Below are 72,089 nucleotides of genomic sequence, written 5' to 3'. Positions count from 1 at the left end.
ACTAGTCATAGCCTTCAACCTTTTTTCAATTAGGGAATGATTCTTTTTTTTTTTAAACATTATTTATTTATTTAAACATTGCTTTATGAATCATCTTGGGAGAGAAAAACCAGAACAAAAGGAAAAAAACCATGGAGAGGAAAAAAAAAAAAAAGCAAACAAAAAAGAAGTGAACATAGCATGTGTTCATTTGCCAGTAGTGGCTGGGTCAAAGGGTATGCACTGTTTTATAGCCCTTAGGGCATAATTACAAATTGTTTTCCAGAATGGTTGGAGGGAGTGATTCTTATTCTTACAAATCTGAATCAGTTACTTATTTTTTTTTTATATGAAAACTATCAGAGAAACTTGCTGAAAAGATTTTCCTCTCAATTTCTCTCCTAATTTTGGCTGTAATAATTTTGTCTGTATGAAAAAGGTTTTAATTTTATGTAAACAAAAGTGTCCATTTTACCTCTTATGAATTTCTCTCTTAATTTGGGAATGAATCCTTCCCTTAGTTAAGTGGAATAGTGGGTAGAGAACTAGGCTAGGAATCAGGAAGTTCTGAGTTAATTCAATGAAATACTTATCTGGGTGTGTGACCTGGGGTAAGCCATTTAAATTTTAGCATTTGTAATTGGGGTTCATAACAACATCTCTCTCCCAAGGTTATTATGAGGGTCAAATAAGATATTTGTAAAATACTTACTATAGTATCTGGCACATATTAAATACCTAAAAAATTTATTTCTTTCTTCCCTCCTCCCAATCCATAGATTGGACAGGTATTTTCTTTCCCTACTAGTGTAATTTATTTAGGATGTCAGCCTTTATAGCAAAATCATGTAACCATTTGAAGATTTTCTTAGAATATAATATAAGGTATTGTTCTACTCCAAGTTTCTGTCACACTCTTTTCCAATTTTCTCAATAGTTTTTGTCAAATAATGAGTTTCTGCACACAAAACTGGGATTTTGGGGTTTATCAAGCACTAGGTTACTACACTCACTCATTGGCATATTTAGGATCTGCTGATCAACCTCTCATTTTTTGTTTGTTTTTACTCATACAAGTTGTTTTGATGATTATAGATTTGTTGTATGCTTTGAGATCTGGTACTGATAGTCTGCTTGCCCACTTTTATCTTTTCATTCATTTCAGTTATATTCTCAACGGTATTCCTAGTTGTAGAATCAGAAGAGTGGGATTCAAATATGGCCTCTGCTTTTATGACATTGGGCAAGTCACTTGATCTTTTTATATCTCAGTTACCTCATCTGGAAAATGATAGGGTTGTATTTAATGAGTTTTAAGTTCTGAATTTATGATCCTATTATAATAAATTAAGGAAAACAAATGATTAGAATATTAGTGGAGACTATAACAAGAACCAAAAGTCATGAGATTTTAACAACCAAGCTTGATTCCAAAGAAAGAATAAAAGAATATACATCTCTGCCTTCTTTGTTGAAGTAGGGAACTATAGATGTGGAATACTGTATATGTTGAGATTTTTCTATTTTAATTAGTTTTGCATGTTCCTTAGTTTTTAAAAATTCTTTATTGTAAAGAAAATACAGATATATAAAAAGCTATCCATATAGACTTACATGAACTGATGCTAAGTGAAGTGAGCAGAACCAAGAGAACATTATATATAGTAACAAGATTATGTGATGCTCAATGGACTTGGCCCTTTTCAACAATGAAAATGTTGGTGATGCAATGAAATGAGGTGATGCAAGGCAATTCTAATAGACTTGTAATGGAAAGTGTCATCCACATCCAAAAAATGAACTATGGAGACTGAACATAGATCAAAGCATAGTATTTTCCTTTCTAATGTTTTTTCCTTGTTGATCTGGTTTTTCTTTCTTTTTTTTTTTATAAAAGCTTTTTTATTTTCAAAACATATGCATGGATAATTTTTCAGCATTGACCCTTGCAAAACCTTGTGTTCCAATTTTACTCCCCTTCTTCCCACCCCCTTCCTTAGATGGCAAGTAATCCAATAAATGTTAAACATGTTAAAAACATATGGTAAATTAAATTTTTATCTTGTTGCACAATTATCTTGCTACACAAGAAAAATCAGATCAAAAAAGAAAAAAATGACAAAGAAAATAAAATGCAAGTAAACAACAACAAAAAGAATGAAAATGTTATGTTGTGATCCACACTCAGTTGCCATAGTCCTCTGGGTATAGAGGGATCTCATCATCATAAAAAACTCTCATTGTTGAAAAGATCAGAATTGATCATTGTATAGTCTTGTTGTTGTCGTATACAATGACCTCCTGGTTCTGCTCATTTCACTCAGCATCAGTTCCTGTAAGTCTCTCCAGGATTCTCTGAAATCATTCTGCCGATTGTTTCTTATAGAATATTCCATAAATTCATGTTCCATAACTTATTTAGCCATTCTCCAATTGATGGGCATCTACTCAATTTTCAGTTTCTGGCCACCACAAAGAGGGCTGCCACAAACATTCTTGCACATACAGGTCCCTTTCCGTTCTTTAAGATCTCTTTGAGTGTAAATCCAGTAGAAACACTGCTGGATTAAAGGATATGCACAGTTTGATAGCTCTTTGGGCATAGTTCCAAATTGTTCTCTAGAATGGTTGGATCAGTTCACAACTCCACCAACAATGTATTACTTTCCCAGTCTTCTCAATCCCTTCCAACATTCATCATTATTTTTTCGTGTCATTCTAGCCAATCTGAGAGGTATGTAGTTGTATCTCAGAGTTGTCTTAATTTGCATTTCTCTGATCAATAGGGATGTGGAACACCTTTTCATATGACTAGAAATGGTTTCATTTTCTTCATCTGAAAATTGTCTTCATATCCTTTGACCAGTTATCAATTGGAGAATGGCTTGAATTCTTATAAATTTGAGTCAATTCACTATATAGTTAAAAAATGAAGCCTTTATCAGAACCTTTAAATGTAAAAATGTTTTCCCAGTTTGTTGCTTCCTTTCTAATCTTGTTTGCATTAGTTTTGTCTGTGCAAAAACTTTTTAACAATATAATCTGATTTTTCTTGTACAGCATGATGAATATGGAAATATGTTGAGAAGAATTGCACACATTTAATTTATATTGGATTGCTTGCTATCTAGGAGAAGGAGAAAGAAGAGAGAAGAAGAAAAATTTGGAACACAGGGTTTTGCAAGGGTGAATGTTGAAACCTATCTTTGCATGTATTTGGGAAACAATGCAAAAAAAACTCCATGTTTTCTACTGATCATTCTCTTGATTGTATTCTGAGACAGGATCTCAAATTCTTCCCATTCAGTCTCAGACTTCACTTATTTCTCTAAAATGAAGTGACACAAATGCCTCTCATCTTTCCCACTTGCCCAATTGTCAAGGAACAATGAGTTTGCATAATTCTAATAGTTGTGTAAATTATTTTCCTGGTTCTGCTGTCATAGGGTCATTAGAATTTTTATTTAGGTGTTTTTTTTTTTTTTTTTTTTAGGCCAGTAGAGGGAGCATCGTTTATAGATTTGACAATTACCTGACCTGGACTAAATGGAGTCTCAAATCATCACCTGCCCCATGAGAATTTAATAAAAATCTTGGCACAGGAACTCCTTCCAAACTAATGTCTCCCTTTTGGGCCTAGGATATAAATACAAAATCTTCAGTCTTGGTCCCACCTACCTTCCCAATCTTATTTCACATGATTTTCTCTTATTTTTAGTTCCAATCAAATAGGCCTGCAATCTATTCCATATATGTACATGATATTCCAATATCTATCTCTGTGTCTTTGTAAAATCATCTTTATATCCAGAAGATAAGACTCCTTCATATCCACCTCATAGAATCTCTTTCTCATCCTTTTATGTTTTTCCTTGTATTCTCCAGTTTTTAAACAACCTTTCCCTCTTGAAATTACCATTTACTTTATATTTGCTTGCTTGTTCAGAGACAGCATAATGGAGAGCATGCTACACTTCTTATCAGGAAGATCTGAACCAGAACTGCCTCAGAGCAGAACCAAGAGAACATTGCACACAACAAGTTTATGTGATGATCAACTAGAGTGGGCTTGGCATTTTTCAACAATATGGTGATTTCAAGGCAATTCCAATAAACTTGTGATGGAAAGAGCCATCCACATCCAGAGAGAGAATTATGGAGATTTCTGAATGTGGGGAAAGCATAGTATTTTTACCTTTTTTGTTGTTATTTGTTTGCTTGGTTTTTTTTTCCCTCCTGTTTTTTTCCTCTTTTGACCTGATTTTTCTTACACAGCATGATGAATATGGAAATATGTTTAGAAGAATTGCACACATTTAACTATATTGGATTGCTTGATATCTTGGGGAGTGGGAGAGGGAAAAAGAAAATTTTGGAACACAAGGTTTTGCAAAGGTAAATGTTGAAGGGGCAGCTAGGTAGGTGACTCAGTAGATAGAGTAACAGCCTTGAAGTCAGGAGGACCTGAATTCAAATCTGATCTCAGACACTTAAGAGTTTCTAGCTGTGTGACCCTGAGCAAGAACTTAACCCCAATTGCCTCAGGAAAAAAAAAAGGTAAATGTTGAAACTATCTTTGCATGTATTTGGAAAAAAAAATTTTTAAAGAATTATATTAGAAAAAGAGAACTGCCTCAGATACTTAGTAGCTGTATAAAGTTAGACAAATAACCTCTCACCTTCAGTATCCTTATCTGTAAAATCTCAGGATGCTTTTGACCTCTGGAACCACCCAGAACAAATCTACCTCTTCCACATCATAACGCTTTACATTTTTAAAGACTGCTCTTGTGCTTTAGGCTTCTTATTTCTAGTTTTCCATCTCTTTATCCTCACACTGTGAGAAGCCTAATCAGCCTAAAGCACACCAGACTCCCTGAAGAGCCAGCAGAAAGAAAGCTTTGATCTCCTCCCACCTACAGCTTTCTCCAGCAAGAAAAATTAGAACTCAAGAGCGCCCATGCAGACACACACACACACACACACACACACACACACACACACACACACACACACTCTGACTTTGAACACCATCCTCTAAGGCTCCAGAGGTACAGTGAGATGCATTTCTGGTGCAAAGGATTGTCATTTTTGTCTCCATTGTCAGGGATTTGTCACTTTGTATTGGATGTCACCTCTCTTGGGTGACAATTATCATTCCCAAAAACGTGTAATGAAGCAGGTCTCTTACCTTCTAATGGAGAGGAGACTTAGAATAAGACATACACAACCAATAAAACAAATTTGCTTTTCTTGATTTATATTTATTTAATAAAAGAGAGCTTTTATTTGGGGGTGTGGAGTACTGGTGAGGGAGAGAAGTATAAAAAAAGAAGAAAACAAAGTGAGGAGCCTTAATGATTAATTTTAAAAGTAAATAGGAAGGGAAAAGGTCAGAGCAAATGGAATAATGTTGCTTTACCACATTTAACTTAGATATATATTTTACAAAACAAGTTGTATGTAATAGATTCACAGATTCATATGCAAACCTTTTTCGGGTCTTCTATCTAAATAGAAATGCTTATGTTTGTTGATGGTTTTCTAATTCATAATCAATTTTCAATTCTTTTAAAAACTAGGGTTTAATTCTTTCATTTAGCTGATGATTATGATGATGATGATGATGATGATGAAGATCATCATTACACATTTGTATCAGTCTACAATTTACGAAGTGCTTTCCTCACAACAACCTAGTAATGTAGATAGCACGATTATTATTACTCTTTTTACAAACTAGGAAAAGAAAGGTTAAAGGGACACAGAGAGGCAGTATGATACAGAGGGGAGTACTCTGGGTTTGGAATTAAAGCACCTTAGTGCAAACCCTGGCTTTGCTATTTACTGAGTGTGTGACTTAATTTTTCTCTTGGCTTTAGTTCTTCAGTTCTCAGATGAATAAGTTGGACCCAATGGCCTTTGAGGATTGTCAGTTCTTGGCCTATGATCCTGGAACCCAGCTAGTAAATGGTAGGCATGGGACTCAGAACATATCTTCTGTTAAGGAATACTATTGCTCTGTAAGAAATGACCAGCAGGAGGAATGCAGAGAGGCTTGGAGAGACTTAAATCAACTGTTGCTGAGTGAAATGAGCAGAACCAGAAGATCACTGTACACTTCAACAACAATACTGTATGAGGATGTATTCTGATGGAAGTGGAAATCTTCAACATAAAGAAGAGCCAACTCACTTCCAGTTGATCAATGATGGACAGAAATAACTACACCCAGAGAAGGAACACTGGGAAGTGAATGTAAATTGTTACCACTACTGTCTGTCTACCCAGGTTACTTATACCTTCAGAATCTAATACTTAACGTGCAACAAGAAAATGGTATTTACACACATGTATTGTATCTAGGTTATATTGTGACACATGTAAAATGTATGGGATTGCCTGTCATCGGGGGGGAGGGAGTGGAGGGAGGGGGGGATAATTTGGAAAAATGAATACAAGGGATAATATTATAAAAAAATTACTCATGCATATATACTGTGGAAAAAATTCTAAAAAAAAAAAGAGAAAGAAAAAAAGAACATATCTTCTAATTTCGAAGCGAGTATTAGGTCATTACAACTTGCTGCCCAGTCCCTCTTTCTCTACCACTATCCTGTACCTTTATAAAAGTCTTTACCATCTAACCATCTGTCAGGTTCTTTTGAGCCAGAGACTTTGGATTTATAGGATTTAGAGTTGAATGTGGTTCTAGAGACCACCTAGTCCAACTCACTCATTTTATAGATGAATCCAAAGCCTAAAAAGATTTAATGACTTAGCTAAAGTTACACAGGAAGCAAGTAGTAGTTACAGGATCCCTTAACTCTAAATCCAGGTCCTCTGTTTTCAAAGTCTGTGTTTTTCCACTATGCTTGGGGGGGGGGGGGGTTGGTAGTGAATGTTTAACAATCAGCTCCCTCCTCCCCACCAAAGTGATACATTTTTAAAGTTTAATCTTTATATTAATATTTTCTCCATCAATTCTTAAGTCTGCAAATCAACAAAACAATAAATCAAAGTCAGATATATAATGTTTGACAGTTTCTAAGGAGTACCTGCTTACACTGAAAATTTAACAATCAGCTCTTTTGAGCCCTTAAAGGCTGAATCCAGCTCATCCCTGACTATGACACACTATATTTTTTCTAGTACAAAAACACTAGGTATTATCCAGATCTTATGGCCAGGTAAATCAAATTTTCACTTTGTTCTGGGAGTACAAGAAAAGACAGGCTGGGCAAGCAGTTCTGGCAAACGATGACAGATGGACAGCCAGAAAGCTTTATGGTATCTTCAGGTAAGCAAATTGTTTGTCCAAATTGAGGAAGGCTCTAGCACATCTGTTATATCCCCATGGCAAACTTATAGAGGGACAAAAATCCTCTAGGATGGGCTGGAAGCGATTGGGCTGGGATATATATATATTGCTGGAAAGAATTCCTGAATTGATGAGATCACAGATCCATTTAAAGATAGAATTATCTCCCTCCCCTCAGAGTAATAAAGAAGAATTATGAGAGGAAATGGGGAGCATTTGAGTTTAATATCCCTTCTTGCTTTCTCTCCCCTACCCCACCCCCTCCACCCCAGTATTTTTTTTCTTTTTTCTTTCTTTCTTTCTTTCTTTTTTTTTTTTTTTTAATAATCGTTTGTGGTCCTACTTGAAGACAAAGAAAGGGTTCATCAAATGTTAGGAAACTCTCAAGTCACATTTTCCCTGTCCTATACCCTCCATCCTCTACTCTATACGTGAGAAAATTTCTGTTAATATAATAAAGAATAAATGAGCTATGCAGGAAGAGAGAGTGTGAAACATGAATGAACTTTGTGCCAGAGATACAGGGCAGATGAAATGGGAAATCCTTGGGCCTTAAGTACAGCTTTACTACTGACAAGCCTTTTCTTCCCTCTTGGTTTCATTTTGTCCATTTTGTAAAATTAAGAATGTCTATCTCTTCATAAGAAAGTGGTAAAAGGATAGAGAAAGATCTTAGAGCAACCTCACTATTTAGTAATTGTTTGGAAGGAATCGGTTTCCACTCAAATATATTCTGTAATCACTGTTCATGGTGACAGAGCACTATGCAATGGGAGATACCTTCCTTTCCCTGCCCTGAGAGAATCAGCACCTGCCTTCCCAGAACAGATTTTACCTGTAAGTGCTGTCTTTCTCGGTCCTCTTATTCCAGGTCCATGGTTACCTGCCAGGTACAGTCAGGCCTAGCTAGGGACTGACAAATAGGTGAAAAATCCCCAGGACACATAATGAAATTTTCAACCGGCACCTGGTGACGACTATGTACCTGGTCTTCCCAGGACCTTGAAAGCTGAGAATGGGTTTTGAACACCCATTTTTATTAACCTGCACCCACTGGCTGCCAGAACAAGAGCGTCCCTTCTACCTGACACACAGCTGTAAAGCTGGGTCCTCATTGGAACAGCCTCCAGCTCTGAGTCCCCACATGAGGTGTGACTCAGAGCTAAGCTGCTGCCTGTAAATTAATACATTGTGAATTAGCTCAGGCGGAGCAACAAAGGGAGAGAGGCTTAGCGAAACATCCCATAGCCTGTCCCTTCTTTTGCTGGTCCCTTTTTCTCTTTCTGCCGCTGAAATGTGAGGTCCCTTGGGATTCTGTCCGCCACTCTCTGCTTCTCACTCTCAACTGCCTCTTCTTTATCTCATTTACTCCCCTGGCTTCATGAATTCTATAAAGTTTGGGATCTGGATCAATACAGCCTTCTACATCAGACCTGAAAATGGCTTCCTGGGCCATCTAATCAATGTACCCAGCACATGTCCGCATGACGTTTCTTTTGTTATTGTTATTATTGAGGCAATCTGGAGTCTGAATTTCTGAGGTTGGATTTAAATTGAGCTCCTCTGACTTCAGTCAGTGCTCTATTTACTGCATAGAGCAGAAGCTCCCAAATGATATTTCTTGAAGATCTCTAAGAAGGGGAAACTATTACTTCCCTAGTCAATTCTTTCCATTTGAGTGTAACTGTGAGGAAGTCTGTCTTTTTTTTTTTTTTTAATATAGCTTTTACCAGATATATGCATGGGTAATTTTTCAGCATTGACAATTGCAAAACCTTTTGTTCCAACTTTTCCCCTCCTTCCCCCCATCCCTTCCCCCAGATGGCAGGTTGACCAATACATGTTAAATCCCATCAAGTCTTAATCTGTCTTTCCGGGTCTTCCTTCTATCACTAATTCTCCATGATCTAAAAGGACAAACCTCATCCCTCTTTGATATACTAGTCCTTACTACCTGAAAATAACCCTCATTTTGCTTTTGTTCTTGAGACTAAATATTCTTGATGCTTTTGACTGGTCTTTGACCTTTCCCCAACCTGTTGGTCCTACTCTGCTTGTGGCCAAACTGTGTCTTTCTTTGAATTTTTGCTTATGGATGTTTTGTGGTTTTCTCCTCTTCTGAGTTCATATAGTGCATATCCCTGGCATCATAATGAAATTCATGGGGGCTAAAATTTATATAGCACTTATTATGTGCCCTGTGCTAAACGTTTTACAATTATTATCTCATTTAATCCTCACCCCAAGCCTGGGAGGCAACTGCTGGGAGGTAAGCATCATAATAGCCTTTTGCTTATTTGTTTATTCATTTGTCCAGCCTTATTTCTCTGATTGGAACTTTGGTTGAAGTCTTGTATTGATTCTCACCTATCTGTTCCCTGTGGCTTCCTCTCCAGGCATAGAGAGCCAATCCAAGACCAGTTCTTTACCGGGAGAGGTTGAGTCCTAAAATTTCATCTCCAAGATTAGAGCTGTGCATGTGGAGGTCCCGTGCCCAGGGGCTGAATGTTTCACATATGCATGCTTATGTATAAAATACATGCATACACACATTTACCACATATATGTAAACTTGTGAGTATATACACAGGGGAATGCACATATATTATGTAACATAACACATACAAAAACAGTACAAAAAAAGTAACTCACTGGCGCAATAAATAGAATGTTGGTCTTGGAATCAAGAAGATACAAAGTCAAAAATCTACCTCAGATTCTTTTTTGTTGTTATTCTGTCATTATAATCATGTCTGACTCTCAAAAAAGCCATTTGGAATTTTCTTGGCAAAGATGCTGGAGTTTGTCATTTCCTTCTCCAGCTCATTTTAGGATTAGGAAACTGAGGCCAACAGAGTTACATGACTTGTCCAGGATTACAAAGCAAGAAAGCATTTGAAAACAGATTTGAACAAAGAAAGGTGAGTCTTCCTAACTCTAGGCATGGTAGTTAGCAGTATAACCCTAGGCAAGACTAGGAAATTCATTTTTTTTTAATACATTGAATATCTCCTAAGTTGGAATATGAATAGAACATGTTTTTTTTAAATATGGTAGGAGGACACCAACAAATTTGATCCTAAAAAATATGTTCAGAAAGAATAGGTTAAGAGTCAAAGTCAATAGGTCAAGTCCCTTTTTAGACACAATTTTTAGCAAAACATATAATATATACAAAAGCAGCACAAATACCATGTGTTATGGACAGTAGTAAATGACATCATTTTATTGTTTGGAAGATATATAAAAACCTGAATTTCATAAGACATCAGGGGAAAATGTCAGATGCCATGAGACCTCTGAAAATGTCTTCCCTCTTTGACCTTTTTGCTTATTATACTGTCTGAATTTTTAATCTTGTCTGGTTTTCCCTTTTTAGTTTGAGATGCTTAATGCTGTGTATGATGACATCTGTTAAACTCTTCTCATCCTTGTTTCAAAAGGAATTTCTGAACACAGTTCTTTTGAATCAGAACTGTTCACTTCAACTTACAAGGTCATAATCATTATCATATTTTTTCCAGACCATCATCTATAGTTCCAATTTCAAATAGGTCAGGTAACACAGTTCCTATTTCTTTTCTTAATTGTTTATTTGCCTGTTTAATCTATGATAGGAGTGATTTATTCTTTGGAAATGAGGGCTTAATTAAGACATCTTTTTCCAATTACATTTGCAAAAAAAAATTCACATTTTTTAAATTATGAGTTCCAAATTTTTCCATCTCTTTTTTCCCTCTCCTCTCATTAAGAAGGCAAGCAATTTTATATTGGTTATACAACATGCAGCCATGCAAACATATTTCCATATTATGTTATTAAAGAAAATACAGACAAAAAAGGAAAGAGAGATTAAAAAGTATGCTTTTATATGTATAGAGATTCCATCCATTCTTTCTTGGGAGACAGAGGGCATTTTTTCATCATAAGTCCTTTAAAATTATCTTGGATCATTGTATTGCTGAGAATAGCTAAGTCATTCACAGTTGTTCATCATACAGTGTTGCTTTTACTATGTATTGTGTTCTTCTGGTACTGCTCACTTCACTATGCATTAAGTTTATGTAAGATTTTCTTTTCTTTTCTTTTTTTTGCTAAGGTAATTGGGATTAAGTCACTTGCCTAGGGTCACACAGCCAGGAACTAGGTTCAGGTTTTCTTATAGCACCCTGCTTGTCATTTTTTATAGCATAATAATATTTCATCATAATCATATGTCAGAACTTGTTCATCCATTTCCCAATTAATGAGAATTTCCTCAATGTCTAATTCTTTATCATAAAAACCAGAGGTATCATACATGTTTTTGTATATATAGGTCCTTTTCCTTTTTTAAAAAATCTCTTTGGGTTACAGATCTAGTAATCATATTGCTGGGTCAAAGGATATGTATAATTTTATTGTATTATTATTTGATTTGATTTCTTCTTCTGCAAACTGCCTGTTTATAGCCTTTGACATATATCAATTGAGTAATGATTTGTACTCTTATAAATTTGACTCAGTTCTATACATACTTGAGAAATGAGGCCTTTGCCTAAAAAACTTGTTGTAAAAATTTCTTCCATTTTTCTGCTTTCCTTCTAATCTTGGCAGCATTAGTTTTGTTTATGCAAAAACTTGAAATGATTTATTCTTTATAAAATATTTCTCCTCTCCTTACTCTTCAAACTGCAGTTTTTGCCTGAGATACTTTGAGAATCAATGAGCCATGTGAACTGAGTGCTGTTAAGATGACACATGCATAATAATTTGTTGAACATGCTCGTTTTTGTACTTGTACTACTGTAATACCATAGATGTCCCAGTGAATAGAATCCTGGCTTTGGAAGACCTGAGTTCAAATTCCGCTTCAGATACTTACTAGCTGTATGACTTGGCAAAGCACAGTTCCTGGCACATAATAGAAGCTTATTTTCTTCCTCTTATTGCCAGGATTGGGCACACATAGTCTTTCTGGCTCTTTTTTAAATCCCTGTGTCTATTCATACTCCATAAATCAGCAAGGGAGCCTGAGCCCAGCAGACTCATGCCTTCTCCTTGGAGTGCATGACAGTGGTAGCAAAGTAGTAGAAAACTAAGAGGAGAAAGATGAGTAAAAGATCACCTTGGTAGGGAGCAGGAGCATAGGAAGAGCCAGCAAAAGAGCAAGGAAGCAAATAGCCCCAATTTTAGAGAGAAAACGACACTTTTTCTGGGGATGGCAGCACACTTTATCATAGGGATTAGATAAGCCTTGGAGGGAGGGGAAGGGCCCACTGGAAAAGAAAATCTCTTGATTTTCTTGTTTTTGATTTTCCATGGACTCAAATCCAAATTCCTTTTCTTTTCTGAGATCCAATCCAGAACAATATTGTGAGCCCTGAGAACTATAGAGCAGTCTACCAGAAAACATAGGAGGCTTTTTAAATCCTTTATGATCTTGGGTATTAACATTTTCCATTCTATATTTGTTCTATATTTGATGACTTCTGAGTTTAAGTGCTTGTAAAGGGGACTGGTTTTAGCATTGAGAGAACTCTAGATATTGAATTTATCAAGTTCTACCTGAAGGGAGCCAAATGAGTGAGGGATCCTACACACACACACCTATATATATATATATATCAAATGAGTGAGGGATCCTACACACACACACCTATATATATATATATGCAAAGTTGTAATAGGTAGTTTGGAAAGAAGGAAACTGTTGGTGGGATGAAAATAATAGATAACATTTCTATAGCATTTACTATGTGCCAGTCACTGTGTTAAGCACTTTATTATCTTCTTTGATCTTCACATCAATTCTGTGAGGTAATAATTATTACATTTATATAGTGCTTACAGTGTTCCAGACAGTATGCTAAGTGCTTTACAATCACAATTATTATCTCATTTGATCTTTAGAGCAACCCTGAAAGGTAGTTTCCATTATCCCCATTTTACAGATGAAAAAATTGAGGCAAATGGGTTAAATGACTTGCCAAGAGTTACATGGCTAGTAAGCATCTGAGGCCAGATTTGAGGCCAGTGCTCTATTCATGGTACCATCTCCATGCAAAAAGAGAACTTTTAACATGCCTTCTGGTTCTGGTCATCTATGACTTTAAAATGGAGCCAGGGTTTGATTTTTCTTAGCCGAATAAGAACTATTATTGCCTTTTGAAGGAGGAAAAACAAAATAAATGGAATCTGTGATGAGACCTTTGGCATCTCTGAAAGTAATGATACTTAATGGCCTCGTTAAAGGAAGAAATGATTATAAATGGACCAGGTGTGCAATAAGCACGTTTCCTGTTTCCATTTCAGGAAGGTCCCACCTCCTGAGCACTTCTTTGACTAGCAAACGGGGAATGGATTTGCCTTCTTTCTTTCTACTTCCTTTAAAAATAATAGCAGTGATGGCAAAGAATTAAAATTTAAAATAAATGAATGAAGGAATGAATAAATGAAGGAATCCATACAGAAGAAAGATTGTGATAAGTCTGAGTAGCTGAGCACATTGTTTGATTAATATGTCTGTCTACAGAGGGGATAGTAGTGCCTACTAAGTACTTTCAACAGTAATCTGTCTAATGAAGACCAGGATTACTCTTCCTCACATTTATTCACACAGAGCTTTGTGGTTTTAAAAGTGCTTTACCAGCCTTTGTAGCTGATCTTCCTAGGAACCTTGGGAGGGAGTGTGCCTAATACTCTGGTAAATCTCAGGAATACAAAGACAGGCAAAAATAAAGACAGCCCCTGTCTAGAGCTTACATTCTAATGAAGGAAGACCATATATAAAAAGGGAAGAAGAAGCAGACAGGTCAATGCATATTGAAATCCTGACCAAAAAGGATGGCTAGTCTGGGTCCTTCCTCAAAATAAAAGTTCCAGGAAGAACTCACTAATAGTAGAAAGGACCTCAGGGGCAGAGGGAAAAGCCCCTGATTCATATAGTGAAGTCTAGAGTCAAATGGCTCATCCATGATCATTGTTATTGTTGGTCATTCATGTCCAACTTTTAGTGATCTCATTTTGGGGATTTTCTTTGCAAAGATGTTGAAGTGGTTTGCCATTTCCTTCTTTTGTAGATGAGGAACTAGGGGGGGAAATGACTTGCCCAGGGTCACAGGTAGTGTCTGAGATTGAATTTGAATTCATAAAGAAGAGCCTTTCTGATTCCAAGTCCAGTGCTATATCCCATTGCACCTAGCTGTCCCATTGTTGATGGTCCCACTGTTGAAGGTGCAGCTTTTGGAGAAATATAGCAGTAATCCTGAGGCTTCCAGATTTTAGGAATGCTATTGTTCTAATAATCTGTTTGTCAATGATCCTAAACTTTCTTGACTTTAGGAATACTTTCGTACAGTCTTAGAAACTTTGCTGAGGTCTGAAACTTTGTTGGTCAGTGATAACAGGGTTTCTGAGACAAATGGTGTATGCATACCAGACTACTCCTCAGTTCTACCTCTAGACCTTAAAATTAGCATATCAGTGATATGAAGAACCAGATCTTTCGTCTTTTCCATATAAATTTGTTTTCTTGCTCCTGCCTCTTTCCTTTTGGAACTTAGCTCACTTCAGTTGGTGTTACAATTGCAATAAACTTTGCCCCTTTACTTGGAGATGGTTCAAGTCTGCAAATTCTTTTGAGACACTTTGTGACAACTCATCTGCAACCCCAATCTTTTGGGATATCCTTTTGAACTTCAACATTTGGTGGCCCTGTACAGGGAGAGTCTGAACTACCAGGGATTCATCCCCTCATTGTTAAGGTAAGACCCCCCCAATTTTTTTCTCCTTTAATTCTATAGCTGGGACACCCCAAGCAACTGGAAGAAGACTAGTCTGGGTTTGTTTTGAGCTCCACATTCAGCAGATTTTCCTTGACTGGAAATGCCCTGACTTGGAAATTCTTGCAATCCTTGGCAAATGATTATCTGTTGCCACTTTTTTACTCTCTCTGGAATGCCAGAAAAGGAGGCAATGTGCTGTAGAATGATTTTTGGCAAAGAACTAACCTTTGACACCTTCTTCACATCGGAAGAGAAATTTTATGGCTTTTGGCAAAGATAGGACAATCCTCTTCCATGCCATCTACTTCTCTGTGCAGAGTGTGTCATGTTTATTCTGTGAGCTAGATTTTGTTACCTGGGAAGATTTAAAATGCAGAAAGCAAGGAAAAAGAATTTCTATGCTGTAGTTAGAACAATAGCACTCCTGAAGGTCTCAGGATTACTGCTATATTTCTCCTAGAAGCTGCACTCCATCACCACAACTAGTAAGTAAAAGTAAGACTAGGATTCAAGTCTCTCCGCTCTCAGATCAGTGCCATTTTCACTTCATTTGTGTTTTCTTTGGAAAGAAGGCAAGAAAAAGGATGAGAGAAATAATAGATCCTTAATAATTGTTACTAAAAAGAAGTGTTATTAAAATAAGATTTGAAACTGGGATCAGATCTGCCAATTGCAAATTCAGTTCTTTGTTCACTGGATGACACTTTACATCTCCTTTCTACCTATATTCTTGAGTTTTTTAAATTAAATTTTATTTTTCAATTTAAAAACCCTTCCTTCTCTTTTTTCTACCTCCCTCATTGAAAAAAAAGAAAAACAAAACACTTTGTAACAAATGTACCTATGCCCTTTAGATTACATATTGTCTAGTATTTATTTATTTTTCTACATAACCATAGAATGTTAGAGCTAGAAAGGACTGGAGAAACCATTTAGTCTTTGGACTATATAGGTAAGTTTCCTCATCTGTATAGGCAGATATTTGGGACAGGTGAACTCCAGATTCTCTTTGAGCTCTGAGTCTACGATCTTTTGATCCATCTGAAGCTCAGTTTAAGGAATTAAGGAGAAGAAATGGGAGAAATCTTAGCTGGGAAACCAGTATCTGAAGGGGGCTGTCAAGGTGATTAAGTTTGCTCTGCTTGGCTCCTGAAGGCAGAGCTAGGAACAGTGGATGGAATTCTAACAAAAGCAACCGGATAATAAAATGAAAGAAGTTAAACTTGCTGATGATCAGAATTACTCAACAATGGAAAGGGCTGCCTTAAGAGAGAGTTTCCTGTCACTGGCCATCCTCAAATCAGAGTTAAAGGGATGTTATTAAGGATGCAGTTGAAGAAATCATATGAAATCTGCTCTGATATCCCTAACAGTTCTGATGTTTCTGTATATTTAAGCTGCTTCTGTTATCTGTGATTTCCTTGGCACAGGTGCTCCCTCAATGAATCTGTTCTTCAAGGCCTGAAAGTCAGAATTCTTGATGTGACCAAAAGTTCATCAGGAAAAATTTTTATAGTAGAGGGCAACTATTATTATTACCATTTTATGGATGAGAAAACTGAGATTCACAAGACTCAAATCATTTTCTTAAGGTCATATAATAAATGATTTAAATCCAGGTCTTTAGGGTCCATCTCTATGGCTCTGTCATAGAGTACTGTCCCCATTCAGCCAAGAGAGGTTTTTAGTGCAAAGAGAGGTGAAAAGAGTTAAATTCTCACTATTCAAAGTTCTCATTGTTACTAAATGTCAGGGCTAAGATTTGAATGCAGATGTTAGATTCAGCATTCTCTTCACTATCCAATTTTGTCACTCGGCTTGTCATTACTGACTTTTCTTTCATCTCCTTAGAATTACTGCCAGATTATTTCATGGCATTTCTTCCCTCCATAAAATTGACTCTGGTGTTTTAAGAATTTTATTACATTTTTTATTAGTGCTTAAGGGTGCTTATTAGCACCAAGATTATTTTATCACTTTTTATTCTTCTCCATGGTTTAAGACTATTTACCACCTGTACTTCAGTCATAAATGCTAATACTTCATTCACAAACAAATTTGTTCCATCCCTAGCATAATGTATGGAACATAATCAAGCACTTAATAAATAATTATAAAGTTAAATTTCTTTCAATTTATTGAGTGTTGAATACCTGTGAAGTGCTAGATAGTAAGAGGACACCAGAAATCACATCAGACACAGCAGGGACATGTGTGATAGCTGTGTGACCCTCTGTGGACAGTCATTTAACTTCCTTCAATTTCAAGTTCCTCATCTGTAAAATAGGGAATAATAAAAGGACCTCCCTCACAGGGTTGTTATGATCACATAATACTTTGAAAAATATAAAGTTCCATGTAAATCATAGATCTAGAGCCAAAAGAAGCCTAGAAGTCATCTAGTATAACCGTCTCATTTTACAAATGAGGAAATTGAGGCTCAAAGTTGGTATATAGTAAGAACTTAATAAATGTTTATTTTCAAGTAGGGGTTGAATCTGGGTCCTCGGACTTCTCAGCTCATACTACTTCTGATGTACAGGGCTGCATCTATTAGTTGTTATTAGCTATTATTGGTCCTGAGCTATTATTGATCCAGATCATGATAATACCAGCATTTATACAGTGCTTAAAAGTTAGTAAAATGCTTTAAAAATAGTAATCTCATTTTATTATCAAAACCAAATCCGAGAAGTAAGTACTATTATTATTATCTCCATTTTACAAATGAGAAAACTGAATCCTCCAAGAAGGTTAAATGTCCACAAGAGTCACAATCCTAGTAAATGTTTGCGGTTGCATCTAAACTAGGGTCTATCCTGACTCCAGGTCCGGTGCTCTATTACCGGACTTGGAATATGACCCCAACACATAGGAGGGTGCCAACCACAAACTTATTTTACAATTTTATCTGGGGTTGGCCCAGTCTCTAAGGTTAAAAACGTTCTGCTTAGCTGGTTGTTTTTTTCCCCACTGATTTACCATATAGATCAGAATATAGGCCATCATCTTCTTTCCCAAAATGAGTTTTCTTTGAAGGGGAAAGAAAGGTAACTAGACAATGAAATCTACTAACATCAATTATAGGTTATATTCAAGTTTTATAGAAGCCTAATTTTGGAGAGAAGGGGGAAAGTGTGACTTATATTATAAATAACATGTCTGGATACAGTGGTTTGTCTTTGGTGGTAGGTTTGCAGAGAGCATCCTGATTCCTCTCTCTCCCAAGTAGCCAGGTATTCCAGGAGACTTGTTACTAGGAAAACCACAGGGCCAGAGAGATATAATCTTTTCACTTTTGAGAATCACAGAGGTAGAAGGGACCTCAAAGGTCATTTAGTGGACCCCTCTCCCCACCCAATGAAGGAATCCCTCTGACAGGTGATTGATCATTTATTCAGCATCTGTTCAAACATTTCTAGTCACTTACTGGGGGACTCACTATTTTACGTGGTAGCACATTAATATATATAAGAAGTACAGTCTAAGAGCAGAGAACTCAAATGGAAGTACTACACACAAGGAACCCAAGAACTCTGCACTGTTACCTGTTCATGCTTCAATTACAATTGCTATGGGATAAGACAGAATAGCCCCATCCTCCCAAGTCATTGGGCTTTTGTCTCTGTCAATCTATATTCATCACCTCCAAATTCACTACTTCCCTAAAAGGTATCCCTAATGATATCAATGAATTACTTCAAATTTTATAAAGCACTTTCCCCACAATGATCTTGGCCAATAGTGAAAGCAAGTATTATTCCCTACTATAGAGAATGCTTCCTTTTATACTAAATAGCTGGGTGATCCTGAGAAAACCATTTACTCCTCCAGGTTTTGATTTCTTGGTGTGTGAGGGGAGGGGATTGGACTAGATTGTTTTTCAATCACATCTAGTTCTAAATCTAGAATTCAACGAGTGTGGGGGAAATTAATGACTTGTTCATAATCACAGACCTAATAATATTCCAATTAGTATTGAAGCTCGGGCCTTCTGACTCCAGAGTCAGCAAAGTCTGCTCTACCATGTTGCCTGTTGGTGATGTCTCCTGTTCTATTCTACCTCGTTTCAGTGCTTTAGAATTTAATCTGAAGACTGTGTATTTGCAGAGATATCCTAACTCAAATGGAGGTCCCCAGGAAAAGATACTCTAAGTATAAGGTTATTTTTGGTCAATATTCATTCAAAATCATGCCTTACAAGCCCCCACTGATGTATTTGCTTTCACTAGTCAGCCTGAAGACACATTAGCTTAAGGAAGGAGATTTCATAAAATAGGCTATTAAGAAAAGTAACCATAAAACATTAACATAAAATAATAGCATACTGTCTCATAAATACATATGCCATCAATGGGAAGAATGAGTACATTCAGGGAATATGTGGAGGAGCACATATAGCAGGCGAATGTGGCCAAGCTATACCCATAGAAGATATTAGGAGAATATTTGGTCATGAAAGAGAAGCACATGCCTCTAAAACTTCAGGATGACAATATTTTCTGGTGATGTTATTCTGAAGCTCTCAGTGGTTCCATTTTTTATTAAATTTCTCTTCATGTTTCTGTTTCTTCCTCCATTTTTCTTCATCTCTCTCCTTTTTTGTCTCTATGTATCTCTCTCTTTCTCTGTTCTCTCTTGAATCAAGCCCTAAGATATCTCTTTTTTCTGAAATCTATAATGACTCCTCACTGCCTAGAGAATAAAGTCTAAGGGAAGTGGTAGCTGGTAAGTAGAGTCAAGGGGCAGTGATGGCCATGGTGGTAATATTTGCTTGTTGCTTCCTCAGTTGTACAGTTGAAGCATGGGCAGAGAAGTGGTATGAGCATGATTATAAAGTAAAATATCTAAAGTCAATAGATGGAAAGCATGGTCTGATTTGGGGACAAATTGATATAATTAGTTAGATGAGTTTGCAGTCCTGAACTGAGCAACTAGAGCAGAGAAGGAAGAATAAAAGGTAAGACCTAGCTTTCAAATATTGGATGTTAGATTTATGATACTGCCACCCACACAATAGTAGGTAAAAATAGGGGACAGGCAATAAGCTTTGTTTTAGTCATGTTGGATTTGAGATGTTGTCAGGTCAAGATGCCCTGTACACAGTCAAAGATAAGTATCTTTTAAAGCTTGAGAGAGATCAGACAAATATATGAGTGCACAAGATTGCCACTTGAGAGTGGGTTGAGAGAGACAAGAAGAGGGCCAAGGACAGAATCTTGGGAAAACATCAATCTTGAAGAATTAGAGAAAGGATGAAGAAAGGAGTAAAGGAAAAGAAGAGGAACCATTTGAAAATAAAGGAGTCAAAATGAACAGAACAACCTCCAAAATATGTATAAAATTATAAAGGTTGTTACCTTAAAAGAAGATATAGACTCTTCCCCACATAGTTTTGGGGTCTTTTGAGACCTAGAATGTTGTATATGATATCAGATTTTTTGACATTCTAATTGGTTTTACTGAATTTTTTCTTTTTCTTTTTAAAAGTTATTATAAAGGATAGTTTTCTAGAAAAGTGAGGGAGGAGGATGAAGAAGGAGATGTAAGAACTGCAAATGTAAGATACTTCAGGATATATAAGAAAAAAGACATTCACTATATACATGTATGTCTATTATATGTATATAAAAATAAGTAATCACGGGGTTGTAGCATCTCAGAAGCCAAGGGATGTAAAAACATTCAATAGATAGTGATCAACAGCAGCAAGGGCTTTAGAGAGCAGGCCCACCCTCTTATATTCCTACAAACTCACTCTACAGCCCAAACCCTCTGTGATCACTCTTCTCCCAAATCTGTCTTGTACTTTGTTTTTAAATCAGAAAGATACAACTCCGAGTCTTAGTTTCTTTTACTCAGAAAGTGCAGTTGTATGATCCTGGGCAAGTCACTTAACCCTGTTTGCTTCAGTTTCCTCATCTGCAAAATGAGAAGGAAATGACCAATCACTCCAGTATTTTTGCCTGGAAAACACTAAATGAGGTCACAAAGAGTCTGACACACTTGAAAAATGACCAAACAAAAGTTTGTATGACCTTGAGCAGGTCCTTTGTCCTTTCTAGGTGTCAGTTTTTCAGTTTTCTCACCAATAACAATGAGCATTTGGAAGAGATAGCTTTTGAGGTTCGAATTTCCATATCTAAATCTATGATTTATCATCTTTGTGCTCTTGGAGTCCCCTTTAAGTTGTTGCTTCAAATCCAAAAGCAGATTCTTTTTTCCCCTATGTCACCTCAGCATGCTTGTATTCCATACATTCCATAGAACAGGAGCTGACTAATTGATTAATTCTGAACTGGCTTAAGAAGTGATGGGAGAGGGGAACAGCTTGTAAATAACTTTCAGGCCAGATGGGAAAGCTGTGAGAGTGATGCCTTGGAGACAAATAACCCTACCCAACTCTGGCTCAGGTAGCCAAGGACAAGGAAAATGTTCACTACTCCAACATTTGGCTTTTTTCAGCATCATCAGAGGCTTGCGGGCAATAGCTTATGAGGCTCTCCCACAGTCCAAGGGCCCTGTTGCCCAAGAGATTTCAATGCCAGAGGAGGCAGTGACATAATCTACTAGCTACCATAGAGACGTTTGCTTTAGCATAATGTTGATTTTTTCCAAAATAAATTTATAATAGAGAAATTTCAGCTGTCAGTCATTAGAGAAGAGATTTTTGGACAGGGGAGGCTAATATCCCACCTGAGTCCGATTCAATTTGCCTATATCCTAAACAGGTCCAAGAATCTTATTATTTTTGGAGGCAAATGAAAACAGCAATAATGCTGAATGAGCCATCCCTCTTGGAATATCCCACCATCCAGCTGATGGGAGATAGGTTTCATCAGCTGATTCCCATTTGATCCATCATCAGGCAAACAAACAGACATCAGCTACTAAAGGTAAACTCCTAGGCATTTTAATCAAGAATTTCCCAAGGGACAGTAGTATTATAGATTAAAGATTGGAAAACTTCTTAAGTTTTTTTTTTTAAGTTCTTTTTTTTTTCCCCCTGAGGCTGGGGTTAAGTGACTTGCCCAGGGTCACACAGCTAGGAAGTGTTAAGTGTCTGAGATCAGATTTGAACTCGGGTCCTCCTGAATTCAGGGCTGGTGCTCTATGTACTGAGCCACCTAGCTGCCCCCAAGATTGGAAAACTTCTAAGTGTCTCTAGAGGTTCAGGAAAGGCCTGATGTTCTCATGTTTAAACAGTCCGAAGGAGAGGTAAGGAAGGAATACACAGGACCCATGCAGAATCTTGTAAGAATCGTGCTAGATATGTTTAACCTATATTGGATTACTTCTTGTCTAGGGGAATGGGCAGGTAGTGAGGGAGGGACAAGATTTTGGAAAAAGGTTTTGTGAAGATTTATAATAAAAAGTATATTTTCACATATTTTGAAAAATAAAAAGATATTATTTTTTTAATTAACAAATAAAAAAAGAATTGTGTTAGAAGTGTTCAAGTCAAGAATGAACTAAGGTATTTTTTCCCATAGAAAAGAAATGGAAGCATCCAGTGAGATCTAGCTAAAAAAAAATTGCAGGATGTCATGGAATAGAATATTATTGTGCTATAAGAAGTGACACATGGCAAATGAAGAAAAACATGAAAAGACTTATATGAATTAATATAAAGTAAAACATGCAGAGCCAAGAAAATTATATATAACGAATATGACAATATAAATAGAGATAACAATCAAAAATGAATATTGCAAAATTACAAAGTACAAGTTTGGCCTCAAGAAAAGACTATAAGAAGATAGCTTCTCACTATTCCTTTGCACAGGTTGAAGAAAGATCCTCCACAGATTTAAAAAATGGGACATACTGTCAACTTTTTATTACTTTTGCTGACTTTTGCTTTCCTCTTTAAAAAAAAAAATTCTTATCCCAAAAGTTGGGATTAAAAAAAAAAAACAAAACTTTGTTATATGAAGCTGTTTTCTGGGAGGTGGAATTTGGAAGATACAAGGAGAAAATTCGGCAAGGTTTAAAAATATATAGAGATAAAATTTTATTTTAAAAGAGGACGGTTTTTGACTAACTTAGAAAGCTGAGGACGTCCAAAAAAGCGTTTTCAAACTATTTGGAAGAAAAAAAATTAAAGAAGGGGCAGGACCACTGCATGATTAGATTGACTATGTTAACAGGCAGTGGTAAAAACTGTTATTAATTTTTTTATTATAGCTTTTTATTGACAGAACATATGCATGGATAATTTTTCAAAATTGTCCCTTGCACTCACTTCCGTTCCAACTTTCCCCTTCCCTCCCTCCACCCCCTCCCCTAAATGGCAGGCAGTCCTATACAAGTTAAACATGTTAAAGTATACACTATATGTGTACAGATCCGTGTAGTTCTCTTGATGCACAAGAAAAATTGGATTCAGAAGGTAAAAATTACCTGGGAAGAAAAATAAAAATGTAAACAGTTCACACTCATTTCCCAGTGTTCCTTCTCTGGGTGTAGCTGATTCTGTCCATCAATTGGAACTGAGTTAAATCTTCTCTTTGTCAAAGATATCCACTTCCATCAGAACTGATTCTCATACAGCATTGTTGTTGAAGTGTATAATGATTTCCTGGTTCTGCTCATTTCACTCAGCATCAGTTCATGTAAGTCTCTCCAAGCCTCCCTGTATTCATCCTGCTGGTCATTTCTTACAGAGCAATAATATTCCATAACCTTCATATACCACAATTTACCCAACTATTCTCCAACTGATGGACATCCATTCAACTTCCAGTTTCTGGCCACTACGAAAAGGGCTGCCACAAACAATCTTGCACATACAGGTCCTTTTCCCTTCTTTAGTATTTCTTTGGGATATAAGCCCAGTAGTAGCACTGCTGATCAAAGGGTATGCACAGTTTGATAACTTTTTGAGCATAATTCCAGATTGCTTTTCAAAATGGTTGGATCTGTTCACAACTCTACCAACAATGCATCAGTGTCCCAGTTTTCCCACACTCCTTCCAACATTTGTCATTATCTTTTCCTGTCATCTTAGCCAATCTGACAGGTGTGTAGTGGTATCTCAGAGTTGTCTTAATTTGCATTTCTCCGATCAACAGTGATTTGGAACACTCTTTCATATGAGTAGAATAGTTTTAATTTCATCATCTGAAAATTGTTCATATCCTTTGACCATTTATAAATTGGAGAATGGCCTGATTTCTTATAAATTAGTCAATTCTCTAATATATTTTGGAAATGAGGCCTTTATCAGAACATTTAACTGTAAAAAATGTTTTCCCAGTTTATTGCTTCCCTTCTAATTTTGTTTGCATGTTTTGTTTGTACAAAGGCTTTTTAACTTGATATAATAAAATTTTTCTATTTTGTGATCAATAATGATCTTTCTTCTTTCGTCATAAATTCCTTCCTCCTCCATAAGTCTGAGAGGTAAACTATCCCACATTCTTCTAATTTATTTACAACCTCGTTCTTTATGCCTATATTATGCTACCTATTTATACCCTAAATCATGAACCCATTTTGACATTATCTTGGTATACAGTATTAAGTGTGGGTCCATGCCTAGTTTCTGCCACACTAATTTCCAGTTTTCCCACAGTTTTTGTCAAATAGTGAATTCTTATTCCAAAAGTTGGGATCTTTGGGTTTGTCAAACACTAGATTGCTATAAAAACTGTTATTAATTAAGAAATATTTAACTGATGCTGTTTCTGATACCCCCTTTTCCAAAGAGAACAGTCTATGAAGTGGGAAAAATCAACAATATAATTTGTGAAAATATGTGAAAAAAAGTGATAAAGTATCACATCATCTAGCTGTCCATTTTTGTGGGATCATGTAAATAGGCCTAGATGAACTACATTTCTGATCAGTGAGAGAACTCTTGCAAATATGATTGCTGAAGTCAATGGTCTCTGAATATTAGGGAGGAAAAGAAACGTCCTACAGGTCTAGAGAAGGGCAAATTTTTTATCATTCACCAAAAAGAAGAGCATGGATTTTTCTTTCATCCCTAACAAATTTCTAGACTATATTATTAAGAGGGTGGTTTATGAACATTTAGAGCGGGATATACTACAAAGTCATTGTGGATTATTAAGAATGAGTTATATAGGACTCACCTCATTTCCTTCATTGACAGAGTAAGTGTACCTCAAAAAATCATGTTCACACTTTAAGGAGGTCAACGATTTTTTTTTAAAAAGGGGTACCGTATACACCATTACTTACAGTAGTGATAATAAAGAATTAAAAACAACATAGCTGTCCATCCATTGGAAAATCACTAAACAAGTTACAATACATGAATGAAATGTATTATTATTTTTTAAAGCTTTATATTTTCAAAGCATATGCATAGATAATTGTCAACATTCACTCCTGTAAAATCTTGTATTCCAAACTCCTTTTTCCCTTCCCCCATCCCCTCTCCCAAGTGGTAAGCAATCCATTATGTGCCAGACATGCTCAACTCCTCTCTATATTCCTCCATAATTATCCTGCCGCACAAGAAGAATCAGATCAAAAAGGGGAAAAATGATAAAGAAAATAAAATACAAGCAAACAACAACAAAAAGTGAAAATGCTATGTTGTGATCTACACTCAGGTCCCAGAGTCTTCTCTCTGGCTTCAGGTGGCTCATTGGAACTGGTCTGAATGATCTCACTGTTGAAAAAAGCTACGTCCATCAGAATTGATCATCACATAATCTTGTTACTGTGTACAATGATCTCCTGGTCCTGCTCATTTCACTCAGCATCAGTTCACGTAAGTCTCTCTAGGTGCTTCTAAAATCATCCTGCTGATCATTTCTTACAGAACAATAATATTTCATAACAATGAATGTATTATGAGAACAGGTGAATACAGATGAGCATGAGAAGATTTATATGAACTGATACAGAGTGAGGACAGCAGAACCAGGGCAACTATATATATATATATATGAATGCAACAATGTAAATGGAAAAAAACAACAACAATAGAATAGAATGAATGGTGAAATAGAATGCTATACAATTATAATTTCAAGATTGATCCCAAAGAAGGGCTATGAGAAGATACTATATTTATTTATAGAAATAGGAAATTATGGGTAAGGAATATGTCATATAATATCAGACTTGGTTGAAAGCTTGGCTAGTTTTGCTGAAATGTTTCTTTTTCTTCCTTTTTTTTAAATTATTTTTTTTCATTCATCATGGTACAATGGGAGCGTGTATTGGAAAATATAAAACAAAAGATATCAATGAATTTTTTTTTTAAAAAATCAACTTCATACAACTACAGGACAGAGGAGATTTTACTAAACAAAATTCCCATTAAAAATCTGAGGGTCTCAGTGGGCTGGCTATATGTATAATACAAGTAAATAATATGATATGACAGATGAAATCACTGAAACCCAAAGAATGTGAATGATTAATCCAAGTCTATTTGTTTGATAGGTGATCAGAAAACAAAGAAAAACACAAGGCAATCCTCAGTTCTATATGGCCACCTTCCGTGACAGTGATAGAATAGTGAGAAAGGGGGCAGAGGGTTCATAGTTTTTAATTTATGTGTGACTATAAATTTATCTGTTGGGTCTCCTAAACAGGAGATCTTTGTCCAGTGACCATGCTTGTCCAGTGTATTATTATAAGAGGAATTGAAATATATCAAAGTTGATGTTTTTATTATAAAGGACTGAAACTAGAAAGCAAAAGGTAGTTGTATTTAAATGAAAGGATGGCTCCAAGGTTCTCCTTTGGAGAGACAAATAAAAAAGTTGGTGGAGTTGATTTTATTGTGCATCCAAGGGCAACAAGAAATGTCATTTCATGGGTCATTTGATCATTTTAAATTACAGTGCTCAGGATAAGCCTTTGCAAGAAGACCACCATGAAAAAAAACAAAAACACTGCAGCTTATGTTCTAACATTTGTTGCAGAAACTGAAAAGGTCGAGACATTGTGAAGAGCCTAGTAAGATGCTCCAAATTAAATTTTTTAAATGTTTTTGTATTTGATGAATTCAACGCAATTCAATGGGAATGGGCAAGGAAAGTAGAAAACGGTGGAAAATATAGCTCAAAAGTAAGAAATATGTGTGGTGAAAAACTTTTAGATTATTTAAAAGCCTCATATCTATAAAATTTAGCACTTGGCAAAGTGCCTCGAATTTAATAGGTATTTAATAGGCTTACTGATTGAGTTACTATTTATTGTGATCTTTTTTCTTCAAAACTAGAGTCAGAAGAAGGCTTTGTATCTAGAAAGCACCACATATCATTAAAATGAAATTGGTTTTATTTTAACAGTCAGAAAATGAGATTACTGATGTAAGAATCATTTCTGAATCAGTCGTTTATGGACAATCAGATTTTGAAATTGTTGAAATAATGATCAAAATCAATATCTAAGTATAAAAGTAAAAATATATGGACTTCAGTTGAGGCAATGACAACCTGAACTATTTAAATAAACTTTTGATATAGAAAATGTGAAATAGATAGAAGAAATGACAGTAACATAAACTGTTATCATTTCCAGAGGAGGTTTAACAGAAATAAATAAATAAATTGCCACAAAAATAGAAAAGAAATCAGAACCTTCCTGGTCATCAAATGCTTAACTTCTGTGCTAGTAGATATGCCAATCAAGGACAATGCTAATTTAAAAAATGAAAAACATTTTTAAGGTCTTATAGAAAAGGATGGTGGTCAGGCAATAAGAATTTTGCTTGACAAAAATATTGAGAAAGGGAAAGAAAAGTTCAAAGAGAACTTGGTGAGGTACATGAATCCAAATCCAGGGCTTTATCAACTTTAACACCAAGCTGCCCCATAAATCACATGTTGGGGGGAAATGCATTATTTCTTCAAGTTTTTAATTTAATTTAATGAGTATCAGCTTCTTTCTCTAATTTTTAAATTTTATATTATTTTTATTCTACTTAAAATCAATAAAATTTTTGTATTTTAGCATTAATAGCTCATATTTGAAATGCAATATGTCTTAATGGGTGGAAAGCTTGGAGTTGAAAGGACCTGCTTTCCTCTGACTCCCTCCCTGGTCTCTAGGCAAGTCAATTATTCTCCCAGTGCCTTGATTCAACTCTCTAAGACTATTAGTTGCAGAGTTACCAATTTACATTGGTAGAGAGGGTTTCTTCATTAAGATTTCCCTGAAATAATGTGTGTTTATGAAATCAGTGTGTTTAGTGGAAAAAATAAAGACAAAAAAGTACATTTATTTAAAGCTTCAGATTTTGCAATATTTTCCTTATCACAAGGCTTGAGGTCTTCAGTCTAGCATATTATAATGGAAAATATTCTAGATTAAGAATCAACAGGCCTAAATGTTAATGTGAGCTTTGGCTTTACTTCTTTTAAAACACTTTGCTTCTTCTCTGTGACTCAGGTTCCTCATCTATAAAATGAGAAAATTGGACTACATAAGATTTAACATGCTACAATTCTATTCCCACTATTCAAAGGAAGAGGAGGAAGAAGGAATAGGTGAAGGAGGAGGAAGAGGAGGAGGAGGAGGAGGAACACAAGGAGGAGGAAAAGAAGGAGGAGGAAGAGAAAGGAGGAGGAGGAAAATGGACAAAAGCAGCCCTTGAACTCACATTCTAATGGGGAGAATAAAAAGAACTAATATAAAGATCATAGAAAGTGTAGGGAACCTAATGAAAAGAACTAGGTATACAGAAGTTATGTAAAGGAAATGGAGAGTATCCTCGGCAGTGAAAGATACTGTCTGATATTTTGGGGCAGGAATTGAGGGACTTCTTTGGTTTCCTCCTATTTTCAGCTGCCTGAACCGTCATTCCTTTTCTCCCATCTCTCTCTTCTTCCTACCCCTTTCACCTTATTTCCTATAGACAGACTCTCTTGCCTCTTGGTGTTAAGTCAGTGAATGCAAAGATACTGGCGACAGCAAATGTGTGCTCCTGGGCAGTAAAAGGTACATTAGCTCCTGTAATGTTCCTAATGCCAACAACTCTACTTCCTCCTCCTGTATTTTTATAGGGATATAAATCAGGTGTTACTATTCCTAGGCAGACAGAGGAACTGGATAAATAACCTGTGCATTCATTTGGAAGTTATCTCAGAGTTTGTAGCAAATGCTAACTGATGGCCAGGGATATAATCAGAACAATGCAATCCAATAACCCAATAAACATTTATTAAGTGCCTGCTGTGTGCCAGGTGGCAGCTAAGTGATGCAGTAGATGGAGCACTGGGCTTGGAATTAAGAAGACTCATTTTCATGAGTTCAAATCCTGCCTCAGACACTTACTAGTTGTGTGACCCTGGGTAAATCACTTTATCCCGTTTGCCTCAGTTTTCTTAATTGTAAAATAAGCTGGAGAAAGAAGTGGCAAACCACTCCAAGAATCTGAGAAATGGAGTCATAAAGAGCTGGACATGACTAAACTGAGCTGAACTAAAGACACCTGGCACTATGCTAAGCACTGGAGATACGGTTAATAAAAATATAGACCCTGCCCTCCAGGGGATTGCAGCCTAATTGGGAGACACAACACATACACTATTCAGAGTTCTGAGACAAGGACAGGCTCACGGTATGTAGAAAGCTGGATAGAGAAGCACAGTCTCAATTTATGGCTCCCAGGAAAGACAGCAAGAGGGATATGTCGCCAACTTTCCTTTTTGAAGAACATGATCTTTGTGGGAATCGATCGTCCAGTTTCTTCACTGGAACTCAGCCTGGGCCAGTTGTAATGTAGGAAAGAATGTTGAGGTCATCCATTTCTTTCCAAATGATGACAATCTGGACAAAGAGAAAAGCAACAAGTTAGAGAGGAAAATGCTCTGGGTTTGGAAGCCTACTTTTGGAAATGGATTATAATGCTGACACTCACTAAGCCATATGACCATGGGCCAGAACTTCATCTCTGAAACACGTTTCTTTCACCTGTAAAATGGAGATAATAATATCCATGCTACCAGATCACCAGGAGTAAAGTATATTATGACTGTGAGCTTTTTCTTTAGGGAGGGAGGACGAGACAGTTATTTATGATTTCATCCTTGTGAGGATCTCCCCAGAGGGTAACTCCCATTCCATACAGATTAAGACCTGTTTTGCAATTTATAGTCTTAGAGGATGGGGAGGGGGCATAATTACCCACCTCCAGTAAAGCCTCTCTAGACTCCTTCAGTGCTGAAGACCAAGATCTTCCATTGCCTCCAAGGCGATCTCCACTCATCCTGATCTACAACTTGCCACTGTACCCCATTTGGTTCTGGAGAAGAGATTGAGACTGATTATTTTACACAGCCCTCCCTCAAATTCAATTCACTTCCAAGTCAAGACATCATATCACCCTCCTGATGTCATTGGTTCTCTTTGAGAAGGCTAAAAAACAATAATTTCCTTCTTCTGTACTCTCTTAGCACTGAGAGTTTGTAGCACTTAGTTACCTATAGTCTTCTATTGTTCACCATTGTTTTTTATGGGTATATCTTTTGTCGAATAGTCTGGGTGATCTCCAAGGTCTCTTTCAGCACTAGAATTTGGTGATGCTTTGGGGACAGAGAATAGAGGTTTCTTTGATACTCCTCAAATTATAGCAGTAAGCCAATTAAGGGCTAGATTTATGTCTTCTACTTTTTTTGAATTTCCTGTACTGGCTACACAGTAGGTGCTCAAAAAAAAAATCAACAACCTATTTGTTGACTGATAGAATTGCTGTATTTGCTTTTAAGAGCCAGATCAACATTTTTAAAAAAGCTTTTTACTAGCTATATGACATCGGACCACTCATTTAAGCTACATGAGCCTCAGTTTGTCATTTGTAAAATGGAGATAATACCTGTGAAGGGTAAAGATTAATTGACACAATGGGAGTAAAAGATTATAACTATAAGGCACTATGTGTCAGGAATTGTTTATTCATTATTTTGGAAATTTGAGTTTTAGTTGTGAATTTTCTTTAAGCAGGCACATCTATATTTATTGATAAGACTGTCTGCCTGGCTACAATTATACCCTAGGCAGATTCTAGATAATCTCTTTTGCCATCTGAGCCTCTATTGAAAATAATATAACAGCACTATGCAGCTACAATGTCAAGAAAGGTGACATTTGATCAGTTGTTTTATGTGAGTGTTCTGTCTCTCTGTGCCTCTGTCTCTCTGTTTCTGTCTGTCTCTGTCTCTTTTGTGTATCTCTTTTTTCTCGTTTCTGCCTGTCTCTCTTGTCTCTGTCTGTCTCTTTCTCTATGTCTCTGTCTCTCTGTCTGTCTCTCTCCCTTTCTCTCTCTCTCTTTCCCTCTCTCCTCTTCCCCTCTTCCTAATGGAGGAACTTATCAGTTTATACACATATATACACAGCTACTGTGCAGTTGGTCAGTTACATGATGCAGTGGATAGAAAACTTGGTATGGAGTCAGAAAGACCTGAGTCCAATCTGGCTTCGTACACTTACTAGCTGGGTGATCCTGGGTAGGTCACTTAACTCCTATCTACCTTAGCTTTCTCAACTGTAAAATGGGGATCATGATAGCTCTTTACTCCCAAGGTAGTTGTGAGGATCAAATGAGATAATATTTATAAAATACTTAGTACAGTGCCTGGCACATGCTTAATAAATGTTTCTTCCCTTCCACTTCCCTTCTCTTAAAAGCTGTTCTAATCTATAGTTTGAGCTCTTGAAAGTTCTACCAAGATTTAAGTACAAGTCAATGACAGACTGTGCTTTCTACCTAGAGCCAGGCTATCTAAATATAAAGACTCTCATTGTGAGATGATTGAGCATTAGGAAACACTTTTTTTTTTATCTTGATAACTCCTAAATGAGACAAAAAAGGTTCTCATCTATAACTGATCAGCATAAGGCTAAAGGAAGCTTTTATCTACTGTGACAGGGAAATAATGTCTGTGATTTTGCTACATTTTAGGAAGGACATTGTTAAAACATTGTTAATTTAGAGCAAAAATCCCTAACTTTTTTGAACTCATGGACCTTCCTGGAAGTCTGTTGAAGCCTATAAACTTCTATTATAGATTCCTTCTAGGAGTAATGTATTTTGCTTTGTTTTTGGAGGTAATTGGGGCTAAGTGACTTGTCCAGAGCCACCTAGTAAGTGTCTGAAACTGAATTTGAACTCAGGTCCTTCTAACCTCAGGTCTGGTGAAAATAATGTTTAGTTTAGTTTTTATTCATTATTAAAATAAATACAAAATTTCAGTTAGGAGTTAGTAAAAATAAAAGTGTCATTCTTCTCTAGGTTAAGGCAAGTAATAAGCATTTGTATAAAATTAAAATTCTTTATTAAGGCAAGAAGTAAGGCATTGATTTAGAAGCAAGAACAACCAGGATAATAGAAGACTTCAAGATCACATATACGAGAACAGCCCAAAGGAATGGGGGTCCTTCAGCATGAAGAAGGGAAGAATTGGGGCTTGGGGCAGTCTTTGAAAAATTGAAAGTCTGATAGAGAAAGGATTAATTTTGCTTTGCTTAGTCCCAGAAGGTAGACCTTTAAGCATGGGAGAAGCTTCAGAGAAGCAGATTTAGACTTGACATAAAAAAAATTATAACAGAGCTGTTCAAAAGTGGGTGGACTGTGCATGAACAAATGGGCTCTCCCTCTCTACGGAGGCATTAGTCTGGACAAAGACCTCTCAGAAATGTTCCAGAATGGATTCTTATTCAGGTACTGGCTGGACTCAATGACCTTCTAACAAAGATTTCTTCAATTGTGAAAAGTTGAGATTTTTTTTCTTAATAGCTGTGATCCATTTATTAAAAGAAATGATTGATTAGGCATCTGCAATGGTGACTTCCACACCTGGTTTAATGCTAATGGAAGAGATCTGTCTTAACAACTTCAGAAGGACTATGCAAATCAATAAGGCCTTTGTATATTCTCATCTGGAATCAATCTCAACTCTTTGATTCTTCACCTCAAGGAGTTTTTTCTGGTGATTTGAAGTGTCTTAGTGAGCATTCAAACAGATCCCTTCACTTTCAAATTCTCTTTGGCGCTTTTATTTGGATCAGCATCCACTTTCTCCGGTGATTTCATTGCAGAGTAAGATGCTTCAGATCCAGTGAATGGCCACTTCATTCTCCATATGTGTCTTGCAGATACCTTTGAATGCCATAGCAACAGAGGGGCTCCGTGACCAACAAGAACCCAGAAAGATCTATCATCTCAACATTGGTCCCCACAAGTCCCAACACTCTCCCAACTAAAAGCACTCACAGGATGCATCAGAGTCTTGAAAAAATTAATATGAGCTCCTAGTTCCATAGTCCCATATGGCTTTCAAATACCTTCCTCAAGACAATCCCAGAAGAGATAATGCAAGTTTTATTTTCCCCATTTACACGAGGAAACAGGTGCAAAGAACTTTACCCAAAGTCATCCAGCTGGTTAATATAAGAATCAATTCAAACACATTGAAATTTCCATGTTCCCAGACTTACTCCCCAGAACATTCTGTCTCTCTGGATCTCTGTTTCTTTGACTTTGCCTCTGTCTCTGTGTCTCTCTCTCTTTCTCTGTCTCTGTCTCTATCCCTCTGGTCTTTCTGTGTATCTCTGTCTTTTTTTCCGCAGAAAACTGCAGTGCAAAAAACCTTGCCCAAAGTCACCCAGGTGGATAACATAAGAGCCAGACTCAAACACATTGAAATTTCCAAGTTCCGGGACTTACTCCCCAGAACATTCCAGGTGCCTCAACCTCCAATATTCACACACATTCTCCCCACTCCTCAGTCTGTTCTAGTACCTCAGTATCTTTCTAGTCCATTTCCATGTGCCTTTCTTCGTCCTTCCAGTCTTCTCCCCCGTTTAATTCCCCACCCCACCTCCTGCCTAGTCTTTACTCCTTGCCCCCTATATCCCATTATTCACCCCTCAGTCTCTGTAAGGGCCTATCAGAACAGCAAGCTTCCCCCCGCCCCCATCACCTTCCAGTCCCTCTTGCCCACCTCTGCCCCCCGGGGAGGTCCTTAGAAATGCCATCCATTTCTCCAAAGGGCAGAAGAGACTATATTGAGCTGACTGTCTCCCCTTCCAACCAGTTTCCAAATTCTTCGGGGATTTCCAGCGGCCCGTGCCTCAGCCTGCCAGCGGCCAGGTATCCCTCCCTGCCTGCCGGAGAATACGTCGCTCCTCTGCTTAGGGGACTTAAGACCACTGTCTGCTTTTCAAAGCGCATTGGCGTGCTCAGCAGGCTACCTGGCGTTGCGCTTCAGGAGCTGGGTATCCGCGCAGCCCTCCACCTTCTCCTCCTCCTCCCCACGCCCCAGTCCCCGTGTACCCATTGATTGACACCCCCATCACTTCACTTTCCGTGCCTTCTCTTGCAAGGATGTTAGTCTCGCCCCCGCCTCTCGCTGCGGGAGCCAACCAGGGGAGGAGGGGCTGTTCCAAGATCCTATATAAACCAGCCCAGCCCGGGCCAGCCCCGCCAGCCCCGCCCGCCCCGCAGGAGCCCCGCAGAGCCCGAGCTGGTCTCTGCCAGCTACAGCGGAGCGCGGATTGCAGCGTGGGCACCCGGCACAGGCTCAGCTGGCTGGGAGCTGTGGGGATAGCCCCTTCGGGAAGCTGAGCGCTGGTGGGACAAACTTCTCCAGGAAAGTTGGGGGAAAGTGGCATTTGGGGGGGCGAAGGGAGGGAATGGTTTCTTCTGCTCCAGCTTGCTTAACACCGCGCTCATCCATTGATTATTCTCGGAGTCCTTCCTCATCTTTCTTGAATCTCCAAGTTCATTCTCAGCTCCCCCTTCCCTTTCTGAACCATCATACACACCCTGCCTCAATTTCCACCCTCCTCCTCATTCCTTTCTGTAGCCTTTCCATCCCCTTTACAAACTTCTTCCTCTCCGTAATTTCCTTTTCCCCCTGACAAGCAGTTTGTTTCTCTTATTTCAGTCCACTTTTGACCTTTTTTCTTTCCATCCCTTACCGTCTTTTCACCTCCCGCTCCCCCAGACATCTTCACCTTCCCTAGCTCCATCTCCCTCCTCTCCTTCCTTTCATTCATCCTCCGGTACTTCTCCCTCCCATCCCATGGATAACTCTCCTCTCTGGAATGTCAACAGCACCGCATGGAGCTCCCCTTTACCCCTAAACACCACCCCGCCCTGGCTGGGTCGGGATGAGGACGTGGCCAAAGTGGAGATCGCTGTGCTGGCCACCATCCTGGTACTCGCCACTGGGGGCAATTCAGTGGTGCTCCTGGCCCTGGGCTGGCCGGGCCGCAAGCGTTCCCGCATGCACCTGTTTGTGCTGCACCTCGCCCTCACTGACCTGGGGGTGGCACTCTTCCAGGTGTTGCCCCAACTACTGTGGGACATCACCTACCGGTTCCAGGGGTCTGACGTCCTCTGCCGAGTGGTCAAGTATCTCCAGGCCCTGAGCATGTTTGCTTCCACCTACATGCTGCTGGTCATGACCCTGGACCGATACCTGGCTGTCTGCCACCCACTGAGGACCCTCCACCAGCCTAGCCACTCCGTCTACCCTCTCATTATTGCCACCTGGCTCCTGGCTGCAGGCCTCAGCCTCCCCCAGGTCTTCATCTTCTCACTAAGGGAGGTGAGGCAAGGTACTGGGGTGCTAGATTGCTGGGCTGACTTCCACTTCTCCTGGGGGCTTCGGGCCTATATCACATGGACCACACTGGCCATCTTTGTCCTTCCTGTGGCCGTACTTATAGCCTGTTACAGCCTCATCTGCTATGAGATCTGCAAAAACCTGAAGGGCAAGACTCAAGCTTGGGGAGTGGGAGGAAGAGGCCAAAGGGCAGTACGGAGAGGGGCCGCCTCGTTCCAGGCTCTGGGAGGGGCCATCCAGGGCCTGCCATCTCGAGTCAGCAGCATCAGCACCATCTCCCGAGCCAAGATCCGGACCGTGAAGATGACCTTTGTCATTGTGTTGGCTTACGTTGCCTGCTGGGCGCCTTTCTTCAGTGTCCAGATGTGGTCAGTGTGGGATGAGAACGCCCCTGATGAAGGCAAGTGGGTATGTGTGTTATTGGGGGGAAGGTGCTCCTCCCTTGGCCTTGCCTGGAAGGAAAAGCTTTCTTCCAAGGCAGAACCAATGGGGGGGGGGGGTCTTTCCAAGGAACAACCAAGAATTTACTGCATGGTTTGTGAGAGAACCTAAAGTGTTTCTTCCATTTAAGAGTGAGAGTCAGGGAGGGAGTAGTTGTAGTTTGAGCCCTAAACATTCTTTCTTATGTCACCAAGGAACCCTTGGAACACAGCTCTAAAGAGACTGTCTTAAGCTTGGTGGTCTAGGGGAGGTAAGGAATGGGGAAAGAGACATTTCAGCTACTTTTGGGGAATGCTAACTCTTCAGTGAGCAATATTCAGAGACATCTCTGCTGCTCTGGAGGGAAGTCTGGATTCTCGGTGCATACTGGTGATCCCTGGTCACCAGGATGAATGACGATATTAATATACAGTGTTTGTATGTCATGATTAAGGTCTGCAAAGTCCCTTACTAATATCTCAGTGGCTGCTCACATCAGCTGTGAGAGGTACCATTTTGATTCCTATTTTATAGATGAGGAAACAGATTCAGAGAAGCTAAATGACTTGGATATACTCATATAGCTAACAAGTGTCTGAGGGGAGTAGAACCCTCCCGAGGCTAGTTTAGTGACCTATCAGCTTCCCCTGAACTTTCTTCCAGTTTGTGTCAGTATGGCACAATGTACGTCCCTCTATGGACACTTGTGGAGGATTCAGCAGCTATTCTCAAGAAACCTGGTAAAGAAACTTCCTGAGAGCTTTTCAAGGCCCCTTATAAATCAGAATGGCAAAAACACTGAAGCTGGAATTGGAAAACCTGGTTTAATCCTCGCTGCCCATTGCTAGCTGTGTGAATTTGAACAAGTCATGTAAAATCTCTGAGATTCAGTTTTTTCATCTGTAAAATAAGGGAGTTGGACTAGGCAGTCTTTAAGGGTCCTTCCAGTTCTAAATCTTAGATGCCCTTTCTCTCCCAAACTTGAGAACTGGCCTCCAAGGAAGCCAGAGAGGATCATTTAGTTTAGAATGTCAAAATAAAAAATGATAGGGGGAAGAACTAAATTATAATACATTAGGATTTCCCCGAGCTGCATATTGACTTGGAAAACTACATATCATTATTATCTGTTTTATATTATGTTTATACTTATTTTAATAAAACATTTCCCAGTTACATTTTAATTAATATAGGCAGATCCAACCTAGGGTTTGACACTTTTGATTTAGCTCATGACCTTCCTCTGCCTCCTTAGGAAAGGTGAAATCACAGACTGGAAAGGGCAGGACACAGTCAGGTGAGATCTGCATTTGGATCTCAGCTCTGACATTGCTAGTTGTGTGACCATGAGTCAATCACTTTCCCTACCCGACCCTAAGCTTCTTCATCTGTAAAATGGGAATAATAATGCTTTCAATTGCTGCTTCCAGAGTTCTTGAAGCAAGTAATTTGTAAATCTTAATGCACTGTAAAAAAAAAAAAAAAAAGAATTCAAGCATCCTTATTTAAAAAAAGAATACTCTGGAGTCAGTATTCTGAGTTTGGAGGACATGGTTGGAATGGTAGACTTCAGTCGAACAACAATTTCATTTGGAGACTGGAAAATAAGTGTCCTCTTCCTCCTTCCTCCTTCTTCCCTCCTCTTTCCTCCTATTCCTCCTTCTTCCTCCTTTTCCTCCTTTTCCTTCCTTCTCCTCCTCCTTCTCCCTCTTCTTTCTCTTCCTGGAGAAGGAAATGGCAAACGCCTCCAATGTCTGCCAAGAAAGCCCCAAATGGGGTCATGAAGACTCAGACAGGACTAAAAAAATGACTGAACAACAGTAAATTTACTATGTATGTGCCAACCATTGTGCTAAGTACTAGAGAAAAGACTACAAATAAACAAGACAGTCTCTTCCCTCATTAACTGGGAAAGGCAATACAAAAAAGAGAGTGAGAAGGGGCTAGAAGATCCTCAGAGCATAGAGGGGATAGCTGTTGAGGACATGGAGAATTCCAAAGTGGGAGTGAGTGTTGCATGAAATCCTGGTTCAGGGTGGGAACTCACCAACAGAAAAATGGACTACATTCAAGGAGACTGCTTCTCCAGGTTGGTTAATACTCTGATGAGGATGTGGAGAAGCCCAAGTTAGAGACAGGAAGGTCATTGTCCTGATTCCCCCAAACTTATCTGTGAAAAACCCTCATCTCACCAGACCCTCATTCAATATGTTGGGGATTCTGGCAAAATAAATAAATAAACAAAAAATCCATAAAAATTTCTTATCAGGCTGTCCAATTTCCATCATCTTTGAAGAAATGTCAATCTCTCCCTTCTCATAGCTCTCCCCTTAATTTAATTTAACTAGTCCAAAGCCAAATACTACCTGTCAAGTGAAAGTGTTTGTGTTTGGCAAATGTTGACTTTGGCAGTGCCCAGTAAAATTAGCAATTGATGGTACAGTGCACAGAACATTGGAACTTGGAATCAGGAAAACTCAATCTTCATGTTCAAATCTGGAGTCAGAGAATTGCTGGCTGTGTGACCCTGGGCTTTATCCTGTTTTCCTCAGTTTCTTCTTCTGTAAAGCTGGAAAAGGAAATACTGCTCTAATATATTTGCCATGAAAATCTTAAATCGGGTGGTCAAGAGTTGTACATGACTTATATACATATATTGTATTTAACGTATACTTTAACATATTTAACATGTATTGGTCAATCTGCCATCTGGAGGAGGGGGGTAGGAGGAAGGAGGGGAAAAATTGGAACAAAAGGTTTTGCAATTGTCAATGCTGAAAAATTATCCACACATATATCTTGTAAATAAAAGCTATAATAAAAAAAAAAGAGTTGGACATGGACATGATGAAATACAGCTCATTACCACCACCTAAAAACTAAATATAAATATATATTATATATACATATATATTATATATTCACATTTATAAACTGTGTCTAAAACTGACACTTATATGTATGTGTACATATGTATTCATGTACATTTTATGTATGTGTGAGAATTATATATATATGTATTATAGATATATATATTTATAGATAAATATAAGAACTCCACTATACTGTTGTTATATTAGAGTATCTTATTTGACTTTTATACATCACCATATTAAAAAGAGTGTTGGACCTGCAATCATAGGCCAGGAGTTCAAACCCCAGCTTTACTACTTAGTTCCTGTAGGTCAATGGACAAGAGATTTCCTCATTGTTAAAATGAAGGGTTAGGTGACCTCTGAGGTCTCTTTCAGCTCTCCTATGATCCTAGACCAGGGTGGGAATCTAGACTCAGCCCTTATTAGCTAGGGAAACCTCAGTTTCCTCATCTATAAAATGGGGATAATAGTACTTGCTCTTCTTATACTATGGAAATGTTGTGAGGAAGGTACTTTGTAAACCATAAAGCCATATATAGGATGTTCCCTAAAGCTAGAGCTTACAATTGCACTAAGACTTTGGGAACATCCTGTATAAATGAGAATTGTTTAATTTTTTTGGCAGTCGTTATTATTGTTTGTACTAGCCCCAGACCAGGTCCCAGACCCTGAGAGTCCTGGCTCTTTTAATAATGATAATAATGATAATCAGCACATCTTCCTTTGTCCTGGCATATAGTAGGAATGTAATGAATGCACCTGACTGACTCTTAGTTTTGCAAAGCTCTGTATGTAAATTATCCCATTTCATCCTCACAACTGTCCTATAGGTAGATTATCATCTACCATTATTAACCCCATTTACAGATGAGGAAGCTGAGGCTGAGAGAGATAAGACTTGCCGCGGATCACACAGTTTATAAGCTTCTAAGGTAGGATTTGGCCCCAGACCTTGCCTCTTCCACCACTGCCCCCTTTGCCTCTGGCTGACTTGATGTTTCTCCTTTGGCAGACTCCACCAATGTGACTTTCACCATCACCATGCTGCTGGGCAACCTCAGCAGCTGCTGCAATCCCTGGATCTACATGTGTTTTAGCAGCTACCTGCTGCCAGCTCCGATGCGGGACCTCTCCTGCTGCAGGCAGCCCCAAGCCGGACTGAAGAGACAGTTCTCCAATGGAAGCTTCTCTAGCCGTCGAGCAACCCTCCTCACCCGCATCAGCCACCCTCCGCACCCGAGCCTCAGCGGGTGCCCCCGGCCGGAGGAAAACCTCAAGGACTCCTTTGCACCCAATGAAAATGCCATCATTGAGACCAGAGCCCTCTAGAAGAATCCCCGAAGGGACAGATAGCACCCTTTGGTTTGGGGGGATCTTATATGGTAAAAGTGGGAAGAGGAGGAGGGATGAATTGAGAGTGACCTCTCTTTAAGGTGGAAATGCTGGCCGGGTCACCTTGGTCCTTAATTAGGGGCATCCAGGGATCCTATGTCCTTCTGGGGAACTTCAAACACAGGTGCATGTAAGATGACCAGATGTGACTATCTCTTTGGCCTAAGATGTCCAGCTCCTGCTGACTCCTGTGACCCATCCTGGAAGCGCAAGGTTTAGTACTGTAGAACCCACCATCTCCTTTCCTGATATTTCAGAACTGAAATTTTGGACTGAAATAGCTCCTTCCTCCCCACGTCACAAACCCACTTTAGCTTGGTTAACAGTCTCTGAGAAGTACTCTGGCTATCAAAAAAAAAAATGCATTATTTTGAGGCCAGACTGAGAATATCCTTCTCCAAACTTTATCTGGATCATAGATATACAAGCTCTCACTGGTATCTTCCCAACCTTTCTATGCTGGTGTATGGGGGACTCTGGGGGGAGTCAGAGCTGCACTGAAGTCTCTGCTCCAAGAAGCTGTAGCATGAGCAATGGCCACGTCCTGGTAAACCTTCTCAGCAGAAAAGCTAAGTCGAGCTGAGGGTAGCCAAGGGGATGTCTATTCCAAACATGTGAAGTCTTCCCCAATGGAATGCACCAATAAGAGCAGTTTGTCCCCATGGCCATGAAGCAGGCTGAAACAGGCATTATGAAATGCTTGGAGTTTAGTTAAACCCTGAAGATTCCCTAAGTCATCCATTGCATCTGGGGCCATCATCTTGACTTTTGTTCTGCCTCTGGTCTTTGATGACTCTGGAAGCATGACTGAGGCTAAAGATTTCATGCAACTGTGTCTCACTTAAATTCACTTCATTCAGGAATTAAGACATCACCTTGTGCTGTCATTTGGCACTAATGGTAGCATAGACTTCCAGAGCTTATGTAGACTTCGTTTCTCAGTCATTTAGAGGTGCCAGCGGAGGAGGATGTTAATGTATCTGTGATCAACCCCAAACTTCAATGATGATGGGAGAGCTCATTGTCTCAGAGCCAAAATTAGAGATCAGCCAAGGTTTAACACTTCCGAAGGAATGTCAGACTTAATGGGGACCAAAAGACCAGAAACTCAGTGATGTTGGCTCTTGGCTGGCACTATGAGAATTGTGTTTATAAAATTAAAAAAAAATTATACGGTATTTTGTATCTGGAAGGGACCTTAGTTGCCATCAAGTTCAAGGCCTTTCCTTTTACATATGAAGAAACTGAGTCAGAGAGAGGGTAAATTTCTTGTTCAGAATCCCAGACCTGGTAAGCATCTGAGATAGGATTTGCTGAATCCAAGTCCAGCATCCTCGCTATTATTCTGTACTTTTGGGAGTTGGTAAAGCAAAGTGGAAACCAGCCCACTTATGAAACTGCATGAATTTTTTAGCAACGGGATTTATAACTGAAAGCGGCATGAAAGACAAGGATCTAATGCCATTATTTTGCAGAGGAACAAAATGAGACTCAGGTTACATAAGTCATCAGTGGCACTTGTGGGATTTGAACCCTCCTCTTCTGTATCCAGATACAATCTTCTTTGTACTGTCCTATACTGAGTTGGAGATGAGGAACCTCCTTGGAAGTGGAGGCAGGGACTGGAGCCACTCAAGGAAAGAAGTTTATAGGGGCCCTGGGGGCCTGATGAAGAAGTCAAAATAAAAGGGTCCAGAGGCTCATGTTGTGGCGAGATTTCTGCTTTTGTGGACAGGACACATGAATTCAAACCTCAATTTTTCTATTTTCAATTGTACCTGTGTGACCACAGATGAGTAATTTGCTTCTCTGAGACTCATTTGTAAAATGAGGTGGTTGGAACCTCAGAGTTCTCTTCTAGTGAACTACAAGTAGGGATTTTTAGAGCACTACTCTAATGGCTTTGAGGAGCAGTGAGGGAGAAGAAATGATGATGATTTTGCTTTTGGGAGCCCCCTGTCAGGGGGAATTTGGTAAACACAACAGAGAAAGAGAGGGGTTTCTTTAGCTTGTGTCAAGAAAGCCTTGAGCTGAACTTCTTCTACCTGTCTTATATTTGTACCTAAAGGGACCTGGGTTACTGCCTCCTCTGGATCTGCCCTGAGTGATCTCCTTAATCCTAAAACAGGGGGGGGTCTAGATCCTAGCCCCAGAATACTGGATAACCTCATAGTTCTTAAAGCAATCATGAAGGGGAAAAAAGACATTGTGATTAAAGATAGGTGTGGCCTTTGAAAGATCAATAATGATAATGTATAATAGAGATATACTAGGATACCCTAATCTACAATAGAGAACAATATTTTCATAGCAACCACTTTTTATTGTTAGAGGAGTGAAATAGCAATCTTGGCCCTGACAGCAGCACTAATAAATTCTGGCTTCTGCAGTGGTCAGATTGCCCACCTTTGCCTTAGGGCAAGGATTCTTAAACTGGATTGCTCTGACAGCCTCTGAAGTCTTTGAATCTCTTCTTAGAATGCCATTTTAAAATCTATAAAATAAAATATGTAGGATTACAAGGAAAATCACTTACATTGAAATATAATTATCAGAATATATTTTTTGAAAACCAAGTTCATGAAGAACTGATATCCCTGCACAGGCTACTGTGGAAGATGAGTCTGTGACCTTTCTCTGCTCCATGCTAGCCTACCCGCTGATGGCTGTTGTGAATTTTATTAAAAGAGAATCACCCATTCTGCCTCTAAATATAATTAGAAGCTCCTGTCTGTTTGGACATAATCCTCTCCTCCACATTCTCTCCCATCCATTTCCAATAAGATTTTGATTACAGATGGTATTGCTTTGTAAATAAAATTAGTGAGCTTTACTGCCAGTATCACCTCAGATTTTATTAAAAAAATTTTTTAAGGTTGAATCCATTTTATGGGATAGTGAAAAGATCCATGCATTTAGAGAGAGACGCCATAGGTGGAAAGACTGGGTGTTTGATTGAATCCCCCTCCCTCTCTTTCATTTTTCTCATTTGTAAAATGAAAGGATGTACTAGATGACCTTTAAAGTCTCCTCCAGACATTGTATGACCCTGTATCTGTGAGCTCGCCCAGCATCTTCATCTAAGGATGTTGCAAGTGCCTTTAGTCACTTGTACCCAGAGACCTGCCTTTTAGTTCTGTAGCTTCCATCACCTTGGTTTGAGACAGTTTTCGCATGTGCTCACTAATCAATCCCCTTCTCCTTCCAATCATTTTAGTGATCTTCTCTCTTGTCTTTACCTATATTTAACTGTGCCTTTGAGATGACTTTTAACCCTCTCCAGACTTCCCAAGCTGCCTTTCAACAGTCGTTTTCCTTATAAATCAAAAAGTCCTGAATTTAATGTCTGTAGGCAAATGGGTGTCATTCCTAAGAAGTGTAGTTTAATCGCTCTAGAACTAGAATAACTGAGCCTGTCACAACATAATTCAGTTACCTGAAAATAAGAGGCACAAGACCAAATATTAGAAAGTCATAGATTCTACTGTCTAGTAAAGTGTCCCTGTGCCATTATAGGAAATACATTTGGTATGTGTTTTTAGAACTGGAAATTACTCATCTAAATCAGTGATTTTGCTCCTGGCAGCAGACTACAAAATTCCTTAGAGGTCTCTAATCTGAATAATAGTAATAATAATAATAATAATCTGAAATTGTACTTGGAAAATATTTAATAGATAAATAAAAATACAGGATAACATGTTAAGTCATTTTGATTGTCTCACTCTTCATGATCCTATTTGAAGTTTTCTTGGCAGAGATAATGGAGCCATTTCCTACTCCAGCTCATTTTACAGATGAGGAAACTGAGGTAAACAGGATGAAGTGACTTGCTCAGGGTCATACAAGTCAGAAAGTATCTGAGGTCAAATGACTTATAAAGATGAGTCTTCCTAATTCTAAGCCCAGTGCTCTGTGCACTGTGCCACCCAGCTATCTTATACAATACAATGTTATTTTTTTTTTACCTTCTAAGCTAATAAGTTGCCTTCAGGAATTTGTTTCTATTTAAGTTTGAAAGCACCATTCTCCTTGACTTCTTCCTTGCATCTTACATATAGCCTATATAACCTCTCGTCTCAACTCCTACTTTGGGAGAGGAGTCTTAAGTTCTAAAGTAAGGTGACATCTCATCTTCAACATTCTAGGATAAGTATCCCTGAGGGATGCTCTAATGCCATTGGCCCAAGCCCCACTAGTTTGTCATTATAAACTGATGATCATTTAGTCAGACGACCATAAGGAGCTTGCAGAATGGGGTATTTTTCTTTAAAAACAAATTGGTACCCAAGAGAACATTTACACAGCAACAACAAGATCAGTTAAGAATCAATTCTTATGGACGTGGCTCTTTTTAACAATGAGGTGATTTGGGCTAGTTCCAATGGTCTTGTGATGGAGAGAGCCATGATGGGGACTAAGTGTGGATCACAACATAGCATTTTCACTCTTTTTGTTGTTTTTTGCTTGTATTTTGTTTTCTTCCTCACTTTTTCCTTTCTGATCTGATTTTTCTGATGCAGCATGATAATTGTGGAAATATTATAGAAGAATTGCACATGTATAAAATATATTGGATTCCATGCCATCAGGGGGAGGGTGTGGGAGGAAGGGAGAGAAAAAATTGGAACACAAGGTTTTGCAAGAGTGAATGTTGAACGCTATCTATTCATGTTTTGAAAATAAAAAGCTTATAAAAATAAATAGATAAAAATTGGTACAAAACATCCCCCCTCAAAGTCTGCAATAGACCTCCATGAATATATACAAAATCCAGGGGGAAATGGGCTCAAGTTTAGGGAGCACATTTGGTGAAAGGATAATCCACAGGAAGTTCTTCATAAGCATATTTCACTTTCTTTGCTGGGCTTCTCTGTAGAACTTTAAATTTATAGGCTGCTGTCCCCCCAGTCTTTTATGGGCAGAATGTGTGTGTGGTGTGAAGGAAACCAAAGCTTTGTGGTCGAAGGAAATTTTCGTTACTAGAAACATTTGGGTAATGAAATGGGAGATTATGTTATGTCTGTGGAACAACAGACACTGGAAAGGGGAAGTTGAAAGAGCCAATATTTTCCCAGATCTTAATTCAGCTTGGGTCTTCTGCTCTGAGATGCCTCTCTTTTCTCTGAAAGAGATTTCTTTTTAGGCAGTTAGCTGAATGCCTTTCATTTGAAAGGATAAAAAGCAACCCCCTGAGGAGCAAAGATAGGATTGAGCTGTGATAGAGAGGGAGAGGGAGAGGGACTGGGGATATTTAGCCTTGACAGGGTGAGAATTAAGAAAGGAGGAGATTAAGAAGAAATGATAACTTTTTTAAAGGAGAAAAACAATTTATCAAAATAAAAAAGATGATATTTTTAAAAAGGAGAAAACCAACTTATCAAAAAATTTTTAAAATGATTTTTAAAGGAGAAAACCAATTTATCAAAATGAAAAAGGAGAATTCACAAAAGATGATGAGGAAATGTTTAAAAGCAATTTTGTCCAAATATATGCCAACAAAACTATTATATTAAGTGAATGATTACTTAAAGAAATGGAAAATATCCTGCTCAACAAAATAAGAAATAGAAAAATTGAATAACTTGATCCAGGAAAAAGAAAACAATAAGCCATAAATTAACTCCCAAAGTGTGTGAGAAACAGAGAGAGAAGGATAAGAGGAAGGGAGGAGAGAGACAGTGACAGAGACGGAGAGATGGAGAAACCCAGTTTTTGGATATATTTACAGGTGAATTCTCTTTACAATAAAAAGTTCTGAAGTATCGTTCCAGCTTTCTGTTTTATAAGAAAATGTCTATTTAAAAAAACAAACGAGTGAATCCTATCAAACATTCAAAAAATAATTTACTCTTATGTACATAAACTGATTGCCTTTCCCTTCTAAGATACCTTTTCCATTTTCTTCATATATTCTATGCTCCTATCTATTTGCATATTTCCTTGTGGGCAGGGACTGCTTTTGTCTTTCTATCTTTTATTTTTGGCTCAGTATTTGGCAGATAGAAATTAATTAATAAATACTTGACTTGATTACTTGATGGATTTACAAAAATAAAGGGAGAGGATATCATCCTTCTTTGAGACAATAAGATTCTGATGGCCAAGCAAGGAGAACTAAAAAGTAGTGCTTTCTTTCAACATTTAAAAAGTTGGAGCCCAGAAGATAGACAAGGTTTAGATTTGCTTTGCTTGATTGTAGAGGGCAGAATGAGCAGCAATGGATACGAGTTGTGGAGCGATGTCTGAAGTCTTATAAAAGACAATTCATAAATAATTTGAGCTTCTCCAAAGTGGAAGAGGTTTCCTGGCGGTTAGTAAATCCTCCTCCAGAAGACATCCTTAATGAGAACTTTTAGATGACTCCTTGTTGGGAATAGAATGGGCATGGAGATGGTCCTGATTATGCTTAGGTTGGACTAAAAGATTTTTTTTATTATATATATATATATATATTTTATAATATTATCCCTTGTATTCATTTTTCCAAATTACCCCCCCTCCCTCTATTCCCTCCCCCTGACGACAGGCAATACCATACATTTTATATGTGTTACAATATAGTCTAGGTACAATACATGTGTGCGAATATCATTTTCTTGTTGCACAATAAACATTAGAATCCGAAGGTACCTGCAACCTGGGCAGACAGATATTAGTGCTAACAATTTTCATTCCCCTCCCAGTGTTTCTTCTCTGGGTGTAGCTACCTCTGTCCATCATTGATCAACTGGAAGTGAGTTGGATCTTCTTTATGTTGAAGATTTCCACTTCCATCAGAATACATCCTCATACAGTATTGTTGTTGAAGTGTACAGTGATCTTCTGGTTCTGCTCATTTCACTCAGCATCAGTTGATTTAAGTCTCTCCAGGCCTCTCTATATTCCTCCTGCTGGTCATTTCTTACCGAGCAATAATATTCCATAACCTTCATATACCACAATTTACCCAACCATTCTCCAACTGATGGACATCCATTCATCTTCCAGTTTCTAGCTACAACAAAAAGAGCTGCCACAAACATTTTGGCACATATATGTCTCTTTCCGCTCTTTAGTATTTCTTTGGGATATAATCCCAGTAGTAGCGCTGCTGGGTCAAAGGGTATGCACAGTTTGATAACTTTTTGGGCATGATTCCAGATTGCTCTCCAGAATGGCTGGATTCTTTCACAACTCCACCAGCAATGTATTAGTGTCCCAATTTCCCCACATCCCCTCCAACATTTGTCATTATTTGTTCCTGTCATCTTAGCCAATCTGACAGGTGTGTAGTGGTATCTAAGAGTGGTCTTAATTTGCATTTCTCTGATAAGTAGTGATTTGGAACACTCTTTCATGTGAGTGGATATAGTTTCAATTTCTTCCTCTGAGAATTGTCTGTTCATATCCTTTGACCATTTATCAATTGGAGAATGGTTCGGTTTCTTATAAATTATGGTCAGTTCTCTATATATTTTGGAAATGAGACCTTTGTCAGAACCTTTGTTTCTAAAAATATTTTCCCAATTTGTTACTTCCCTTCTAATCTTGTTTGCATTAGTATTATTTGTACAGAAACTTTTTAGTTTGATGTAATCAAAATCTTCTATTTTGTGATCAATAATGATCTCTAGTTCTCCTCTGGTCATAAATTCCTTCCTCCTCCACAAGTCTGAGAGGTAGATTATCCTCTGTTCCTCTAATCTATTTATTATCTCCCTCTTTATGCCTAAATCCCGGACCCATTTTGATCTTATCTTGGTATATGGTGTTAAGTGTGGATCCATATCTAATTTCTGCCATACTAATTTCCAGTTTTCCCAACAGTTTTTTCCGAATAATGAATTTTTATCCCTAATGTTGGAATCTTTGGGTTTGTCAAAGATTAGATTGCTATAGATGTACCCTTTTTTTGGACTAAAAGATTTTGAGTTCCATTCTAAGTTTGGGATTTTCTTTTCTTCCTTTTCTTCCTTCCTTCCTTCCTTTTCTTTCTTTCTTTCTTCCTTCCTTCTTTTCTTTCTTTCTTTCTTTCTTTCTTTCTTTCTTTCTTTCTTTCTTTCTTTCTTTCTTTCTTTCTTTCTTTCTTTCTTTCTTTCTTTCTTTCTTTCTTTCTTTCTTTCTTTCTTTCTTTCTCTCTCTCTTTCTCTTTCTCTCTCTTTCTCTCTCTCTCCTTCCCTCCCTCCCTCTTCCTCTCTTTTATTTTTCTTTCTCTCCCTCTCCCTTTCCCTCCTCCCTCTCCCTCTCTCCCTCTTCCTCTCCTCCTCCCTCTCCCTCTCTCCCTCTTCCTCTCCTTCTCCCTCTCCCTCTCCCTTCCTCCCTCCCTCTTTCTACTTGCCCAGTAACTTTGGGATTTTCAAATTCTGTCAATAGATGATCTTCCAATTCTGTAATCTATAATAGGTTACTTTTCTACTCCTATTGCCCCTTTTCTTTACTGTTTTTATCTCTGATATATTGGTGGCCTTCCAGTATCACAATTTACAATGCAAATGCCCAACTCCAAGTGATATATATCAATTTAAAGGAGTATATTACAGCCCCTAGGAATATTTGCATTTTAAATCTAAACTCTCTGCAGAGAGAAGACCACGTCCCTGATTAATCCCGTTTAACCCATTTGGGGGAATTTTAGGCATTATCTTGGAGGGATTGTTGTTGATGAAAGGGTGAATAGACAAAGAAGGTTTATTTTCCCTTCCACCCAAGCCCCCAAATCATACTCTGGTAACGAGGTGTGAGGCTAGCCTGACCTAAAAAAATTACAGAAGTAGCATGAATGGTGACATGGGATAGAGGTTTTGAGAGATTAGCGCACATTTACTTTAGATGTCTCATTCATCCTCCTCCTTTCAACCCATTGCAAGAAGAGTTAACATTGGTTCCTAGGAGAGCCGGGAGTTCTTCCCGCAGTCACCAGATGGCGACATAGTTCTGAAAGTGCCCCCCGTTTATGAACTGGCCAATGTTGGCTTCTTTGGATTCTCCTTATTCCTCTGTCATTCTGCCCCAGTAATAATCCGATTATTAGCTACATAATAATCCAGAGCACATAATAGGTGCTAGTTACTCCAAAGGGTCATTTTGGGCGGAAGCTCTTTGTCAGAACTTTATCAGGCACTCTTATTTTTTCTAATAACATCAATCTCTCACTGCCTAATTTGTTCATTTTACAGAGAAAACTGAGATTTATCCAGTGTCACATAGCAAAATATCCACGGCAGAATTTGAACTCGGGTCTTTCTGATTCCAAGGCAGGCACTCTATCCACCGTGGGATTTTAGGGTCCTAGCCTTATTTATTAATTAATCAATAACCAAATGCTTATTCATTATCAACACATTAATTTCAAAGGTTGGTCTAATAATTAAGTCTTAATAGATTATTATAGAGTTATAAAATTATAAATATATATGAATATATAAAACTATATATTTATAAAATATAGTGATATATTAATTAGATCAATTTTTGTTAATAAAACATTAATAGTCATTCATTAATAAGTGATTATTAACTGATTGATGAAGTGCCATAATTTATATATATTATATATATTCATAAATTGATTAATATATATGAATATATAAAATTATAGATTTATAAAATATAGCAATATATTAATTAGATCAGTCTTGTTAATAAGACATTGTATTTATTCAATGATAAATTATTAACTAATTAATGAAGTATCATAATTTGTTAATGTTCTCATTAATGAACTATTATTAATAGCTCTGGTTATTAATTCTGTATCTTCAGGAGAGTGACCTCAATTCTTTTTGATATAAAACTCATTACACACATTTTGAGAAAACCAAGCTCTTGGGACTTGACACACACACAATGAGGAATTTAATTATTGTTAATAATAGCTCACATATATATTGTGCTTTAGAGTTTATAAAACCCCTTAAATATATCTTGTCCCCATTTTCAAGAAAAGGAAACTGAGGCCCAATGAGATTGTGACTTGCCCATGGCTAGTAAGTGACAAAGGGAGGATTCAAATCTGCATCTCCCCTGACTCCAATTCCTGTGTTTGCCCAAGGCATCCCACTGCTTCACTGAGGTCACCTTTCTGGACATTTTGTCAATTGCTTCAAATCAGTTGCTACTAGTCTATTCCAAAGTCTCATTAGCCCAATCTCCCTACAAGACTCACCTTTGTTTACTTGGCTTGCACTCATCAGGAACATTTGGCAAATCATTTTATATCAGATATTCTCAAGTATCTATGACATTTATGGGGACCATAGATCTTGTGAGTTATCCCCCGCATTTTAATTTTGATTAACTTACTTTTTTATGTTTTTGTCCCTTTTTTCCCACTTTAGTCATTTAAAAAATTTTTATTAAAGTTTTTGATTTTCAAAACATTTACCCCTGCAAAACCTTGTGTTTCAAACTGTCTTCCCTCCCTTCCCCTAACTCCCCCCATAAACAGCAAGTAATTCAATAAATAGATGTTAAACATGTGCAATTCCTCTATACATATTTCTACAAGTATCACGCTGCACAAGAAATATCAAATCAAAGAGGAAAAAGTTGAGAAAGAAAACAAAATGCAAGCAAATAACAACAAAAAAATTAAAATACCATGTTATGGTCCACACTCAGTCCCCATGGACCTCTCTCTGGGTACAAATAGCTCTTCACCATAAATTCATTGGAACTTTGACTTCTTTTTTTTAATCATCAATGAATATTAAAGCAAAAATTACAAACTCGCAAAAAGCTTACAGCCACTTATCCCCCTCCAAAAAAATCATGCACTATGAGTGAGTTGGAGTAATCTCCAAATGCAAGGATGGTTCAACCATTAACACAAAAAAACAATGAACACAATCAAATTAAAAACAGAGCTGTGTGACTATATCAAGATATGTAGGAAAAAAGCCTCTGACAAGGCGCAACGCACACCTATGCCAAAAATTCTATTGTATAGAAGTAATTACAGAAATAATAATAGCAGCTGCCATTTATAGAGCCCCTATTATGTGGCAGTGCAAAGCACTTAACAGATATTATCTCACTTGATCCTCGCAGAAACCTGGGATGTGGGCGCTATTACCACCCATATTTTACAGATGAGAAAACCAAGGGAGACAGAAGTTAAGTGATTTGTCCACTAGTAAGTGTCAGGTCATTTTTGAAGCTAGCTCTTCCTGACTCCAAGACCAGCAGTCCATATATTGGACCACTTAGTACTATATATTAAACAAATATGATAAAAGCATTTATGCAGCTTTAGAAGCATTATTTATTTTTATTTTGAACTTTGCTAACAAAAATAGTTCTGCTACTTTCAATTTTTTATATATGTGTGTATGTATATTAGAATAGAAAAAGAAGATTGGACCCAGAACTGTGAGTCTCTACGCAGAAAAGCTCATTTTCTGATTTTTCAGCATAGATATCATTCAACCTGCAGCTTTCAAAGCTGTCCCACTTGTCTATGCTCTTTTTGGCCTTCCTTCTGTTCTCTTTTTTGTATTTAAGGAAAAAAAACTTTAATGGCACTTTTATTTTTTTCCTTTATCTTTATTTTTCTCTTTCTTCCCTTTTTTTCTTCTCAGCTTGACTTCTGACAAGCAGCATTATTGCCTACAATAGTTATCTCTGTGTGCATTATATCCCCCTAGTAGAACTTAGGCTTACTAAAGAACCCTGAAACCCCAGCATCCACTGTGGTTTTCTATACGTAGTAGGCACTTAATAAATGCTCCTTGGATTCAATGGAATGGATTCTAACACCTTCTTTAATCAAATATTCCATGTCTTAGCATTTTGATAGTTCTACCTGGCCTCTAACCTGAATTCTTCTTGCTGTAAGTTGTTTCCTTGTGCTTATTATTGAAAGAAACCCCATCCAACTAAAACTCAACAATTTGTTGAGAAGGGAACCCCACTTGATTGTCAGAATTCACATAGCCACTTCTGTATAGTCCACTGGTTCCGAGGAGAAGGTGTGATTGACATCCCAAGTATAAGATTCACTTTTCTTGGGGTCCACATTGACATAATCCTCAGTTGCCTTTATGTTCTCATACTCGGTAGAAGACAAAGTCATTTTGTAGCCAGTGGCTGGAAAGACCAGGGTGCTATAATTCACATCCTCAGGCGTCTAGGAATACCAGAAAGTAGGCAAAAAATTAGGGGCAAAATCCATCTCCTATTATGGATGGTGTGGATAGCCGACCTTAGCACAAATTTTTTATTTCTTAGTATATTCAGGGTAAGAATAATGGAGAATTCAAAACAAGTGAGGGATGACTGAGTTGAAATGGAAACCTGGGTCTGTTAATTCCAAATACATCAGATCCCTAAGGCAAAGGTTAGGTATTTTTTTTCTTTGCAAAAATGAATAAACTTAAATCTTAATTCTTAAAAAAAAAAAAAAAAGAATAATGGAGAATTGTTCAGAGAAAAAGATGTGAAAACCCACATTACAATTATTGCTTCCACATCCCTCAGGTTATAGGGGCAGCTTTCTGGAGATCTGGAAAATCCACCTAAAACTTTTTGACCATTCCTTCATCAAAAAAAAATCATATTAAAAATACAAAATTCTACTAAAAATTAATACAATTTTTTTCTTTTATTGAGTGTTTACAGCACCTTACTGTAAAATTAGGGAGTAAATATTTGGATATATTTATTGTATCATCTACTGGTCTTTGCATCTTCCACAAAACTCCCCCAAATTCCCATTTAATTTCTTTCTTTTTTTATTATAGCTTTTTATTTACAAGATATATGCATGGGTAATTTTTCAGCATTGATAATTGCAAAAAATTTTGTTCCAATTTTCCCCTCCTTCCCCCAACACCCTCCCCCAGATGGCAGATTGACCAATCATGTAAAACATGTTAAAGTATAAGTTACCATTTAATTTCTTATACTTACCCATGATGCATCAAAACCACAATGGGGAAGGGATTAACTGCACTTCATTAGTAGGCAGGCAGGGGTGGACCATGATCACAGTTCACAGAGTGGGTAGAGAGATGCCCAAGAATTTATCTCCCTTTGATACTAGAATTGCTATCTGACTATACCCAAGAGAGCAGGACTGTGAACTTTTTCTTAGCATATTCATTTTTGTAGTCAACTCAGACCTCTTTTTGCTTCATACCTCTTTCTGTTCAGACCTGGAGGTGGAAATCAGACCACCCAGAAACAACAGGATGTTGGATGATTTGCCAACTTTTCTTTCATGTCCCCTGCTACTACTTCCTTGGCCATTTCCTTTGGGGTTGTTTTCCCTTGCCAGCTCCCCTCAGCCTGTACTATGCCCTATATAGCCTTACTTCTCTGGTAGTTGCTCTGGCCCCTGAAAGACCCTCTTACCTTGATGCTGGAAGGTGGAGAATAATTTTCTGAGTTGTCAAAGCTCTCTCCAGAGGAATCATCATCACTGCTATTATCTAGAGAAGAGAAGAGTGTCATAGCATTAAAGCACATCAGAATTGGATAGGAGCTTGGAGATTATTCAGGTCAACCCCCTCAGTTTACGAAGGACCCCAATAAATCATTCTTCCTGGGGAAACAGTCAATACATCTTGATTAAACACTTTTTATGTAACAACTGCAGGCAAAACAATGAAAACTTGATCAAACTGGGAGGGATGAAGGGTGATGATTTGGAAAAGATAGTATTGAAGGATATAAGGTGAATTAGAGCAAGAGAGAAGCAAGGTCACAGAAACAGACAGAGCAAAATAGGGACATAGGGACAATAGGGAAAGAGACAAGAACTGAAGGAGAAAGCAGGAAGAGAAGATAGTAGATAAAGTTGGATTCTGGATTCAAAACTATGATCCCACTAGAGGCCATCTAATCCAGTCCCCTTCTTGAAGAGAGGAAGGTGATGTGTGGAGGGGAAGTGATCTAACCAAGATCATATAAGAAATAATAGGACGGGGTAGCTAGGTGGCGCAGTGGATAGAGTACCAGCCCTGAATTCAGGAGGACCCCAGTTCAAATCTGATCTTAGACACTTCCTAGCTGTGTGACCCTGGGCAAGTCATTTAACTCCAGCCAAAAAAAAAAAAAAAAAGTAATAGAACAAGGATTCAAACCCAAGTCCTAGTGTCTCCTCACAAATATCCCCTTTTGTCTTAAGAAAGTAAAAAGTTCAGGAGTGAAACAAGGTTGCCCACTATCACCATTACTATTCAATATAGTACTAGAAACGCTAGCCTCGGCAATAAGAGCCGAGAAAGAGATTCAAGGAATTAGAGTAGGAAATGAGGAAATCAAACTATCACTTTTTACAGATGACATGATGGTATACTTAGAGAACCCCAAAGACTCTGCTAAAAAGCTACTAGAAATAATTCAAAATTTCAGCAAAGTGGCAGGATACAAAATAAATCCACATAAATCCTCGGCATTTTTATATATCACTAACAAAATGCAACAGCAAGAGATACAAAGAGAAATTCCATTCCAAACAAATGTTGAGAGTATAAAATATTTGGGAATCCATCTACCAAAGAAAAGTCAGGAATTATATGAGAAAAATTACAAAACACTTGCCACAAAAATAAAATCAGATTTAAATAATTGGAAAGACATTCAGTGCTCTTGGATAGGCCGAGCGAATATAATAAAGATGACAATACTCCCCAAACTAATCTATTTATTTAGTGCTATACCAATCAGACTCCCAAGAAACTATTTTAATGACCTAGAAAAAATAACAACAAAATTCATATGGAAGAATAAAAGGTCGAGAATTGCAAGGGAACTAATGAAAAAAAACTCAGAGGAAGGTGGTCTAAGTGTACCTGATCTAAAGCTATATTATATAGCAGCAGTCACCAAAACCATTTGGTATTGGCTACGAAATAGACCGGTAGATCAGTGGAACAGATTAGATACAAAGGACAAAAAAGGGTACATCTATAGCAATCTAATCTTTGACAAACCCAAAGATTCCAACATTAGGGATAAAAATTCATTATTCGGAAAAAACTGTTGGGAAAACTGGAAATTAGTATGGCAGAAATTAGATATGGATCCACACTTAACACCATATACCAAGATAAGATCAAAATGGGTCCATGATTTAGGCATAAAGAGGGAGATAATAAATAGATTAGAGGAACAGAGGATAATCTACCTCTCAGACTTGTGGAGGAGGAAGGAATTTATGACCAGAGGAGAACTAGAGATCATTATTGATCACAAAATAGAAGATTTTGATTACATCAAACTAAAAAGTTTCTGTACAAATAATACTAATGCAAACAAGATTAGAAGGGAAGTAACAAATTGGGAAAATATTTTTAAAAACAAAGGTTCTGACAAAGGTCTCATTTCCAAAATATATAGAGAACTGACCATAATTTATAAGAAACCGAACCATTCTCCAATTGATAAATGGTCAAAGGATATGAACAGACAATTCTCAGAGGAAGAAATTGAAACTATATCCACTCACATGAAAGAGTGTTCCAAATCACTACTGATCAGAGAAATGCAAATTAAGACCACTCTGAGATACCACTACACACCTGTCAGATTGGCTAAGATGACAGGAACAAATAATGACAAATGTTGGAGGGGATGTGGGGAAACTGGGACACTAATACATTGCTGGTGGAGTTGTGAAAGAATCCAGCCATTCTGGAGAGCAATTTGGAACTATGCCCAAAAAGTTATCAAACTGTGCATACCCTTTGACCCAGCAGCACTACTACTGGGATTATATCCCAAAGAAATACTAAAGAGCGGAAAGAGACATATATGTGCCAAAATGTTTGTGGCAGCTCTTTTTGTTGTAGCTAGAAACTGGAGGATGAATGGATGTCCATCAGTTGGAGAATGGTTGGGTAAATTGTGGTATATGAAGGTTATGGAATATTATTGCTCGGTAAGAAATGACCAGCAGGAGGAATATAGAGAGGCCTGGAGAGACTTAAATCAACTGATGCTGAGTGAAATGAGCAGAACCAGAAGATCACTGTACACTTCAACAACAATACTGTATGGGGATGTATTCTGATGGAAGTGGAAATCTTCAACATAAAGAAGATCCAACTCACTTCCAGTTGATCAATGATGGACAGAGGTAGCTACACCCAGAGAAGAAACACTGGGAGGGGAATGAAAATTGTTAGCACTAATATCTGTCTGCCCAGGTTGCATGTACCTTCGGATTCTAATGTTTATTGTGCAACAAGAAAGTGATATTCGCACACATGTATTGTACCTAGACTATATTGTAACACATGTAAAATGTATGGTATTGCCTGTCGTCGGGGGGAGGGAATAGAGGGAGGGGGGGTAAATTGGAAAAATGAATACAAGGGATAATATTATAAAATATATATATATATATATAATAAAAAAAAATGCAAAAAAAAAAAAAAAAAAAAAAAAGATTGGATCAAAAAAAAAAAAAAAAAAAAAAAGAAAGTAAAAAGTTCCAATCACCTGGGCTGATTGAATCCTATAGTCATAAAAATAATCATAATCCTGATATAGGCTCTTTAAGATTTGTTATTTTTCTTTTTTATTTGTTTATTTGATTATTATGGAGGCAATAGGGTTTAAGTGACTTGCTAGGATCATACAATGTTAGGATTACTGGGTGAGAACTCAGGTTTTCTGGACGGTTACAAGGTGAGAACTCAGGTTGACTTGATAGAGGGGGCAAGCTCATTGGCTGGGGTGGTTCTTCCCAGAAGCCCTTGCATTATCCCACGCCCATTCTCTGGGAGAATAAAAGAGAGAGCACTGGGCGCAGAGAGCAGATCGGCCTGAAGAAGGATAAGAGTTGGAGGAGATTCAGAGCCAGGATTCAAGAAGAAAGACTCTCTGAATTGCATCAGGCTTGACGGGGCTCTCTGCAGGAAGGGAAGTCACTTCTTTGGACAAGAGTTAACAGCAACTGCCTGGAGACAACGGTTCGTTACAGGAAGAAGAATCTGTCTGAGAGATTTGAGTAGACACAGCAGATCTCTTCCCAGAGAGCGATCCAGCAGCTTCTGGAGACGATAGCTCGCTAACAATTGGCGCCCAACGTGGGGCAAGGACTTTTGCTTATCCTGACAAGAGGAGCTAGACCAGACCTTTGCAATTTGGCGCCCGAACAGGGACAGACACGGTCCTGATTCCAGTGGAAAAGCTTCCGATCTAGATCTCAGTCTCTCTGACCCAGAACCGTGAGTAACAAGGAAACTTCGTTAAAGATTAAGTGAGCGTGCTAATAGATAAATAAGGAACTTAACTTGTTAAGGGCTAAACCAGGAATCTCTTATAGTGAAATGGGGCAAACACCTTCTGTTCAAGGAAAATGTTTAGAGAGCATCATCAAGATTATGAAAAGCCAAGGATTGATTATAATTTTAGAGGAGATTACTGAACTTTTAAGAACTGTGAAGGTCATATGTCCTTCTTTTTCTCTGGAAAAAGAATTGGATCCAGATGAGTGGAAATTAGTAGGAGAGCAATTAGGTGAACACTACAATTGCCTTTGTGACATTTTGCCCTTTGGTTCCAGACCAAACTCAGTTTCCAAAGATACAATTCATACCTACAATTTAATCCAAATGGCTTTAAAAAATGTTATTCTAAAGGAAGAGATGAAAGAGCAAAATGGGGAGGTGTCAACTAAACTAGGTGAAAAGGATGAATCAGATAACAATGAAGTTAAGTACAATTCTGAGCAACAGCAACAGGAGCACCTCCCATCTCCTCCCTCAATTAACCCTTCAGGGGTGGAGCAAGAAGGAGGAGAGGAAGAGGCAGAAACACAAACAGAATTGTCTGTGAAGCAGTCTAAGCCTATGACAAGATTAGAAAAAGCATTGGTTAAAGCTAAGAGAGAAGGACAGGATATAAGTGATTTTATACATGCATATCCTGTGATTGAAAATACTGACTCTGTAGGTAAAAAAAGGAGAAGATATGCACCTTTAGATTTGAATAAAATTAAGGATTTGAAAAAAGGTTGTACCCTTTATGGGGCTACATCAGCTTATGTCAAAATGTTACTAGATGGTTTGTCTTATGAAGTCCTAACCCCGAATGATTGGAAATCCATAGCAAGGACATGTCTGGAACCTGGAGAAAATTTATTATGGCTTGCGGAATTTCATGAATTATGTAAAATTCAAGTCAGATGCAATTTGGAAATAGGAGTTAACACACAATTCACTTTTGAGCACTTAGCTGGTGAAGGTCAGTATGGAGAGAATTCAGAACAGATTCATTATACCATGACAATATATGAACAAATTGCTAAGGCTGCAATAAAAGCTTGGGGTGTCCTCCCTGGACAGAAAGATCGGGGAGAGGCTTTCACTAAAATACAGCAAGGTCCCAATGAACCTTTTGCAGATTTTGTGGGACGTTTGCAAACTGCTGTCAAAAGAACTATTGGAGAAAATTCAGCTACAGAAATAATGACCAGACATCTGGCTAAGGAAAATGCCAATGAGATTTGCAAAAGAATTATATGGGGATTAGACAAAGATGCTCCTTTAGAGGAGATCATAAGACGCTGTGCTACAGTGGGAACAAATGCTTTTTACACCCGCACAATGATGAACGTGGAAAGACAGGGTCCCTCCTGGCAAGGGACTTCTAGAGAAACTCGGCGATGTTTTCAGTGTGGAAAAATTGGACATCTAAGAGCTCAGTGTAGATATGGCGATACAATGAGAAGACAGGGTGAGAGAAGACCTAAAACCCCATGTCCAAAATGCAACAGAGGACTCCATTGGGCATCAGAGTGTAGAATAATTCAGGGAAATGGGATGAGGGGCCCAGGTCCAGGGCCCCAGGCAAAAAAGACTTGGGGCATGATGGCAGCTGATGTTACACCTAAAGAGCCTTTAGAAGGTCAGGACTCTGATTTAATCAACCAGCAGAAAAGCAATCACATGGCAGAAAGGGATTACCTGATAAGTGAGTCAACAGGCAATCAGATTGCAAAAATGGATTACACTTGGGGAGAATACAGGCCTTTTAAACCAACAGGGCTGTGTCCAGTGCAAACAACTCCAATGTAATTGTCAGATGATGAGAAGAGATTTAGAAAGTGGTAAATAGAAGGAAATTAGATAGGTTAACTGCCTGGGAGAGAGGGTTTGTTTGTATTTCTTCAGCAGGAGAAGGAATCAGATGGGTGCCAACGAGTCATATTCGCCTTGTCCATCAGAGAGAGACAGAAAAAGAGAAAGACCTCAAAATAAAGGAGAAGATCTAAGAAACATCTGACACTGAAAGAGCATGGATAATAAGAAGACTGTTAAAGAACTTTAAAAACCAGCAGGAATCATTGGACTTCCTCACACAAGATGAGACTAATGGACAATGGACTTATGGACATTTATAAATTTTCAATTTATGATTATTTGATTATGTTATTTGTCATATACTTCTAGCATGTATTATGTTACTATGTTACTATATGCTTATGTAATTTATGTAATTATCTGTAATACTTCCCATATTGATGGATTTATGTTTCAAGGTCATGACTGTCCTATGTTCTAAATCAAAAGAAAGGGGGAGATGTTAGGATTACTGGGTGAGAACTCAGGTTTTCTGGACGGTTACAAGGTGAGAACTCAGGTTGACTTGATAGAGGGGGCAAGCTCATTGGCTGGGGTGGTTCTTCCCAGAAGCCCTTGCATTATCCCACGCCCATTCTCTGGGAGAATAAAAGAGAGAGCACTGGGCGCAGAGAGCAGATCGGCCTGAAGAAGGATAAGAGTTGGAGGAGATTCAGAGCCAGGATTCAAGAGAAGACTCTGAATTGCATCAGGCTTGACGGGGCTCTCTGCAGGAAGGGAAGTCACTTCTTTGGACAAGAGTTAACAGCAACTGCCTGGAGACAACGGTTCGTTACAGGAAGAAGAATCTGTCTGAGAGATTTGAGTAGACACAGCAGATCTCTTCCCAGAGAGCGATCCAGCAGCTTCTGGAGACGATAGCTCGCTAACAATTGGCGCCCAACGTGGGGCAAGGACTTTTGCTTATCCTGACAAGAGGAGCTAGACCAGACCTTTGCAATACAACTAGTAAATGTCTGAAACTGCATTTGAACTCAACTCTTCCTGACCCTAATTCTTTCTATTTTGTCCTGTTTCTGGATATTATTGACAACCATTTAGACGTTCCTGAGTTTTGGAAAGCTAATGGAAATAATACATAAAGACTCTATGGCTCTAGAGTCCAAGGGCCTAACTTCAGTCAATCAAAAAGCATTTATTATTAATTATTTATTAATCCCTACAGAGGATTCAAGGGGAAAAAAAGCAAAAAACAGTCCATGTTCTTAAGGAATTCACAGTCTAAGCAGGGAGACAACATGCAAAAGAAGCTATGTATGAACAAGATATGTCCCAGGGAAATGGAGACAATATTAGAGGGAATACAGTAAGATTAGAGAGGACTTGGAAAGGTTTTTTTTTTTTTTAAATAGCTTTTTATTTTCAAAATATATACAAAGATAATTTTCAACATTCACTCCTGCAAAACCTTATGTTCCAAAATTTTCTCCCTCCCTTCAGCAATAATCCAATATAGGTTAAATGTGCAATTATTCTAAACATATTTTCACATTTATCGTGCTGCACAAGAAAAATCAGATCAAAAAGGAAAAAAAGATGAGACCAAAAAAAAGCAAGCAAACAACAACAAAATAGAAGATGAAGAAGAAAAAGGAAGAAGGAAAGAGAGAGAAAGAGAGAGAGGGGATGGGAGAGAAGGAAAGAGAGGTCACTAAATTCCTCTGGATCTCAGTCTTTTTATCTATAACATAAGGCAGTTGGACTCAATAGGCCTCTGAATTCCCTTATACTTATGGACTTATAATCCCCCTGACCAAAATGTCTCTCTGAGGATCCCTCCTTATTTCATCTACCCCAAGACCATTCTTCCCCTTACTTACATAAAGCAAATGGATTTAAGAATCAGCTTAGTGCTAAATTATTTTGAGATCCAGATTTACAGGGAAACTGAAAAGATAACACAATAAGTGTCCAGAGTAGTCATCAGCACTTAGGGAGCTGACAACTGAGTGTTTACAGAGGGAGCCCATTTGTAGGGGCAATAATAGCCTTTCCTGAATTTCCCTGTGGTGGCTCCCAGATCACCAATACAGCAATAAAAAGAGAAGATTACATCCTGGCCTAATGGAAAGGAGGAGGAAATTAAGAGATTGAATCAAAGAATAGAAAGATTTTAGAGTGAATTTCATCCTATTAAATTCTGCCCCATGCTCTAGCTTAAAAAATATTTTTTTTTAGATCCTGACTCTTGTCTTCCAAGATGATAAGCTATCTTTCTCTGTTTTGTGTCATGTATATATTGATGAAGCCATCATCTATATCTTTATTTGAGTTTTTTTTATCAAGAATGAGAAAAAGCTTGCAGATGATATGATGTTATACTTAGAGAATCAATGAAAAGTGTACTTGAAACAATTAACAACTTCAGTAAAGTTATAGGATATAAAATAAACCCACATAAGTCATCAACATTTCTATATGTTAACAATAAAGCACACCAGCAAGACATATAGAGAGAAATCCCATTTAAAATAATTGTAGACAATATAAAATATTTGGGAGTCTATCTGCCAATAGTAAATGTAGGAATTATATGAAGAAGATTACAAAACACTTTTCACATAAATAAAGTCAGATCTAAACAACTGGAAAATTAACTGTTACTTATAGGTGGGCAAAGCTAATATAATAAAAATGACGATTTTAATCTAAATTAGTCTACTTATTCAATGCCATACCAATCTGCCAAAAATTACTTTTATGGTGCTAGAAAAATAATTACAAAATAAATCTAGAAAAAAGAAAAGATCCAAAATATCAAGTAAATTAATAGAGAAAAATGCAAAGGATGATGACTTACACATCTCGGACCAAAAACTGTATTATAAAGCAGCAGTTATCAAAAATATTTGGTACTAGCTAAAGAACAGAGTAGTGGATCAGGTTAGGTACACAAGACACAATAGTCAATGACTATAATAATCTACAATTTGATAAACCCAAAGATTCCAGTTTCTGGGACAATAACTCACTATTTGGCAAAAATTCTGGGAACATTGAAAAAAAAAAGGCAGTCATAGACCAACCACTCATATCCTATACCAAGATAATGTAGAAATGAGTATATGTTTTAGATATAAAGGATGATATTAATACACAAATTAGGAGAGCAAGGTATAGTTTATCTGTTAGATCTTTGGAGAAAGGAGGAATTTATTATCAAACAAGAAATAGAGAACATTATGAAATACAAAATGGATAATTTTGGTTACATTAAATTAAATTACAAACAAAATCAATGCAGCCAAGATTAAAAGGGAAGGAGAAAACTGGGAAACAATTTTTATGGCCAGTGTTTCTAATAAAATCCTCATTTCTAAAATATATGGAGAACTGAGTCAAATTTGTAAGAATACAAGTCATTCCCCAATTGATAAATGGTTGAAAGATATGAACAGACAATTTTCAAATAAAGAAATTAAAGTCATATGTAAAAATGTTCTGATTTGATTAGAGAAATTCAAATTAAAATAACTCTGAAATATACCTCATACTTATCAGATTAGCTAAGATGACAGGAAAAGTGGAAGTTTTGTGGGAAAACTGGCAGAGTTGTGAACTCATCCAACTATTCTGGAGAACAATTTAGAACTATGTCCAAAGGACTATCAAATTGTTCATACACTTTGATCCAGTCAAGCCAGCATTGAATCTGTATCTCAAAGAGATCAGAAAAGAAGGGGAAAGACCTACATATGCAAAAATGTTTGTAGTAGCTCTTTTTGTGGTGGCAAACAATTGGAAAATGAGTGAATACACATCAATTGGGGAATGACTAAGTTATGATATATGAATGTAATGAGGAGATAAGAAATAGAAATATAATGGAAAGATATAAGAGATATGAACAGGATGATTTTAGAAGAGCCTGGAAAGACTTAAATGAACTGATGGTAAGTGAAGCAAGCAGAAGCAGTAAAACATTGTACTTGGCAACATAAAGATTATGTGACATTCAGCTATGATAGACTTAGCTCTTCTCAGCAATTCAGTGATCCAAGGCAATTCCAGTAACTTTGGATAGAAAATGCCATCTGCATCTAGAGAGAATTGTAGAGACTGAATACAGATCAAAGCATACTATTTTCACCTTTCTTTCTTGTGGTTTTCCCCTTTTGTTCTGATTTTTCTTTCTCAAGATGAGTAATTCAAAAAATGAATATACACTTATAACGTATATTAGTTTGCTTGCTAGTGTGGAGAGGAGGGAAATAAGGTAAGGAGGGAAAAACTTTTGGGGCTAAAAATATTACAAAAGTGAACATTGAAATCTGTCTTTGCATGTAATTGGAAAAACAGTATACTGTTAAAATAAAATTTTTAAAAAAGAATGTGAAAGAGCAAAAAGTCAAGCACAGTTCCCTGGAACATTCCATTTGAGTGACCTCTTGTCAAGCTGGCATTGAACCAAAAAAGGGCTCAGCTAGTTCTGAACACATCTAATCACCTTATCTTTTAGCCCACATCTTTTCATCTTTTCCATAGACTAATACAAGAATGTACTTCATTAAAGAGTAGGTAAACTATATATGTAGTATTTTCCTATAGCAACTATCAAAAAGGGAACTAAGATTAATCTGGCAAGACCAGTTTTTCAACATGTTTCCTTTTCTAGATAGTCACTAACCATCTCTTTCATAATCTTCGCAAAACCTTGTGTTCCAAATTTTTCCCTCTCTTCTCCCCATCCCCACCCCCAGGCAGCAAGTAATCCAAAATATGTTAAACTCTGCACAAGAAAAATCAGATCAAAAAGGAAAAAAATGGAAAGAAAACAAAATGTAAGCAAGCAACAATAAAAGATGTGAAAATACTATGTTGTGATCCACACTCAGTTCCCACAGTCCTTTCTCTGGATGCAGATGGCTCTCTTCATCACAAGTCCATTGGAACTGGCCTGAATCATTTCAGTGTTGAAAAGCTGCTCTAGATTTTTTGGGGGGGGAGGTCAAAGTCAAATTCACTGATTATAACGTGCAAAATCTGTTCTCTTATCTTTAAAAAAAAAATCAGAACAATTCTTGCTCTTCTCCAATTCTGTGGTACCTCCCCTATTCTTCATGATGTTAAACAACTAATAAGTAGGAACAGTGGAGATCTAGGTCCTTGCCCTAGCTTTGTTACTAACTTGCTGTGTGAGCTCCAAACCTCAGTTTTCTCCTTCAAAAATGAAGGACTGTATTAACTGATCTCTGAAGGCTTTTCTAGCTCTTATGGGCTAACTCTATGATAGATACATTACTTCATTTGCTTAATTAATCAGTAATATTAATCAGTAACATTAATCACTATTTATTTAGACAATTATATACACAATCAGATCCATGTCTAGTAGGTAGAAACTACTACTGAGAGTCAAGGAGATTCAGCTTTGACCTAGATCTGGTCATTTTTTATTTCCCTGGGTTTTAGCTTTCCCTCTCTGTAACAGAGTGAGAAAATTCTTTGTCCCTCCTCTTCCCTCTTTGGCTAATATATCAGAAAATGTAAATGATAAATATTGAAGGGGATATGGGAAAATTGAAACACAAATTAAAATTGAGAGTTGTGAATTGATCCACCACTATGGAGAGATATTTGGAACGATGCCCAGATGGGTATAAAACCATGCACCCTTTGATGCACCTTTGATCACTACTAGATTTGTATCCTTTCTTTTTTTAAGGAAAAGGAAAAGGACTTATATGCACAAAAATATTTATAGCAGCTCTTTTTATGGTGGCAAAGAATTAGAAATTAAAGAAGATCCATCATCTGGAGAATGGCTGAACAATTTGTGGTATATGATTGTGGTAAAATACCACTGTGCTATAAGAAATGATAAGCAGAATGCTTTCAGAAAGATGTATACAACTGATACAAAGTGAAATGAGCAGATCCAGAGAACATTGTTCACAGTAACTGGAATGTTAGTATGATGATCAACTATAAATGATTTAGCTATTCTCAGCAATCTGATGATCCAAGACAATTCTAAAAGACTTATGATGAAAAATACTATCCAGTTCCAGAGAAAGAACAGATAGTAGCTGATTGTAGATTAAGCATACTTTTTTTACTTTCTTTATTTTTCTTGGTTCATTGTTTTGTTTTGTTTTGATCTGTGCTTTCCCCCCCATGTGACAACATAGAAATATATTTTGCATGATTGCATATGTATAACATATATCAAATTGTTTGCTTTCTGAATGAGAGGAAAGGTAGGGAAGAAAAGAGATAATTTGGCAACACTTTAATAAATGAACTTTAAATCAATTTTACATGTAATTGGAAAAAATAAAATATTTTTAAAAGAATATAGGAGACAGGGGCAGCTAGGTGGCACAGTGGATAGAGCACCAGCCCTGAATTCTGGAGGACCTGAGTTCAAATCTGGTATCACATTTAACACTTCCTAGCTGTGTGACCCTGGGCAAGTCACTTAACCCCAGCCTCAAAAAAAAAAAAAAAAAAAAAAAAAGAATATAGGAGACAGCAAGAAAGAAAGGAGTAGATAGGGACAAATCAAAGAAAAGAATGGGAAGACAATAGTGAAAGACTGTCTATTGGAGAAAACAGGAGGATATCATTTTAATATATATTTATATTTAATATATTATACATATAATATATTATATTAAATTAAAAATATATTAAATGTATATATTTAATATAAATACAGAGAAGGGAAGAGTGTTAATTGCCTATGAGCTTGGATAGGAGTCCTTTGTGTCATATCCTTTCTTTGGAGTGAAATAAAGTATATACAAGGAAAGAAGAAAGGAAGGGAAAAAGGAAGAAAGGGAGAGAAGAAGGGAGGGTGGGAAGGGAGGAAGAAGGAAAAAAGGAAATAAAAGAAATGAAAGAAGATAGGAATGAAGAGAAAGAAAAAGAGAAAGGGGGAGGAGAAGGAAAGAAGAGAGAGGAAAGAAGGAAAGTAGATTGAAGGAAAAGAAAGAAAGGAAGAAAGAGAAGGGAAAGAAGGAAGATAGAATTGAAGGAAAAGGAAGGAAGAAAGCAGTACACTAGTGTAACACCTAGGGCAAGATGACAAAGGAAATCAAGGTAGGGCTTAGCTTCTGAGAAAACAGAAAGAATCAATAAGAACTTTTCTTATGAGCTGGAGAAAGGCTGATGCAGGAGGGTAAACAAAGGGGCTACCCCTTTCAAGGTCTCCAGGGGGAGCAGTAGCACTTCTAATGATCTCGAAGCAAGCTAAGATTACTCACCTCTGTGAGTCGAGCTAGAACCTGAAAGCTTCTTCGACCCTGTCTTTTTTGAAGGAGGTGAATCATTTTTGTCTTTTGGCTTGTTTGGGGCCTGGGCTTGGGTTCTTGCAGCTTTCACCACCTGGCCATGGTAGTTGGCTAGAGAAAAAAAACGTTTAGTGATTGAGAGCTAACCTTAGACTTTTCCTATTTCTATTCAAGTTTTCCTCTGCCCAAACGTTTTAATTGAGTATTGGAAAACCAGGGAGAGATTCTCATCTCATCCCCTATCTTCAAGCAAATAGATTCCTACATTAGGTAAACAGATTTATCCTTTTGGTGTTTCTACAATCTACCATGGGAGTCCAATAGGTGCCTAGTTCCTTTAGGGTTGACACATAATCTCTTATTCAATTCAAATCCGTTTCTTAGCTAACACTTAATACACTCAGGAAATGAGAAAAATAGATCAGCAGCAGGCTAAACAACGACAGCTCCTTTGTCCTTTCCTCATAGGTAATGCTTTCTTTGAGAGTTCATTTATGCTTTAAAATTTTTTTTTCTAAGATAGAATTTTGGATTGAATTGCTAAGTATGAAATGAATAGAATAATACTTTATTCGGTTCATTTAGGTATTTATATATTTGTCAGTATTCATTTATTTCTTTTAAGTTTTGAATTGATTAGTATATAATTGGGTAAAATAATTTCTAACAGTTTCCTTTATTTCATCTTTTATCTTTTCTTTCATTTTCATTTACATATTTTTCTTTTTCTTTTTTTGTTGTTGTTCAGTCATGTTCAACTGTGTGTGACCACATGAACATAGATAGTCATGGGTTTTCTTGGCAAGATATTAGATTGAGTTATCATTTCCTCCTCCAATTCATCCCCATTTTATAGATGGTAATTTGAGGCAAAGAGGAATTAAGTGACTTGCCCAGAGTCATACAGCTTGTAAGTGTCTGACTGAACTCATATGCTCCTGATTCATGGTCTAGTTCTATATTCATTGCACTACCTCACTGCCCTTCTTCCTTTTTCTAAAGATCAAATTAATTACTAGGTTATCGATTTTATTGGTCTTGTTTAAAAAAAAAAAAAGACCTAGCATTATTTGTATTTGCAATAGATTTTCATATTGATTTTCGATGTTGTTTATCTTTCAAGATTTTTAGAATTGTGAATGTGTATGTTTATTTGGGATATTTTGTTTTGTTGCTTTTCAGTTTTTTTAATTGCAGGTCCAGTTCACTAATCTCTCACCTCTTTTTTGTTGTTGTTGATGAAAAGTGCTCAGAGATATGTTTTTGCCTAAAGACTGCCAAAGCTATGCCTCACAAGTTTTGATGTGCTATCTTGTAATTAACATTTTCTTTGAGTGAATGATTATTTGACCCCCACATTCTTTAAATTTATATTTAGTTTCCACTTAAAAATGAATTCTTTCTTCATATTTTCTTTATTGATTATCATTTTACTGGGTTGCTGTCAGTAAAAATAATGTTTAATTTTTCTGCTTCTCATCCGTACTATTTTCATCCCATTTGATTATTTGTCACCAAGAAGAGAGTCTGAATGGTAGAAAGACATGAAGCAGCAACATTTTGGATGGAGAATGTAGCTAAGGTAAGGAGATGAAGCATTTAGAGAGAGCTTCCAAACTATAAAACAGAGCTGGAACTAGTACAGGGCAAACAGGGCTTTGTTCCAGGTCAAGTCAATCCCAGGAGGGGGTCCTTCCATGACCCCCTCTTATTATAACCATTCCTGAATCTCACCTCAATGTCTTCCAGAGATGTTAGTTTTAACTGACTGGCTCCTCGACACTCTTTGAAAAATAAATTATGAACTATATTTCTGCCCACCCCATCTCTCTAAATGAATTTACCTTGAAAACATGGGAACGGGGGAATTGTGTCAGCAACCTGCAGTGGTCAAGGTCTTCTTCTGAAGGGTTTTTTTTTTTTTTTTTTTTTTTTTAAGAGAGTGTGGTTAATATATATGTTGCCTAGGTTTTAGCATTCTAGGAGACTTTGTTCCCTACTAAGCAAATATTCAAATTAAGGTTGGGATTACTGGATACTAAGTATCTAAGTTCTGCCCTGGGCACAGGGATACCTGGGTTGTTTTTGTTGAAAATTACCTATTTGCCTGCTGAGAAAAATATATAGGAGTAAGAAGAGAACAGCCTGAAGAAAGAAGGCAAATACTTCAATCAGTATGACATGCCAGAGTTCAACTTGCAAGGAGCTGAAAAAAAAAAAGAGGGAAGGGAAAAAAGTACAAGAATTAGAGCCTTTAAAATTGCTTTGGATGCTACATCAACTCTCCTGGACACTGACTGATTGCCCCTGAGCAAATTTAATAAGATCATCTGGCAGGATAAGGTATTAGACACTAAGGTCCTTTCCTGAGCTAAACTGCCCAGGATTCCAAGTTTTGTGTGGAGAGTACAATGCCACTGGGCTGGCCATATTGTTCAAATGCCAAATGTACACTTGCCAAAAAAGATTATTTTATGGAGAACTCACATAGGACAAGTGCTCACAAGGTTGTCATAAAAAGCAATACAAGAACACTCTCAAGAGCTCTCTTAAGAACTTTAGAATTGATCATATGACATGAGAAACACTGGCACAGAAGTATCCAGTATGGGCTGCTCTCATCAGAAAAAAAGCAGAATTGAATTAGTTCAGAAGAAACTCAAGATGCACAAATTTAAAGAATCCACCCCAAATGTCCGCATGAACTCTTTGTGTCTGATCTGTGGCAGAGCATTCGGAGCTCATATTGGTCTGATCAGCCATAGTTGGACACACTATAACACAAATCTAACATAGTAATGTCATTTTGGTCCTCTTCAAGAATGAACCACTTCAAAAACAACCAACTAACAAGATAGGGAAGTTTAAGGATTTAATTCACTTTTTGTCACCCTAAAAAAGTCATCTAACTTCTATGAAGCTATTTACCCTTCTTATAAGACAGAAACTAGCAGGAAAGAGGGAAGGATAGTGATAGGAAGGTTGAGGAACTGGTTGCTGGTTAGCCCAGAACCCTGTCTTTGACCCAGGTATGGGTCTAGGAGTAGGGAGCAGAGATTATGATTCCTAGAACTAACCTCAATATATTTGTTGCCATCGTGGAGTTATTAGTCATCATCACTGAAATTCAGCTTCTCTAGGGAAAGAATGAGCAGGGAGACTCTCAGGATCCTTTCTCTAAGAGATCTGCAGGAAACAAAGCATCAGAGTTAGGACTCTTGGTTTGAAATATAGGTAATGCAGCAATATGTTTTGTATGATATCTTATGTATAATGAAAATCCTATTTCTTGTCTTCTTAATGAATGGGGAAAAGTAGAGGGAGAGAAAAATTAAAACTGAAAATAAAAGCAATTTTTTAATTTAAATTTTTAAAAAGTGAATATTGCAAAGAACAAGCATGGTTCAAAAAGAGGAATAGGGGAGAGGAAAAGAAGGGGAGAGAGAGAGAGAGAGAGAGAGAGAGAGAGAGAGAGAGAGAGAGAGAGAGAGAGAGAGAGAGAGAGAGAGATCAGAAGGCATCCCAACGCCACCATCTTTTAGAAATAGGAAGTCTACAAGTATATATTAATTACACCATTTTCAGAATTTTGGGATTCATTAATCAGTTATGATTTTTTCCTCTTTTTCTTTTGTTTTTGTTTTTAAAAATATTATTTGGTTATGAAATTATTCTCTTGGAGGGGAAGAGGGAAAGCTACTGAGGAAAATTTTGGTGAAATAGAAAACAAAAGACATCAATAAGGTATGTTAAAATTGTTTTTAATGAAGATAAAAATCATTCCTATTTTTAAAATTTTATTTTTATTATAGCTTTTTATTGACAAAACATATGCATGGGTAATCTTTCAACATTGACCCTTGCAAAAACTTCTGTTCCAACTTTTCCCCTCTTTCCCCCCACCCCATCCCTAGATGGCAGGTAGTCCCATATGTGTTAAATAAGCTAAAGTATAACCATTCCTATTCTTAAAAATAAATAGTGTTACATGCTGAACTTAAGTTTCTTATATCAAATGTTAATGTGCTAATATGCATATAAAAGTGACAATACTTTCCCAAATTAATTTACATATCTAATTAAATACTAATAAAACACCAAGGCAAAGGTTCTTTCTTGGAATTGGATCTAATCATAATGAAATTTATGTGGAAAAACAAATTGGCAAGTATATCAAGAAACACCCTGGGGGAAACAGCTGATGAGGAATTGAGATACCATAAGATGGGTATTTGATAAATCTATAGTAAATAAAAATTAATGAAGGAATTCATTATTTAATAAAGGGTTAGTAAAGTCAGGAAACTGATTTAGACACACTTCTTAGTCTTTAGACACCTTAATCAGGAGACCAGCCAACAAGCTTTTATTAAACACTTATAAGGGCAAGCACCTAGCTAAGAACTGAGAATACAAAGAATGGTAAAATGCTGCTGGAGGATAGACTCAAATATCAAAAGTGTACTATAAGAAGGAAAAATGGAATAAGGACTTTACCTCAGTTATGAAGGGGAGAGAACTTTTTCCTATTAAATACAAAGAAGAAATTATTGAAGATAGAACATATATTTTTGGCTACATCAAAATAAATTCTGTCCTCCAAAAAAAAGCAGTGTAATCAAAAGAAAAACAGATTGAGGAAATTTGCATGGCAAATGTGATAGATAAAAGTATAAACACAGAAATCAATGATCTAAAATCACTAATAATTCAAAAAGGTAACTTTCAGTCCACAATGAATAAAAGGTGAAAAGATATTTAGAGATCATTTTATAAAGAGGAAAATTAAACCATTAATAATTACTTGAAAAATGATCAACTTTGCTAATAAGTAAGAGATTAAAAGTAAAACAACTTTAAGATAATACTTCTTATTTATCAAAATGGCAAAAATAATTAAAAGCAATAATCAGGGTTGGTGAGGTTGTGGAGTAATAATATTCATTGCTGGTAGAATTGCAAATTAGCATGGGTAGGGATTTTTTATTTGTTTTTTGAAAGCAATATGAAATATAAATTACAAATACAATCATGGCTTTTCCCCACCCTGAGGCAGTTGGGGTTAAGTGACTTGCCCAGGATCCCACAGCTAGGAAGTGTTATGTGTCTGAGACCAGATTTGAACTCTGGTCCTCCTGAATTCAAGGCTGGTGCTCTATCCACTGTGCCACCTAGCTGCCCCACAGTCATGGTTTTTGACCTAATAATTCTACTGTTGGGAATATACTCTGAGGATGTAATTGTTTAAAAGAGCTCGCTATTAAAATATTTTACTTGTATATTTATTTATTTAAATATTTATTTGTAATTTTTTAAATTGGAAACAAATTAAATGTCTGATAATAATGGAATGGTCAAATAAATTATGTTGAATTAATGTGATGGATATAATGGGAGTAATGACTAAAAGTGTGTTATAGTGGGTTGAACTAGACTCATCTTTAGGAAGAGGGGGGTCAA

General features: G+C 37.4%; 2 protein-coding genes and 1 pseudogene across 2 annotated transcripts; 1 reads left to right on the top strand and 2 right to left on the bottom strand.

The window, feature by feature from the left end:
• Positions 1 to 32,825: 32,825 nt before the first annotated feature.
• On the bottom strand, positions 32,826 to 33,170 carry LOC141541056 (small ribosomal subunit protein uS10-like; annotated as a pseudogene).
• Positions 33,171 to 35,084: 1,914 nt separating this feature from the next.
• Positions 35,085 to 40,255, top strand: AVPR1B (arginine vasopressin receptor 1B). The gene is made up of 2 exons (XM_074264672.1): positions 35,085 to 36,030; positions 39,939 to 40,255. Exons 1-2 carry the CDS (start codon positions 35,085 to 35,087, stop codon positions 40,253 to 40,255), a joined length of 1,263 nt encoding a protein of 420 aa, XP_074120773.1.
• An 11,377-nt stretch (positions 40,256 to 51,632) lies between these two features.
• RHEX (regulator of hemoglobinization and erythroid cell expansion) lies at positions 51,633 to 69,726 on the bottom strand. The gene is made up of 5 exons (XM_074264670.1): positions 69,707 to 69,726; positions 68,729 to 68,835; positions 66,603 to 66,740; positions 53,654 to 53,730; positions 51,633 to 52,427 (listed from the first exon to the last, which is right to left on the bottom strand). Exons 1-5 carry the CDS (start codon positions 69,724 to 69,726, stop codon positions 52,227 to 52,229), a joined length of 543 nt encoding a protein of 180 aa, XP_074120771.1. The 3' UTR covers positions 51,633 to 52,226.
• Positions 69,727 to 72,089: the final 2,363 nt, after the last annotated feature.

The sequence above is a fragment of the Sminthopsis crassicaudata genome, chromosome 4, assembly GCF_048593235.1.
Source record: "Sminthopsis crassicaudata isolate SCR6 chromosome 4, ASM4859323v1, whole genome shotgun sequence".
Taxonomy (NCBI): domain Eukaryota; kingdom Metazoa; phylum Chordata; class Mammalia; order Dasyuromorphia; family Dasyuridae; genus Sminthopsis; species Sminthopsis crassicaudata.
Note: the sequence above shows the minus strand (reverse complement) of the source record. Positions and strands in the feature narration are given on the sequence as shown.

Coding starts and splice junctions, on each gene's coding strand:
- AVPR1B (XM_074264672.1), top strand. CDS start 35,085: ATGGATAACTCTCCTCTCTGGAATGTCAACAGCACCGCATGGAGCTCC. Junction 36,031..39,938: donor TGAGAACGCCCCTGATGAAG/GCAAGTGGGTAT, acceptor CTCCTTTGGCAG/ACTCCACCAATGTGACTTTC.
- RHEX (XM_074264670.1), bottom strand. CDS start 69,726: ATGGCAACAAATATATTGAG. Junction 66,741..68,728: donor TTTTCTCAGCAGGCAAATAG/GTAATTTTCAAC, acceptor TTTTTTCTCTAG/CCAACTACCATGGCCAGGTG. Junction 53,731..66,602: donor TTCTAGCTCGACTCACAGAG/GTGAGTAATCTT, acceptor TCTCTTCTCTAG/ATAATAGCAGTGATGATGAT.